Source organism: Phaseolus vulgaris, chromosome 10 (assembly GCF_051622355.1).
Source record: "Phaseolus vulgaris cultivar YP4 chromosome 10, ASM5162235v1, whole genome shotgun sequence".
Lineage (NCBI taxonomy): Eukaryota > Viridiplantae > Streptophyta > Magnoliopsida > Fabales > Fabaceae > Phaseolus > Phaseolus vulgaris.
Window position 1 is genome coordinate 41109715 of NC_143507.1, and position 72089 is coordinate 41181803.

Below are 72089 nucleotides of genomic sequence, written 5' to 3' on the forward strand. Positions count from 1 at the left end.
TATCGGAAGTGATTTGAGTGCAGCATGCCCTGACAGAGGGACAGAGGAAACCCCACACCAAGGATGGATAACTAAAACTGATGAATAAATTTATGGAATACACGCACGAATAGTGTCCATGTTGTTTGACATAACACACTCGGTTGCGAACAACATGTTGAAGCTAACTTTTGTCTGGTGGACATCATCCGACACGTGTAAGACAATCCTAGGCAATTCATGACTACGTTCTCTGCTCTTACTTTAATTCCAAGCTTGCGTCATATGTTATTGTGTTTGTATCTCACACTCTTGAACATACGGTTCTTGTCCAAATTCATTTTCTCACGCACTGCAATAAATTTATGTTAAACGTGGAACTCAATTGTTACTTTTTTCCAGGCACCAACACTTAATACTCATCTACATCTTTTTCTTCTTCTTCTTGGGGACACAAGTAGTTAATTTCATATAGGATTCCCGTTTCAAACTGATGAATTAAGTTGGGTTGATTAGACTTTATGTTTTAACGAGTGTATTTAATTATTATATTTCTTTTTATAATTTATATTTAAGATAGCTTTGTGTTTGTGTTTGTAATAAAATTGTAATAAACAGAATGAAAACTTAGTTAATTGTTCGTAGACGTAAATTATAGATTGGCGACCAAACCATGTTAAATTTTGTGTTGTTTATTTTCTACAATTGATTCGTGATTATGTGTTGTTTGTCCATACATTTTTTTTTTCATCAATTCATTCCTTATACTTTTGAACAAATATAATTTGACATTAGTTTCTCGATTTTTTTTTATTTTGAAATAGATTAATTTTCGGATACTCGTAATAATGGCTTAAAGTACCAAACCTACTAAGTGTACTAATATTGACCAAAAGTCAACATCTCACCAAAGGATATAACGTGGAGAACACAATACACATATAAACAATGAAATACACTTAGAACTAGAATAACATTAAATTACTATCAAATAAATTAAATAAAAGTAATATTACGTATAAATGTCTTTAAGATCTTACTCAACTAATCCATACCATCTCATGTTTTGTCAAGTAAAAATTTATTATTTATTATCATTTTCATAAAATTATTATTGATTTGAGTATTTTTAGGTGTATTAACTTTTTTATTTCACAATATTTCAACTCTATCATCATGAACTGATGTTATTTGTGTACTTTGATCTCCAATAAACAAAAACCGTCCTAAGTTTCTTTAATGCTAAATATCTTTTTCAAATATACAACAAGATCAATTTTTATGAATTTTTTTGTAAAACTAATTATTACACTTAGTAGATACTAGATGATATGAGATTACTTCAAATGATCGGTCTACTTTTATGATAATTTAATAATATCTAAGTCAGTATCATTATAATTATTATGATACGTGAAAAGTCTAAATTGATTTTATAGTTATTATGATTTTATCATTAAAAAGTAGGGTCTTACAATCCATGGTGGAAATTAAAGGAATAAGCTATTTTGAGAACAGTTGTATCATATTTTTTTCAGATTAGACTCGTCATTTTTTAAATCTTGGTCGGGTTCAATGATACAATATCTTTTCATATGTCAATATTTTTAGCAATCTTTTCACATCTCAATGATTTTTCTCTTTTTAATTTCGTTTTATTTCAAGTTATTAAACACAATTGTCCACATTTTTCTGCGAAAGATTAATGCCGGTTTACACAATTTGTGTTTTATTCAATTTACTTTATTAAAATAGCACAATTAGATTATTTATTTCTTTTAATATTGTTGTGTCTAATATTTACCCAAATAATATATTAATGTAACGGTTTAAAATCCTAACATCCTATATTTTTTCATATCAATTAGCATAATCTACAACATATATAATATTTTCTTAAAAACTAGTATAAAATATCAAAATTACGACTTCATATAAAGACAATCAGGAGAAAGTTATTGTAAAATAAAGGTGATGTTATTTTTGTAATTATATTGTGTTTTTAACGACTGTTTTAAGTGGGGATTCGTTGTTAAAAATGGTTATGGGAAAGTGTACAATTTTTTAAAAGAAAGTTGTGTCACGCGCATCTCCCTCTCTTATTTTGTTCCGTGCTCATTCTTCTCAATATCACTTCTCTCGCTCTAACTCTTACACACTCGTCTCTCTGCTACCACACTCCAACCGCGACCTCCACCACACCATGAAACTGCCACCGTGCAACTGAATGTTGCGCAACCTTCATCACTCCAGTCGTGTAACACCGCAACCTTCATCTTCACTCCAACCGTGCGACTGTCAACCTTCAACCTCACACCAGTCGCACGACACCGCGACCTCCACCACACCGCGAAGTCGTCGCCGCACAACCTCCATCACTCCAGTCGTGCGACCTGACCCTTGCCGCATCACACTACAAAAGCTTTAGCTCGCCCGACATCGCAACCTTCACCCTCAGTCCCAGTCGCTCCGCATCGAAAACGTGCCAGCTCCGCTGTCCAGCTCTATGCGACATCGACCCAACCATGACCTCTGCGCCCAACCGCCCTCCACCAGATTCCTCCCTCCATTTCTGTGCCAGCTTTTTGTTTTTTTATTTATTTATTATTTACTGAATGAACGACGGTTCAAAATGCTCGTTATAAATTCTTGATTTATAACTACATCCAAATTAACGACAATTTTAGAATCGTCTTTAAATGTTATTTTTAATTTTCGTTAATTTTTTTTTTTTGCAGTAGTGAATGTTTCAAAATATCTTTCTTTTCATAGGAATTTTGAATATTTACATGAGATTAAAACAAAATATTCAAAATAAAATAAACATTTTCATCATCGAGCTTCTCACTAAGTTAGTTTTATCACTTGTAACATCATCTGCAACTGTGTAAATACACGATCATCACAAATTAAAGAAAGTAAAAACACAAAAAAAATAGGGTAAGCTAACTATTTTTAAAACTTCTATTACAATTATAACTTTAAATATCAACATAAAACCATTAATTCTCATACATTTTAAAAAATATCAAGTGTTTATCATAATTCATCTTTCTCACCTTAGACTTCTATTGGCTCACAACACATAGACACTTGACTCTACTTCCAAAAGGCTCGTGTATTGAAATTAGCATCCTGATATCTGTGCCTGTCATACTACTCACTGTGAATCTCAACAGCCATGCGCATAAACATCTCAATATCTCATCATCTTATATGACAGGGTAAATTCGTACAACCTGAAAGACCATATTATATTTCAAACCGCAGACAAAGTCACATGAACCTCCTTTGACTCTCACCAACTGAATAAATTATCTTTGTGATGAATTATATCAATAGAGTCAGGATCATCTCATGAACGGGACCTAACAAATCAATACACCTTAATAACAATCTCAACACGGTATTTTATTTCCTAAAAATATTATGTTTTGATCACACTTTCACATCATTGCATACTTCATTTAACACATCAATACACCATTCAATCACACTATATTATAAACTTTCTAAACACTCCAAATATATCTAAAAATTCACTTAAACACATAACTAAGTTCCTTTAACCATATTTTTAAATAAATTTTAGAATTTTCACTGAAAAAATAAACAATAATAAACTAGGCTTTCAAAAGTAAAACTAATTTTTTAAGTTTTTTTTTACAGACTTTAGCTTGAGCAAAAATCATCTCGCTTGGAAGAGAATTGATCTCGCTCAAGCAAAAATTCTCCTACTTGAGCGAGATTGGACCCAAGACCCAGAATTTCATCTTAGGTCTCGCCTGAGTGAGATATGCAAAAAAATCTGCATAATTCTACCTAATTCCATCATTCACAGTTATACAAAAACAATTTCAACAACTCATTCACTTCAAGAGTAATTTACACTATATCAACTATACAAATCAACCAAATTTTCTGATTCAAACAAAAACATCTACCATAAATCATCCATATCAAAATCAACATATTCACATTATATTTCAAACAATACCCTACATTGCTCATAAACAATCAATCCTGCAAACAAAATATGGAATTGGTTACCATGTCACCCTCACATCCAGATCTTCTAACCTAGGGTTCTATTTAAAATTAAAACTATTTTCTCACCTGAAATTGAGAAAAGGCTCACTAAGAGCTCCAAATCCTATAATTGTTTAAGGGTAGCTAAACCTACACCATAAAATCTTAATAAAAGATCAAACTATATCACTAGGACCCTGAGCTAACAAAGAATAATTTTGAAGATAAAAGCATCACATGCAAGCTTAAACTAAAGGCAAACCTAACTAGATGAAAACTAACTCAAAGGGAAAGGAGTCATAGTGAACTTTATCTGAAATTTTGATTGATAAATCTTGTAGAGTTCACTATCAAGAGTCCAATGGTGAATTTCGATCATTGATATGATGAATGAAGATATTAGAATCTTATAAAGAAGACAAAGAAAAGAAAAATCGACTTTTTTAGAGAGATGATGTTAAACCAAAATTTAAAAAATAAATTATTTCAAAATTCATTAATGTTAATTTTATTAACAAAATTTTCTTATCTACTTATTTTTCTAAATAATCATCTCTTAAAATAATTATTTTTTCACATTATTATATTCTGTATAATTGTTTTTAAAATATTTTTTAAAAATTCCAAAGAAGTATTTTGAAATAATTTTCTTTTAAAAGCTCAAAATTATCAATTTTCTTCCTTTTATTTTTAAATAAAAACATAAAATCAAATTCGGAATAAAACTGAATCCTGAACTATTAAAATAAATTGTGATATTTAATACTTATTTAAGACTATATGTTATTTAGATTAATATATATATTTAACAAAGTGTATTAGAAAAAATATGTTATTTTAGTCAAAATTTAGATTTTTTCAATTAAGTGCACAAGACGCACGTGTTTATAACTGTATTAAGATTGATGATGGCGCTGTAAGAAAAGACACTAAAATGACTTTAAGAAAAAGTCAGAAACTTCTATAACATGTTTTTTTTTTCATTGTCCTTGAAATTAAAGTGGACTAATATTTGTTATGACAAAAGATATAACATGTTTTTTTTCATTGCCTTTGAAATTAAAGTGGACTAATATTTGTTATGACAAAAGAGATAACGTATTCACTTGCGTAAGGAATCTGCAACTTGTACACAAATTCATGGGACGTCGACGTTTAATGAAAACGATCATGAGTGTACAGTGATGAAATTCTATACATATATATATATATATATATAATAATAATAATAATAATAATAATAATAATAATAATATTGGACCTACTGGTTAGTGACCATAATAGCTTCGTCACTGTAATTTAACATATCATTATCTTACTATAGCACTAATCAAATTCTTCCCACACAAATAAAATTGTTTGCTTCTTTATTGTATTTTAATATTAGATAGTTACCAATCTCACATTAATATATATATATATATATATATATTGAAATACTGATAATTAACTGGTAAAATTAGATTTTATTATGAATATTTTTTATTAACAAAAATAATTTATAAAACAAAATTGGAATGTGTGTATGGGTAAAGTTTAAAATTCAACTCTTTAAAATCTCTAAAATAAACTCCTCCGAACGTCCACAAAACAAAATTCACTATCATGAATAAAAAACATTAAAATACATGAATTTTTTTCAAAAATTCACCTAACGTTTATTTTTTTACTGATATGTAGTTTTCAATCTTGACTTATTTATAATTACATTGAGTAAATTAACTTTTAACTTTTAAGTGAGGTGTAATTCTCGATCTTTACTAATATTTATAATTAAGTGGTCTAAATTTAATTTTATTTTTATAAAACTTATGTTAGAGAATAAGTGTTATCATATGAAAAATAATATAAAATTTTAAAAAAAAGTACGAAGGATTATACCAAATATAAAAAAAAAAAATTCTAAGAGCTTGTTTGATTTTATGGATGTACAGTTTACAAGAGAGGAAGTACAGTGACATTCACTATTTGGATCAAGTGATGTGCACAAAAGTATGAGGAAGGATATCCACATGAACAATGAAAATCATGTTTCTCTTATATGGAAAGACACGTCAACATTAATAATTTTCCCAATTTACCTTAGATTTTGTTTTGACATGCAAAAGACAAAGGAAAAATAAACAAGACAAGAAAACAAATAATAAAAAAATTAAGATAAAATCATATTACAAAACAAAAATATTAAGTATATTTATAATAAAAATAATTTTTTTAAATACAATTATAATAAAATATATAATCGATTATGAATAATATATAATTAATTATGTATATAATTTCTATAAATTGTTTTTTAAAATATTATTATTATTTTAATATTTATATTATTATTATTATTTAATTTTAAATAAATATATAAATTAATTAAATATTTTTTAAAAATATAAGAATAAATTTGTAATCTTAATATTTTATTAGTTAAAAAATTAAAATTCCAATCACACTCGTCACATTATTTACAAACTTATTATATTTATGAAAAAATTTCATGTTCAAAGAATGATAAAAAACTCATTTTTAAAAAAAAAAAATAATTATTCATCGGTATTGGAAATAATTTATAAAATTTTAATTAACTCAAATTTACACAAAAATATTTCATATTTCATTATTAAAATATTTTTAAAGACAAAGATAATTTGTAAACTTACATTTTACACTTAAAAAAAAAATCAAAATTTCCTCACAACCATTCAATTACTCACAAACTCCCGTAAACTTTCCTTACACATCCAATCTAACATATCCCAATCCAAACAACCTCATTTTCTTCACACTTTCTTGTCACATCCTCACACATCTACTCCCTCAACTCCTCACACATTCATTCCCTAATCCAAATACACCAATAGCTCAAGTATATTAGGAGTTTAAAAAAAATTGTGAAAAATGAATAAAAATTACTTACTTATTTTATAATAAATAAAGAGTTTTTAGTAAAAAAATAAAAATAAAATAAGATAAAATAAAATAAAAACTTTTAAAATATTTACAATATTTGGCAAATTATACTTTCAAATTTTAAACAAAATTGTTATCTAGGACGTCAAAAACTTGATGATTCTTTTACAACAAATGTACTGATTCAAAAAGTATATGAACTCAAAATGAAAAATTATTTAAAATCCGGATAGTAATATTCACTAAGTATAAAAATATGTATAAATTTGATTTAATATTGACAATTAAATAAAAACAAAATAAATAAGTGAAATAATTTAATTTAAAAAATTGGAAATGAGTTAATGATTTTCATAAAAACATATAACCTTTCATCTTATTAACATTGATGCATTTATATAAAAAAAATATTGAATACCAAAATATTTAATTAGTTATTTGGATTGAGATAAAATTAACAAAATTTTAAATACAATTAAAACTATAAACATATTTTAGGTCCCATTAGTTATAGTAAAAGCATAAAAAAAAAATATTTAATATGATAGAAATATGTGAGAAATATTTTTTTTTTATATAATCGATTTATTAACTAAAAAAAATAAGAAATAATGCCTAGAGTAGCATTTTGTAAAATGGTTTGTTTGTTGTTCCTTTTTCATCTGTGTCCCAGACAGAGGTGAGTGTTGGGGGACAATTTTCTTTAGACCATGTTTGATACACTCTAACATATGATTGAAGAAAGTTTGACACCTATGGTTGAAATGAAGCTGGTGAGAGTGGACATTATTCAACACACAGTTCATAGATCATAACAGACAAATACATTTCTGGTGATACCCAACACTCCATAAACCTGTTCAACCCTGGTCCACTCTCATCACTACACTTCATTCAACCACACAAAATACCACCAACAGAAGAAAAAAAAACTATTTTATTAATATATATATATATAATATAGAAAAATAGAACAAAAAAATCAGTACACGAGGTGGGTTCTTCAATTATTAGTCCGTGATAATTAACATACTTTGCAGGCAACATAAGGTCAACAAAATGCTTCTGCAAGTTGTTATTTGATGAATAAACGTATCTACACTTTTAAAATAAAATAATGGTTTAGAAAAATAATGGGATTGCAAAACTGGAACAAAAAACTTAGATAATAAAATTTTATTATATTATCTAGTTAAAAAATTGAACTTAATTATGCAGATATTATTTAAGGAATCATGCAGTTTCTCATGTAATTGTGAATTGCTTTTGAGATGATAAAAAAAGTTGCTGGGTGCAAAAATTGAAGTTGTGTGATTGATAGAAAAAATAGTGATAAACTGGTTTGAAGTGGAAGGAAAATTGATGAATGAAAATCAATTTTCTTATTAACAGATTATTATATTAAAAGCCTTTAATAAAGTACCACAAAATTATGAAATAACATGGCAAAGGCATATTATATTTTTTTATAAGATTATACTTTCAGGTTTCCTAATTGGTTTTAAACCTTTTAATTTATTTTTTTAAATAAATAAATAAATCGTGTGATGATTAAAATAATGGTTCGTATTGATGGAAGGGAATATGTAACATTGCCGATAAATAATAAGAATAAACCAATAACGTTTTTCCTACTGAAACAATAAATTTATAACCTATAAGAGTGTATTTGGTAGTATTTAATTTATTTCAATAAATTGTAAATGTATTTGATCAAGATAAGGTATATAGTAAATGAGCTTATTCTATTAAAATTGACTTGTAAAGTATCTTTTGAATATTATAACTTATTGTATTGTTTTTATTTATATACTTAATATTTACCCTTTCCTTTAATATTTATTTTGAAAAAAATATATATCCTTTAATAGTACACTAGTCAATTGCTATACTAATTATTATTTTTATGGAAAATGATGTTTTTATAAAAGTAATAAAGAGTTTAAATTTAATTAAAAATATAAAAATACAATTAAATAACATTACAAGAAAATCCCTATAACACTGAAAACGTATAAAAATATCTACCATAAAATAGATTATCATTTAACATATTAATGTTTGAAGGAACCTTCCTTACTTTATAATTTTAGTTATCAACTTTAAAATATAATTAATTGGTAGTTAAATTGGTAACTAATTATATATTAATTTAAAAATTATTTATTAATAATAAAAACTATTTTAAATATTAATAATTTTTTAACTTATAAAATAATATCTAATTTAATTAATATAAAGATTAATTATTTTTTGTCTTTAAATTTAGTTTCTATTTAACGAGTATTTTGCAGGAAATAGATGGCATGAACTTTGTATGAAAAATATTTCTTTTAGAATTAATGTTTGTGGAAACCCAATGTCTTAAAATGTTAAAGAGAAATAAAGTAAGTATAATCATATTATAAAATTTTGAACAACTTAAAGAAAAGAAGGCAAACATAAAAAATTGAGAGAAAAATATATAAGATATTTGTTTTAAATAAAAGTTAATTTCAAAAAGAGTAAACATAGATGCTCCTAATAGTGATGGTATTTTCAAATTAAAAGAGTAGATTCTAAATGAACTACAAGTGAAGAACACAAAATAAGATAAGAACAAAGGATAAATAAATTTAAATTGTAAATTGCTGCCAAGAATATGAGAAGAACTTGAATAATAGAAAGAGTTAGGTAAAGCACAAACAAAATTATCGGATCAGTAAAATCCTCAAACATAACATAAAATTTGAGAAAAAAAAAATCAATTTCAGAAAAAAATAAAATAAAATCAGATAGAACAAAATATTAAGAATCGCACACAAAACAATTTAATGTGGTTTGATTGAAAATTCAATCTATATCCACGAACAAAAACTCACTACGAATAATATTTGGGATTACAACAATAAGTTTATCTCATGTTTCATAGTGAATTATCAATTCTCACATTAAACAAATAATTGTCAAGTTCAAGTTCCTATATACAAAATAAAACTGTCTTACAACTTCTAACTAAGGATGTTTCTTATAAGAACTAACCATGTGTACAGTGATTCATCTACAATAAACATGAGACGCTAGTAGTTAATGGGAAGTTCCAAAAAAAAGACAAATGATCAAAGATTTAATCTTCAATTCCTCATAGAAGAAGGTTATCGCATCACGATTTTGATACTCATTAGACGATAACTTAGATTTTATCTTAACTAAATGTTTACAAGTTGACATAAAAAAATGGTAACATAATCAGCCTTTTCCATTTTAGCTGTATAAAAAGTTCATTTGAACCTATTTATAAACAAGACTTATTCAATTGGTTTTCACCATGTTGACATGATGCATTTATAAAATAAATTATAATCTTATTATATTCTGAATCTTACAATTCTTTTAGTTGATTTTAATAATTTTTTATTAAGTTTAGTAAAAAGTGGACTTTAAACCTAAGTCAACCTTATAAAATTGATTTATAAGGTGAAATTTGCACTCACTTGTATACTATGAAATAACTTTATATTTAGTCGGTGTAGGATGATCTCTAACACCCCTCACGCCGAGACTCTCCAACTCGTACGTGAAACTATATAATGGGTGGTCTGATAGAAGTCCAATAGTGGATGGTATGATAAAATCAACAAATCTCGTTAGGATAAACTCTACATGACTCTTATATCATATTAAGAAATGGACTTTAAGTCTAACTTAACATTTTAAAACTAACTTATAACGTGGGATTTTCACATACTTATATTATGAAATATTCTTCATCTTTAATTTACGTAGAATCTCCAACGACATTTATATATTATGAAATATCTTTATCTTTAATTTACGTAGGATCTCCAACGACATTATCTTGATATAAAGAAATCGGTCAACTTAGTTTAATGGTTATTTTCGTCATGATAAATATATTCCATTCATCGGAAAATACTGAGTTATATTTTGAATTATCTAAAAAGTGGTTGACGTATAATGTAAATGTGATGAGGTTGTAGGCAATTAGGTCAACATACCGATATTCAGTGATGATTAGAATGGAATGTGAATAACACATGTTATAGTCAAACGATAATTGGTGTCGTAAAGAAAAAAAGGACAACTTTTTTTCTTCCTTTTACATTTATATTTCCATAGTAGGTCCGTTTCTTCATTCATTTCATCTAAAAGTTTCAAAACATTTTTCATGGCTAATAATTATTCCCAAAGTCTGAGCTTTCACAATATTCCTAGATATAATATCATTATTTTCATAACAATCTTAATTTTCTTGAAAAACTAGTTTTTTTTTTCTTTTGTCAACCTCACAGCTAGTCTAAAAAATAGAAATGACCTTATTTAGCAGTGGCATTAAAAATAAGACTAATTGTATTAGCAATATCATTTTTTCTCCTTACATATTTTTAATATTTCAGATTTTTTTTTCCAAATTGTATTATTTATTTATAATTTTTTAATATTAAAAAACCCAGATGGATAGCAAATTCTCCCTCCACCTCCATACTTTCCTCTGCACGTTTATATTAATTAATCTTTTTTTTAAAAATTAAATAATCCTAAGTAAATCATAATTTTACATTTTTAAATAACCTTAGTTGAATCTCACACCCTCATACCTCTCTTTCGGCCACAATACTTTCATTCTTCTCCCACCATAATATTTGAGAAACTAGTTCCATCATTTGAGCGTGTCAGAGGTTTGACGAAAATATTCATTGTATTCGATGTCCCTAGTGCGAAGATCTTTTTTTAGTTTTGTACTCTTTTTTGCACCTCGCTGATTTTTTTTTCTGGATTTTGTGTCTTCCAAAAAAATGAAGACAAAAAAAAAACGTACAAAAACACAACCACCACCAATAAAAACACTACAAAACTTATATCAACCACCAGCGTTCAGCTTCAGCCACCACAAACAACCACCATCACTTGAAATTGAAGAAAAAGATACATTCTCCACCATACTTAGAAGAGTATAGTTGAAATAGAAAAAGAATATGAAGATAGGGGGAAGGTATGGAGGTGCAGGAAGAATATTCCAAAAAGTATTTTAGTAAGAAGAAGTTACGTGCCCAATGTAGAGGGTGTTTCTTCCTGCACCCCTACATTAATGTGAATGAAGTAGGAGCAATGTAAGGCATGACTAAGTTTGTATCTGCTGTGGGTGGAATCTGGGTGAACAAGTTTGAATGGAAATTGCATGTCATATCTTGGAAGCTTTCGTGATCTCTACACACTCGCTATCTGGAGTTACGAAGATGAGAAAATGAAGCAGGACAAATACAATTACATATTCTTCTTATTTTCTAACCGTCCATCATGTAATCATGTAACTATAAAAATGTTTTCACCATTGATTTCCAAGAAGAGAACGAATACATAGTAAAGTTAAATATTACTAAAAAAAATACTACCAATCCATAAGTAAATAAAATACATTCAGTTGTTTTGCTTATCAATACAGATTTTGTAGTATATCTAGGGTGGTGCAGATAGGAAATATCATGACCCAGTTGATTGTTTTTAGCTTGACAAAACTTGTCAAAACATGACGCAGAATGGGCCCAAGCTTGTGGTTGTATAAAATAATTAAGCATTAATTAGTAATAATGTTAGAATTTTCAAAATAATCAAGCACTCTCATTAAAAATTTAGTATTGGTATAGTTTTTTTTTAAATTTTTTTTTTTTAAATATTTAATTTTAAAAGCTGGTAGGTGTATAAAATAAATAGGGACTTCATGGAGCAAAACCCATGGGCAGCAGAATTGGCCCAAGTTTTTGAAAACATGTTGCAATGGGAGTGGGAATATCAAAGAGAGGGGGATCTGAAAAGTTAAATTATTAATTAGTAATAATTTTAGAATTTTCAAAATAATTAAGCATTCTCGTTAAAAATTTAGCAATAATACTCCTTTTAAGAAACTATTATTTTTTAAATATTTATTATATATATGTGTGTGTGTGTGTGTGTAATATTTAAAAAAAAATTAAAAGCTGGTAGGTGTATAAAATAAATAGGGACTGTCTACAGCAAAACTCATGGACAGCAAAATGGGCCCAAGTTTTTCAAACATGTTGCAAATAGTGAAGTGCTGGGAGTGGGATATTAAAGAGGGGATATGAAAAGTTAAAGTATTAGTTAGTAATAATTTTAATTTTCAAAATAATTAAGCATTCTTATTAAAGATTTAGTACTGATATAGTTTTTTTAAAGAATTATTTTGTTTAAAATATTTTTTTTTTATATATATATATAAGAAATTAAGAGTTGGTGCGTGTATAAAATAAATAGAGACTATAAGCAAAACTCCTGGGCAGAATGGACTCAATCTTTTCGAAACATGTGCTTCTTACATATGACTTTTAAATAATTTTCAAGTTTCAACTATATAAAATATTTTAAAAGTTGTGATAGAGAAAAATTGAATTAAGAAAGAGAATAAATTTTATTAATTTTATATTTAATTATATTTTTTGTTTTTATCAAATATTGTTATTTTATTTTATTTTTCTTATTTTTATTTCAAAATTTATTGAAATCCACTGGTTTTGAAAAAATGATGAGGATACTATTGTTATTATTAAAGATGCTCATACTTATTTATCTTATAAACTAATAAAGCTATATAAGTGAATGTAAGTTCTTTTAAAATAGAAAAAAAAATATTTTATTTGATATTGTTATATAAACATTAAAATAATATGAAATAAAACACTTTTATATTTTTATTAAATTTATACCATATATATTAAAATACTGCGATGTATTAATTACATATGTCTTAAATAAATTACGATGATACGATGTTTACGTTAAATAAAATAATGATATATAAATTACGGTGATATTTATACGTACACGTTATGAATATGTATAAATTATGGAATGTATACGTACGTTGAATATTCGTTCCTTTTTTCATTTCCATCTCGGCATCATCCTTGCATCGAGGATCCAATTCACTCGGTTGAGAAATTTCGTTATCATCATTAGGCTTAGCACTCATAGGCTATTTTTTTTATTGACGTGTACCCGTCGTGTTACTTAATCTCGAAGTAGGGTACTGACTCAATAGCTTTAAGTTTGTTCATAGAGAAGGACGTTGTACGAGGTATTGACATAAATATAATGCATCTACCTTAATTGTTCTATTACTTCAGTTACCCTTTCTGAATTTGGTATACTAATTCATGTAACCTCGTGTGTCCACACATTCACGAAAAGCCAACAATTTGCTGGTTGTACGTGGTAATGGCATCCTTGGAAGGTTTTTAGGGGTGTGTACTTGGAGAAACGATAGGGTAAAGGCAATTTGCACTTCTCTTTATTTTCTATCCAGCTATTGGCCCGTTCATCTAAGATTTTGATGACTTTTTTACGGCAAATGCATTGTATTGTCAAAAGTAATAATTTGTCTCTAAGGACGGATATCGAATTCACAAGGAACAGTTGAATAATCAAGTAAAACATTCACTAAATAGAAAATCGAATAATAAAGTTTGTTGGAATTTGTTATGGGTGCAATGATTAATAAGAAAACAAATCAAAGAGTTTGTTGCTTCAATTGGAAAAATAGGGATTGAGGTTTATCTTTCTAACACTTTTGTATTTTGATTAGCATGACAATATTGTGTCATTTGATTGATGTTGGTGCTCGTATAAAAATCACTTATATCGATTCTTCACATATAAAATTATTAAGATGTCTCCTAAATATTGATTTATCGCATATTTATAAAAAAATTCTTATGAGTAAGATCAGACATCGATAGAAATTAACATTTTAAATCTATTCCTAGCATTCAAATATGTTAAGCATTATCATTTAGGTTATAAACTTATAAGTACTTTCCAATCAAATCTAAATTTCAACATCATGGCGAACAAGCATTACTAACAAAATGATAGTACCAATCATCAATCAATCAATAACAGAATATTATGTTTAGATATCACCTAAATACATATGAGTTTGAATAGATTACTCTCAATCCCAAAGGGTTGAATTAACCACACATGTTGGTTGTTACAAACATGGACAGCAAGAAAAAAAGATCCAAGATGTTTCTTCTCTAGGCTTTCTAACACCACCTTCTATTCTCCTAATTGGATTACAATTCACTCAATGGTGTTTTCCTCCCAATCACTGCTTGTCTAGGGTTGTGCCTCAAGCCTCATATTTAACCTAATTGGACTTGGGCTAAGTGACTTCTCGCTTGGTCATTATTGAGCTCGCTTGGGCAAGTTGCACAAAAAAGGCCCAACGTCACTAGAGTAATCTCGTATGGGCAAGATCCTTTGGGGCGTCTTGCTTAGGCGAGTTTGGGCGAGCTTTGATGAGTGTTGGGGCATTCCAGCTTTCCCTTTTTAGCTTTGTATATTCTCATTTTGCCCAATCATCTTTATTCTTTCATAGAATCCTGAAATTAATACAAATTTGGGAATAAATCGTTCTTATTCAAATTAAAATACAAAATATGTAAAAAGATATAAATTTATAAATTAAGGGATATTTTATGTTTATTTTATCAATTAATATCCATAAGTGTCTGTATTTTAATATGAAATATTACTGAAATCTGACACTTATGAGGTTCTCACCTTGTTGCAGAACTCTTTTCGTTCCTCTAGTTGCATGAACTTTGTGGCTTTCTGACGAAGTTCATCCAAATTCATCGTTGATTTTTTGCATAGGATATTTGAGAATGGTGCTAGTCGGAGATTAGTGACCATGTGATGCATTTACCTCAAGACTAAGGTTTTGGATGTGAAGAGCGACCTGCCTGAATTGCTCCATGAAGGTACACAACGATTTTGTTCGTTCCTGCTTAATATTGACTAGCATAATCGAGATCAGATGGTGTGGTCGGCTTGTGAAAAAATATGTTTCAAACTTGGTGACTAGCTTATCAAAGGAATCAATGGAGTGTGGGGGTAGGCGAGTGAACCAACTTAAGATAACTCCTTTAAAGAAAGTCGGAAATACTCAACAAAGTATTGCATCTTCTGAAGTATACAATTTGACTTGTATGACATATACATCAACATGTTAATTGGTTATTCGTGCCATGATACTTGTCTAGCGTGAGACTCTTCCAGTTATTTGGGAGCAAGGTCTCCATTATGCCTTTTGCAAAGGGATGTTGGCGGGACGAGGTGTCAACGATGAAGGTGCAAGGAAGCAGTTTGGAGTATATCTTCTGGGAGCTATCAGCTTCTTGTATCTTTGATATTGTGTGCAAGTTGGATTTGGTGGGTCTCGATGTTCCTACTCAACTTATATAGTGGATGTCTTGTCATCCTTCATCTTCTGCCTCATTCAAGCATTCTTTGGGCACAGCTCCCTCCCGAGTTCTATCATAAACTCCAATTGGGTGGAGTGATTATGATATTCATGTGCGTGTTTATCATGGCTGGTCATATTGCGTGTGGTTACCGTTTGACTTTTTCGATTCCATAGTGAATGCCAAAATATTCTTACAAGGTCGAATAGACCTATTTAAATTCTACAAGTATACTTCGATGTTCAAGTCAATTTAGAAAAGTAATATTATTTTAGTTATCAAAGAGTCATTACCTTTTATCTTAAGGCATATAAATGAATCGTTTAACCTAGGTCCAAAGAGACCTAAACATTCTTAATCATGATTTTGAAATCATTTTACATGTGACTAACGTTAAACGAAATAAGTAGGTAATAATCTTAAATATTGATTATTGATTAGCTATTAAGTGTATGTTGATAGATTGAAATTTCTATCAATTTAAACCAATATACCAAATAGAGCCATACTTACAAAGACAAAAAAAAACTCTTCAAATAATAATGAGACAATATCTTTAAATTTAAAATAAATATTTTTTAAATTAACAACCTCAAAAAAAAAATCTCTTATTTAATAAGCAAATAATATATGTTTATAAAATAAGTTGAAACGGTTTATTTTAAAATAAAATGTATTAAATAAAATTTTAAAAAACAATAATATACTTGTTTTACTAAATAAGCACTTATATTTATATTATATGTAATAATAAACACAAACGGGCTAATGTCATATGAGTAGTCTAGTTATAGTGACATATCTTGTTAAATACATTGTTGAACTTGAAACAAATACTTACAAACATCGGTATTTTCGATGGCCTGTGAGAGAAAGAGAATTTTTTTGAATTGTAATAAATAAAATCTTACTATAAGTGTATTTCCATTATTGGAAGAAAATACTTGATGTTTTCACCCAGCAATTTTTTATTATTATTTTATTATTGAATTATAAATCGATATGAAAATTATAATAAAGTCAACGACCTTAATCTCAATTCTTAACTATCCATGAAGAGCATCTCACGTATTATGATCAACAAATTCAAAAGCGTGTGAAGAAAAAAAAAATGATACTGAATAAAATTGAACCTTCACTATAATTTATATACCCCAATAATCGAATCAACAGTTATTTTTTTACCTCACTTGGATATAAGTTATAACTATTTACTCCACATTGAAAATTTTAAACATTATGAAGAATAAATGACCCAATGTTGACCGTCAACATATACCTTCAGATTCTGAACTTTGGCAAACAGATCAACGGCTCTACGAACTCCTCTATTATCTGCAGCAGTGAAATAATCGTGTCCGAAAATAACTCCACCGGGTCGGAGGATCCGAAATCCCCGGTTAATATCAGCCCAAGCGGATAAAAAATCGTGACCCGCATCGATTTCAACTAAATCCGCGTACACACCCCACTCGCAAAACAACATCAGGGTCGACCCGCTTGAAAACGGAACAGGTAAAACTGACCCGGTTTGGTTAAAAGTGACCACGTTCTGAAGGAACTGGTAAAAGAGCCAAACGTCACCGTTTTCCATCGGAATGTTCGTGAAGCGCTCTTTGAACCCAGCCCAGCCGCGAAAGTCGTCCACGCAGAAGATCTGAGTTTGGAGACCGAGTTGGCGAGTCAACTCGGCCATGTGAATCGCCGACGCACCCAGGAACGTGCCCACTTCAACGACGGTCCGCGGCCGCACGCGGCGGATAAGGTTTTCGAACACGGCACCGGTGGAGCCCCAGCCTTTCACCCTCTTCGTCCTCCGCAGTTTCTCCGCCGCGTGCGGCGGCGGGAAGTTCTCAAACGGCGAGGTGCCGTTGAAGAGGCGGTCAACGAGAGTCCGGCGGATGGTCTCAGGCAGAATTGGATCGGCGCAGCGAGTTGTGATTCGGAAAGGGTTCAGCTCGGTGGTGTTAATAGGGAAACCAGTAACAGGTTCTGGTAATTGCGGTGGTGGTGGTGATGAAGGTGAGAGTGGTACTGAAGAGGAAGAAGGGTGATAGGAAAAGTAACCTAAGAAGTAGGTTAGCAGAAGGAGGATAAAGTAGGCGGCGGGTTTTGCCGTTTTGAGCATCTTAGGTTGTAACGAAGGTGAAAGTCTTCTGCTGGCATGGTGATTCTCAGTTTTCATGTCTGTAGAGATTAGTTGAGAGAATTTTAGGTTTTTTTTGTGAAACCGTTGGTTGTTTGGTCTAAGAATTCTTGGATTTCGTTTATATGTGTTTTGGTTTTGACATGAGTGGCGACAACTACTGATCAGAAATAAAGGAGAAGAAGATAGTTCTTGCAGTTTTACGAGATTTGTGGAATTTCAATCTGCATAATTTAAAGTAATTTAATCTGCCATGTCATTGCTGCTACTACGTCGTCTATTTGCGTTGTTTCACCATTCATATTCATGACAGAATATTCTGTTATGCAGATGTTAATGTCAAAAATTAATGACTGGGGCATTACGTTTTAATTATTATGCATCAGCCATTCATCAATTATCACTTCTTTTCTTTTTCTGGATTTTGTTTAGTCAAATTTACATATAAATATCAGTGTCAACGTCATTCATATCCCTTAACTAATGAAAGAATAATATGAGATTTTATCTGTTTTGATACGACAGATCTCTTTTTAGTATATTTTTAAGGTATTTGTAGCAAAAATCAATCCATTATGGGTATATTGTTTCTGATAGTAGAATTTTATTTCAAGATTATACTTTTTTATGTATATTTGTAATATAATATATATAAGGAAATATCACTAATATTTTTATTGATTGTAAACACCGTTTCTATAATGTTAATGAACATTATTATTATATGGATGGTATTTATGCTGTTTTAATTTTTTTTAAATGTTCTTTAAAAATAGATCGATAAAAAAATAATATTCAATAAAAAAGTTGGTATTGAATATATATATATATATTAACTAGTTATTTAAATCAATCAAAAAATATTTTATTTTGGTTTAGGTTGTATAATTTTGTTGCAAAATAGGATAGGTGGAATCAGGTAAATCCAGTAAATTGAATGTAGATATTATTAAAAAAATATCAATTTAATTAATTATGAGTTATATTATTGAATTTGTAATTACAATAAAATTATTAAATAAAAATTAATTTTAAAAATAAAATATAATTAATAATTAATAATTAAATTAAATATTATTTTATATATTATAAAATTATTTATATTTACTATAATTTTTATTATTAATAAATAATTTTTAAATGGTATATAAATAGTTATGAAAGTTTTAAGTATTAACTAAATTTGATAATTAATTAAATATTAATTTTAAAACTATTTATTAATAATAAAAGCGACTTTAAATATTAATATTTTTTTAAAATAATATATAATTTTGTTGATATAATTATTAATTATTTTTAGTTTTTAAAATTAATTTTTATTTAATATTTTCTTATAATTTAAAAATAAAATTAATTTTCTTTTAAGTGATATAAAATAGATATAAAAAAATTAAAAATATATAAAATATATTTATCACTTTTTTATATGCTCCCTCTAATATCTATTTCTGTATATTTGACATATATTTGTCATTTCCTATGTCAAATAGGATTAGTGTAGAATCATAACTATTCAATTTCACATATAATATTTAAAGTTAATATATTTATAATTATACATTTTACTAAAAATAAATTTATAATAATTAAATGTTTCTAAAATACTGTTACTAATTTTAAATTTGATGATTAATACTTGTTATAATAATTACTTAATTTGATAATTTATTCTTTAATAATATAAATCTCATATAATGTTGAATAATTATAACGATCACTTTTCACTCTTAACTTAATTTTAAAAATACCTAGAATTTTTATAATATTATATATTTTTCTATCTCATCAAATCTCTTAACTTAATACTTACATTACACGTCAATACTTTAATAATACATTTCTGATTTCTACCTATAAATATATATATTCATAATATTAAAATTACTATGTGTTATTTTACTTGCAAACATTACAACAAGTTTCATCTAAACATATCATTAATGAAATACTATTTTTTTTAACAATAAAAAATAAATAATTAGAAATCACGTTAAGAAGTGATGCAACTCTTGTATAAGAGTGCACAAAACCGGACAACATCTTCCCATATACTTGTCACTAAGTTCCTATTATGACAAAAATTAGAACAAAAAATACAGACCAATAAACAAGCTCAGAAACAAACAAACACCTCGTCCCAACCTTCTACAAAATTCTATAAAATCAAAATCTCTTTATCAAATACTATATTCACCGGTCACACTTTGTGATATCAAACCACATTCTCAATCAAGGTACATCATGTATTTGAGCAACAAAAACAATCAATATTCAACTAAAACAACAATTAATTTAGTTTTAAACAAACTAAATTCTAAAATCAATATATGAATGTTGTTAGAGCTATAAGTGTTTTCTTAAGTAACAATATACATAACTTAGCAAAGAAGTTCTTGTTTGAGCGATACAACTTATTATCTAAACATCATCTCAATACTTGAGTGATATTTCAAGGAGAGAGAGGAAATTGATATTGTCTCTTCTTGCTTCACTGACATTTCAAGGAAGGAGAGAGAATTCACAATCGCTTTCTTCCTTTAGTGACAAACTGTTGAATATCTTGAGAGATAATCAACACTAACTCTCTATCACTTAAGTGTTATACCAATGTTTGAGTAACTTAATTTAGTACAATAAATTACTAAGTTTTAGAATCCACTACAACACATTGCCTAAGTGTTATTATTGCAATATCACGTTGCTTGAGCGATTAAAGTTCATAAGAAAATAGAATTGATGTAACATCTCTCTTATTCAATTTTTAAGACATGACTTGAACAAAAAAAATTTATTGTTTGAACAACGATACACTTTAACAATAATATTATATATGTACTTGTAACAAATGTTACCATTTGAACCTACATCATTTTAAAAACATTCCAATACTCAAGCGATAAATGTTAAAACAACAAAAATCAACATATTATATAATAAAATAAAAAATTCAAACCAATTCATTTTATTCCTCCTAAAATGTTTACAACCCCTAATTAAACCATTTTTTCATCAAAAGTTAATGTATTACTTAAATTCAAACAGGATTATAGTGCACCCAATAAGACTTAACAATTCACACCACTATAACAAATACTTTCATGGTTCAAGAATCTAAAATCAACTAAAGAAACAATATAACTTGTGTGTCTCAAGAAGCCCAAAAGACATTTCAATTTTACTAGACAAAGAATGTTGAATTTAGAGTCTCCAAAATCTAAGGAAAATTTCACCTAAACAACCAAAACACTAATAGCAAACTAGGCCAACTCATACCACAACTTTCCCAACTAATCGAATATGTGAAACCCTATATATAATATACATAGATAGAATTAGAAAGAAAAGGTACAACAAAATTGAAGTAAAGAATAAGTTTTACTCAAAATCAAATTTTAATTGGAAAAAGGTCAAAGATGTTATCCCAAAGTCAATGATGGTGTCCCTTTCTTATTGGTGAATTTTTTTTGAGATCAGGAAGATAAGTAGCTTCATAAACTTTAAAAAAAAATATATAAAAATAAATAAATTTAAATAGAGTAAAATTTCTAAAATTAATAAATAGATATTGAAATTCTGAACTACTTATTTAATTGAGCTTAATTAAAATGTCGAGTTTGAGTCATTCAAAAATATTAAATTTTTATCTTGTTTGGTTTAGCTCATTTAGAGTTTAATTAATTTTTTATGATTTTTTTCTTAAATTATTTTTCAACTTTACTAATATAACATCTAAACATTATTTTAATACTAATCTACTTATAAAAAAAATATGCATCAACTTGTTCTCAGAAAAATAATTCATATATTAAAAAAGGAAACTAATATTTTACATAAAGGTAAGTCAATAGTAGTTAATAAAACTTAAAATATGAAATATGTGTACTAATATCTTAATAACTGAGTAACTCATGATTCATTAATGTAAAGCTTGGACTCAATTCATTTAAATAAATAAAAAGAGTCAGAAGTTTATTTTTTTAATTTATAAATGAATTTGAATCACTAATTGACAAATCAGACCTAAATCTTAACTCATTTATATCCATACAGTTATGTTTATCTCAAACTTTATTCGCAACTCCAACCCTACATACGAAAAATAGTTGAATTTAAATAATCCTATTCATAATTTAAATAATTTCCTTCACGGTAAGTATTAAACTGTCAAAAGTATTTGAAATTCAAAATTTTCACTAAAATTTAATTTAAAGAAATCACACCAACTTATATGATGAGTAATTTGTGTCTCCTGAATAAATTTCATAATAAATTAAGAGTATAAAAATAATTAGCAATTAATATAATTAAAAAAAAATATCTATATTTTTTATAGTTAAGACATCGAAGTCAAAGTTACTTGCATATATTTCTTACACAAACAAGTGAGCTCATTTTTATTTTTAAATCTTAGCCCCTTAAATAAAAAAATAATGAAGTCCAAAGTTAATTTATACAATAATTTTGCTGAAGTATATACTTTTTGTTTGCTTACTCTATTCATTTATCGATAGAATAAATTAATGGCATTGATGAAGGAAGCAAAATCTTAAAATACAAATAATATTCCCATCAATACCTAATGAAAGTGAAAGAAAAGAATATAATTAAATAAGTCAAATGGCAATAAAAAATAGAGTACAAAATAAGGATTTGGAAATTTGTACTATCTCTTATTCTCCACCAATATAACAACTTATCTTCCAATCCACAAATCCACAAGTAACACTCCAAGAATCGAAGTGCCATGGACGTGCAAATTAAAAAAAGGAAATGGGAAAAAAAAAAACACTTAATCACCACCTCGTATTCACATCTATACGAGTATCCCAAAAACAAAAGGTCAACTAAAATAAATTACACAAATCCAATTATTTGCGTTTTTAGAAAAGTTATTTTATGGTTAGAAAACCATTTAAACTCTTTTGAAGGAAATAAATTTCTATAAACCTCAACAATTAAGATTAAGATTTGAGTCTTCAATTTGACATTTCCAATTCAATCTTTTGTACCTATTTATATTTAAGGACAGTTTGATAGTAATATGGTAATTGGTACCCTAATAAATTCAATAAATTTTTATTAAAATATTTTTTAAACATTTTTATATCATATTAAAAAATAGACTTTAAATATAACAATTATATAATGAAATATTTTTATATTTAATTAATATGGATCTCTAATATTGTCGGTTATTAATTCAGATTTTATTATTATTAATTCATATCGTTATATTGCATTAATAGTCAATTTTCGGTTTTGTTACTGTTAGTATTCCTAATTTATAGCTTCCAGTAATTGTAATTATTATATATATGATTGAGTGAATCAAAATGAATAAGATCTACTTTGTAATTTTGTGCAATTACGTGTTTATTCTGTATAGTAAAAAAATTGTGTTTATTCTGTATTATGTGTAAAAAAATATATTAAGAAATTAGAAAAGAAACTCATTTCTGAAGTGACAAAAAAAATGCAAATAAATCACTGAAGTTACTTGTCGATACGTCAAAGTTCATCAACTCAATAACTTTATACGTTTTAGTCTCTAAATATATTAATATTATTACTTTTAAGTCATGTATTTTTTTTTTAATTTAAAAGAACTCATGAATTATTTTAATTTATATAACTTATGAATTCTACTTTGTAATTATTTTTTTCAGAAAATCTCTTCTATAATTTATTTAATTTTTTAAATTTTATATACAAATTAATATTAACTTATAAAAAAGTTATATTTCGTTTATAATTTTAGAACGGAGATTTTTTTTGAACATACCCTTACTAACAATGTTCAGGATTCCACTTTAATCAGTCATGAAATTACATAATTCAAAATAAAAATATCATATTTCACAATCTTTTATTTTAAATCTAAGTCAACATCTCGTGCCACCGAGATCACGGATTGTGAATAGAATATTATTACATTGTTCCTTCTGTTAGAATAAGAACCTGGTACATGATAAATAACAATATTATTTTACTATAAATTTATAGTCGGTTAAATTTAAATATAATTATAAATTAAAGTAATTTTTAACACTTTATAAGCAATTTTTATTAAAAAAAAATTATTAACTGCTATGAGAAAATTGTGATAGTTATGTTACACTGTTCATGTTTTACGAGTGATGGACCACTCCACTAATTTCCAGATCCTATTTTGAGTACATCCTCCATTCTCTATTAATTTATTCAACCATACATGTCCCATTCAATTCCCATTATCACATTTCAAAACTTTTTATCTTATTTTACCTTTGTTTACTTAGAAAGACTGAAAAATATAATAAAGATGAGAATATAATTCTTTTTACCATTTCTTTGAGAAGATAACTAAATAAAGAATGTTTCCTTCCAAATTAAAAGAAATTAAGAAAATAATCTCATTTTCATTTATTAAAATTATGTTACTCCTACTTTATTCTTTATTATTTTTACTTTTACTCTAAATCGAAACAAGTGAATAATGTTTTATTTTCCTTACTACATCAAAAGTTAACATTAAAAGGTTGTTTTCACATAGACATCGTCACGATGTTCCAAAATTATAATCCAAAGATTCATCTATATTTGCATAACATAATTTTCACTGAACAAACCTGATTTAAATCTCTGGAAATCAATCCTAGAAACATCAAATTGACAAGGTGTCCCAAAAATACATTTCCAACGTAAACCATATCAGATTTTGAAAAGTAAATTGATCGTAGAGCTACCAAATTACAGAGATCTACATTACCATAAAATAACATGTTTGAAGACTACAGTGTGCACCTACAATGTTTCAGGGATCCATTGATGCCTATAATCAGTATAATTGAACCAAGATCAAACATTTTTTTAAATGACATGAGAACATCAAACTGCAGAACAACTGTTAAAAAAGCAAGCAATTTAGGTAATCATAAAATACCACATGCTTACACCTCTTCCAGTAACGAGTACAATCTGTTGTGGCACCAGCAGCTTCAGTTGATGCACTGCTACGTGCCAAAATTCTAGTAACACAACTACCTAATCTATCAAACAAGGGAAGTCCTTTGATTCATCAAAGGCCATGGTCATCAGATCACACTAGACCTACCTTTAAGAAAAACCTACTATCAACAGTCATATATATCTCATGAAAAGTACATAAAAACATGTCACTTGGCTGCTTCTGATCCCTTCAGATAAGATTCACCATCTCCGCTGTTGTGTGCAGCAGCAGAGCTGCCTTGCCCATCTCCACCAGCTGTCCCAGCCTCAGAAGCATCTTGCTTGCTTCCACCACGGCCATCATTTGGACCAGTAGCCGAAGGTGGACCACCGCTGTTGCCACCTCCAAGAGCAGCCTCACTGTGCATTGGATGCATGCCATTATTTATCCCTCCCGGTCTCAGTCCCATTTGACCTTGGATAGCCTGCTGGTGTAGCTGCTGCTGTTGATCCTGAATTTGATGTGGATTACCAAATTGCAAGGGCATTTTCTGGGGGAACATGCCTTGCTGCTGAGCCATTGCTGCTGCTGCTGCCTGAGGATGTTGCATATAGAATCCTGGTTGCATGGCAGGGTGTGGCGCCATCTGCAAGGCAATAAAATCAAGGTTATGGGAAACTGACAAGACTTCCACCGAACCAGCTATGCTCTATTTTTACCTGTGGAGGCATGGCTGGAGTTTGAGGCTGGGCATCAGCAATTGCAGCTAAATACATCAAATTCTTTTGCAGCTGGGCTTGGTACCTAAGGCAGCAAATATCACCAACCATTACATAAAACTTATGCAAAATCCGCACTAACACCTTCGAAGATAATTTCTAGGAAATAGATAAGGATCTAGAATGCGTCATTATTCAGAAAAAATACCACAATAAATTACATATCCTTCGATGTAAATCAAGTTAGAGAGGACTAAGGACAGTGAAAGAGCAATTATCAATAGCCCCACCCATTGTGCACAGGCAAATGTTACAATTAGGCAGAAAAGAGATAGTCAGATGATAAGCAGATAGAGTTTAGTGGTAACTTACTGGGCACATTCCGCAAGTTTTCCAAGATTTTGATTGTCCAGTATTGCCAGAATCAGTTTCTTGTTCTCATCAAGGTACTGCATCATGTGCAATGACACAGTTTCAAACTAAATAATGAAGACACTTGCAGCTTACTTTGTTTTAACTCTTGTATGATTAAATTGTGAAGTGAGAATTAGAAGTGGGCAAAAAACAAATATGAATTGACATTCTATCCTGGAAATGGCCTAATACATACAGATAAAATTTACAATATCATTTATGAGAAAACATTTATTCATGGATCCAGAATATACTATATTAAAGTCCCACATGCATCAATACCATTAGTTTGGTGATGAGACCCTCAAACTTCCAAATCTTACAATAATCCTTTATAATGTAGGATTCCTGTGATCCCAGATTCTGTTGCTTAGCCATCTGATTGTGATGCCATCTTATTTGGGTACAATAAATAAAAACTTATTCACCAATTTAAAAAAATATGCATATTGCTATAGACCTATAGTCCAACCAACAACCTCCTTATTTTCAGGTGGTTTACTTAAGACCCAAACTCTACTGTGGTAAATCAAGAGGTATGTTCAAACTCATAATTATATGCTGTTTCCAAACTATAAGTTAACTGGTTAAATGATTCATGGGTTATAACTCCGAAAAATGTTTAATACTTTTTCTCTGCCAAATCATTCCAATGCAAGAGAATAACAAGAGATGCCTTGCTACTTCTTTTAATGATAAACTGAAGTTATCTCCATTGATTATCATCAAGTCCAACATTGGTGCTCAACTTAAAATACTTTTGAACAACATATGAGCCTATTTGCTTTGACAAATTGTTTTCCTTTTTCACTTTCTGATTTCACTACTAATTAAAACAACTACACCTTGTTTTCACTTTGTTTCCTATTTTCAAGGATTTATGGGGTTTCCATTGTTTACTGCACAAATATTTAAAAACATGGAACAAAATCAGAACAGGGAGGCATTGTTTATTAATAGAAAAGAGGAAACAAACACAGAAAATGTTTTGTCAAACCAACCAGACCTAATGATATCCCAAAAAAGCTAAGAAAAAAAAGTCAGAAGACTGAAATAAAACTTTTAGTAAAATAACGAAAGTGGAGTACTAGACCTTACTCTGTAAATGAATTTTAGATCCATGAAGCCAATCCACTTAATAAAATCAGGTTTTCAATCTATAAACTTCAATAATTTTCTAACCCTTTAAAAAAGACTAAAATAAAGACCTGTGCCGCAAATTACAACTTCATTGTTTTGTAATTACTCATTAGTAATAGAGTATCAAAGAGACAAAAAAAACGAGCTTATACAAAGTAGCAATCAAAGCATCACTGGAGAAAAAAAATAGTTCCACCAGCATCCCCTTCGTTAACTAGAAACTGAAGTGTTCAGTGTAGAATAACCAAGTAGAGAACCTTCCAAGGGTTTTGTCACTCGGATGTACTTGGAAGATGTCAGTTATACATTATAGAAATTGAACAGGGTTCCAATTAAAACAGGGTCTCAATCAACCCTTCTAAATATTTAAATATGGTTCATTAATTAACACCTGTACAAACTATGATGCAGCCAGCACAATTCAAGACAAGATTGTCAATGAGTGGTATAAGTTTATTAAGATATGCTTTTGGACCAGTGACAAATGATCAATATCGTAACTTGAAATAATCAACATCAAGGTAAACAAATGTGGTTCTCAAACTAGATACTAATTCGATTAGAGATGATTCCAGATATTATATATGAGTAGTTTAGATGATACTCAATATTGAGTAAATTAGCATCTCAGAAAAGATATGGCTTTTGCAGTTTTTGGTGTGCAAGGAATTGTCCAAGATACATGTTACTCCTTTGTCTTTATTATTCATTAGTTGCCAACATTTTGTTTGAAACAACCTACATGCCATCCTTATTATGATGGACAGTATAAGCAAACAATAAATAATGAATTAATGATGACGACAGAAATAAAACTATACGATTAAATTCATAGCAGACTATTGCAGAAATAAAACATTTTCTTTGTCTCCCAATTTACACAAGAAAATAATAATAAGAAAAGAAGAATAAGAGAAATCATAAACTCTTTTAAATACACCTTTTACTGTTAGCTAAACATTATTGGACATCACAAAATTATGTGAACCTGACTCCCTGTCTGAGCAGTTACAGTTATACATGGTTTCATGATTTACAATAAATTCCAACTAATAATAATACAAATAATAATAATAATGCGCTACCAATCCTCTAATAATAATTAATAATAATAATACAAATAATAATAATAATAATGACCCCATAACAAACTATGAAAACCAACCAAGTTAAGTAAACAGTGGGATTAAAACAGCAAAAGGCATACCTTTTGAATCTGCTCGGTGGTTATGTTAGTAGGTGGGAACGAAGGTATCATAGGAATCATTGACGGTGTCTGCTGCATCTTCTCAGCCTCCTCAATATCACTGAATCTATTAAAAAAAGAAAGGGCAAAAACCCTAATTCCCCCAAATCACCACAGTCAACAGTCACCAAACCCCAAATGAAAAATGCTACACAAACCCTGAAATAAAAGGGGAAAAGACGAAAACTTTGACAGAAAGAGAGAGAAAGAGGACCTGAATAAGGTCGGAAAACAGGTGAGAGACCGAGAGGTGAGTGTTGGACACGCGTTGGAGAACTGGGGTTTGTCTCTGTGAAGATCCTGTCCGATCTTCTGGGATACTGTGCAACCGATGTTTCTGGAATTTGAAGACAAAACAACAAATGTAAAAACAAAGAATAGATTAAAGTTAGTTTAGCAGCTGTGCACAAAAAGAAAAGGAGAAATTACCGAAGGAAACAGAAGTGAATAGTTAGATTTGTGGTTGTGTGTTTGGGCTTGGAAGTTAGAAATTGCAAACAAAGAGAAGGATGAAGTGTTGGTTATTTATAGGTGGTCGCATTCCCCTGTTGGAGTTTGACTGCTGCTGTTGCGTTTGGAACCGGGTATTGTGTAGTACTGTTGCACCATATAGCATGAATGGAATGGGATAAGCACAACATGTTATTTATTGTTTTTGGTTTTTTGGGAGAAGCCGGTCCTAGGTTAATGCAAGTACTACTGTTCAAAAGCCCAATTTTAATTCTCCAGGAATTTACAGTTCAAGAACACGACACAGTGCTTGCTTATTTTCATGTCCATGTTATTATAATTTTTATTATTATAACTAATTTATTCTTTTTTTATATTAACTAAATTAAGGTATAGCTAAAAAATTTAAAATATGAAATTATAAAATTTGAAAGGAATTTATGGATTTAAAAAATGTAATAATATGAATCTCCCATTTGAATAATGTTATATTAATTTACTAAAACAATGTCAGAAATAAATAAGAGAAACATGTAACCGTACAAGAGTAATAACTAAACACTGTTTAAATAGTCACACTACTCTTCTTCATTTAAAGTGACAAAATTTATGTAAGCATTTTAAAGCATCAAACCTGCTATTTTGTACAGTATAAGATGATACTTGCATCAACAATCTATTATCTATGTTAACAAATGATGCATAAATTTTATGTATTGCTGTCACATTTTAAAGTTTAATCTATATGTATTGAATTTTTTCATGTTAATAATTTTTTTTAACACTCTCATTTTAATACTTAAATTTTCACTACAGTAAAATTATTAAATAAAAATTAATTTTTAAAAAAATATTATATTAAGTAAATTAGATATTATTTTAGAAATTAAAAAATATTAATATGTAAAATAAGTTTTAGTGGGAAATTAAAGATTTAACTTGTCTAATGGGAATTTCGTCTAAAACTTTAATGAATAATGATATGTTGGATTTCAACGTGATTAAGTTTTTTTTAATTAATACTTGTAGTCTTAGTGATAAAGTTTTTCATCCCTTCCTGTTAGATGGGAGTATAGGGAAATTTATTGGTGTTTTATTTATGTTTCTTGAAGTTCCGACTGCTATGGTTGCTGCGTTTTATGGAGTTATACATGCTATGGAGGAATCTCAAAAGATGAGGCTTACCAATGTCTGGCTTGAATGTGATTATGCCTTGATTTGTGTTGCGTTTACTGTTAGGACTAATGTTTCATGGTATAATATCTAGTTTGTTCATAGATAATCATTTCATTGGTATAATATATAGTTTGATCTTAGAATTCTTTATGAATAGGTATAGTCTAACTATGTATCGTTTTTTTTTAACATATGGGTTTTGGTCTAGTTCATCATATTTTTGTATTTTTTTAATAAAGTGATATGGTTTGGAATTATAAAGTGATATGAATTTGTTGTTAATTTTTTTTAATAAATTAGTAGTTAAAACCTTAACTAATTAAATATCAATTTAGAAACTATTTATTGATAATAAAAATAATTTAAAAATCAATAAAATTTTAGTCTTTAAAATAATATTTAATTTAATTAATATAATAATTAATTACTTTTTAGTAATTTTGTTTCTATTTATTAATTTTTTAGTGTGAACAAGTGTGCACTTTCATGCACATTATATATTTTATTTAAAATTTTACATGGATTAAAAATAAATAAATTTTATAATATATATATATATATATAAATGAATATAAAATTTATTTTATTTTATAAAATTGAATTAAATTTAAAATTTACTTCTTAATGATTTTGATAATATAGATGAAAGACTCTTTAAATTTGTATTTATCTTAATAAATATTTATTATGCTTAGTATTAATATTTTACCACAGTTTGATGTTCTTGGACATAGTTGAATCTTAATGAAATTTTAATTAGTTTGAAAAGTTTATTAAACTTTTGTATTTTTTTTTTCATTTTGATTATGCAATTATTCAAAATTTACATTTAGTTTCTACACTCAGTAATCATACATTTAATTCTTGCACTAACATTTTAATATTTATCAATAATTGAATATAGAAATTAGTCTTTCAAAATTCAGAAATCAACAATTTATGCAAAATTTTGTTTTTGAAACACTTTCTTATCAAAAAGCAATATGATTCACTTTGGAATTGATAAATTCGTGACATATTTCAATTTTAAATAAAAAATAAGGTCAATTTTAAGATTTATAAAATTGTGTGGGTGGAGGAAAAAAATATGTAGAGATGAAAAAAAAAAAAAAACTACCAATCATTTATCCAACTTGGTTTTAGAGTCTTGTATTTATTGGGTCCATAAGTTATAGGCCCATAACATTACCATCTGCTACAGGAAAGCTTTGTACACAAAGTTGATATTGGATTATTTAGGTATGAGAAAGGTTGCGGAAGTGGGTGAGGTATGTGGAGAGAGAAGGTTAGAACTAATATTGTATTTGCATATAAAATTGTGAAAATACTTTATTAAAATTCGTGAATGATGTGATAGTTGAAAGTGAATTTAGAAATTATTTTAAAGATATAGTTTATAAATTTATTTTTGTTATTAAAAAATATTTGAATAAAAAATTATAATATATATTTTGTGTAGATGTTAAAACAAATGGGAAAGAAAGAAAAAAATGACATATTTAAAAGAAAAATAATTTTTTAATATCAAATATTAATTTTAATTATATGTCAGTTTGATCCCCATACATCTAAAGGACTAATATGAATAATAAATCTTATTTTTTACTATTCTAAATTATACTAAATAAATTATGTCATACACTTTTATTAACTTACAGAGATTGAAATAAAGTTAGTCCTTAAAGTGTAGCAAAAAAATTATCCTTATTCCTTTGTGTTGCACATATGCTACTTTATTGTTGGAATGATCTCTTGGAAATAAATAGATAGAAAAATGAGTGGAGGGTTGGTTGATGTGAAGTTGAAACATTATTTTGAAAGATACTATTTTTGAAGTGGACTTCTAAAAGTCAATTCCAATTGGATCATATAATCTGGGGTAATACAAAAACTCTCACTTATAACTTTCTTTTCTTTTTTCCTTATTCTGTGCTACTAAGGAATTAACCTCTTTAAAACAAGCAATCTCTAAACTTATATAACCACAAACTCTTACAAATCCCTTTCATTTTCACCAAAATTTACTTCTTTTTTTAAATTACAAATATCTTCCCACTTCACATGTTGCCTAGATTCTCAGCTTTTTCCTGGTATGGAATATTTTATGTCACGTTAAACCTGAAATTTTGGTCCCAGATAACAACTCCTCGTGTTGAGACTTGTGATATCTATTATTTTTGAATTATGGACAAGAATAAGGAACAAAGTGAATGAAGACTGAAAAAAAGAAAGAAAGAGGGATCTGCCATTTGTTTATGCAAAGAAACATTATGAGTTTGATTAACAATCGTGCATGCCTGAACCAGAAACTTACAGAAGAAACACATCACAGTTAAAGCCTGCAGAATCAGGTATAAAGTAAATCTTCCACATCAACATTTTTTTTGAATGGTTTCAAGCAAAATGCCACAAGTGATAAAGTATTTCCAATATATATTGAACATTTCAGGTTCAAAAAATCATGTTTGTTGATTCATGTTCAGAACATCATCTTCCTCGCTTTTGGGAATACTAGGGCCAGAAAGAACGAGGGAGAGGCAAACAATTGCCGGGGTAAACAAAAAAATGAGACCAAAGGGTACCATCCAAAGTTGTCTGTTTGTTGGATGGTATTTGTGTAGCCACCACCCGAGCAAAGAACCTCCAATTATGCTTATCAACAAAGATGAGATGAAAACCATAAAGTAATATGGTTTTGTTGTCCCTTGCTTTTCCTTGTACTCACACTCTTCATTTCCCACTACTTGTGTTTCCATTTAACAGTAGACTCTCAGACAACACCCTTGTCCTGAAATTGAAAATAAAATTAGTGAGAAAGCAACACAGCATAAAGAAAGTGTATGGAGTCATCACCTGAAGAATGAAGAAGACTCAGAATTGTTTAACGTAAGAATCATAAGATGATAAAACAGAAAGAGAAAAACTTGCCTTGGAGGAGTGTCAAGAAAGAAGCAGAAGTAGAATATTTGTGATGAAGGAGGTGGTGGATTTGATTTGTTGAGGAGAATGGGACAGAGGAGAGAAAAATAGGTGGTGAGAAGCATGAGTTAAGTCATAGTTATGAGGGCCATTGAAGTCTTCTGCTTTTGAACAAGGTTAATAATATTGTGTCTTAAATAGTATAAAAATAAGAGCCTTATTGCATGCATCTCACAGGTTTTGAAGCTTATTCATGAGGTGGCGTTGAAAGGGGTGGAAAGGAATTGATATTTTTTATCCATATTTAATGAAAGGAATCGGTTTTCAAAATTCAAGTTGGACAACTGGTTTGTTTGTTTAGATATACAGTGGCACAAGTCTTCTGCAGAGATGGCTCACCATTCTAATTTTGGGTCCCAAAAATACTCTCTTTTAAGGTGAAGCATGGATAAAACATACAAACTAAGATTTTGAATTAGAGTAATGCAAATGATAAAAAGATGTGATTGGAAGGGAAAATTTCCCTAAAACTTTTTTGTCGATAGTATGAATCATGCAAGTTGCATACACAATGAATTGTTTTTTATTAGTTAATTAGAAAAAACTAATAAGAATTATACTTTATTTTGGCAGCAAAGTAGAAAGAATCCATAGAGAACATTGAAATTGTTGGATTATGTGATGGATCACAGCACTGCTTTCCTTTCTGCTTTCGTTTAGGTTCCCCAGTTGCAACGAAATGCCACTGGGTTGGAATTTACATATAAAACATTATCAAGAGCTGACACAGAGTTTTGAACCGCTACATTCATAACATACTTACATATAAACAATTACAAAAATAATATTGCTACGTTTTTAAGTTTATTTTGTATTTGTATAAATCTTTAATCTATAATGTACCTATATAGACAAAGTGAGTTTAAATAGTACCTGAAATTGGTTATACAATTGTTGATGTGCCGGTAGCTTCCTCGCTCCTTTCTTCCAGCCTCCTCCTTTAATTGATGGTTCTCTGTCGGGGTTAACCTGAAAAAAGTACTCCGACGATCAAGTAAGTACTATGTTGTACAAAGAGGTAAAGGATTTAGTTATACTGTTTAGTCATGAGCCCTTCTTGTGATGAGCTGAATCAATCAAATATTCGTTGCTAACTGATTTATAGCATATTTTTGATTTTTGGGGAGGTATATTGGTATGTTGGTATATTGGTATATTTGTATATTGATGTCACCTCCTCCTCCTTTAATTGATGGTTCTCTGTCGGGGTTAACCTGAAAAAAGTACTCCGACGATCAAGTAAGTACTATGTTGTACAAAGAGGTAAAGGGTTTAGTTATAGTGTTTAGTCATGGGCCCTTCTTGTGATGAGCTGAATCAATCAAATATTCGTTGCTAACTGATTTATAGCATATTTCTGATTTTTGGGGAGGTATATTGGTATGTTGGTATATTGGTATATTTGTATATTGATGTCACCTGATTTGGTAAGACATAATCATAATTCGTAGAGAGTTTCCATAATTGTCATTGTTGTCATTTATTGAGAATCTTTAATATATAATAATTAATGTAGTCGGTCGATCACCGATATCGAATTATATGACGTGTCTGATACCAACCGCGGCATATAACAATACTTTCTAAAAGAATATATATTATAAGTCCTCCCCATCCTACATCAATACATTTTCATTTTACTTTCACCTTATTTTTCATTTCTCATTTTTTTTTTCATTTCAGTGAGACGATGACAATACGACAGTCAATTTAACCAATCAAAATTTTAATTAGAATAAGTTTTCCTCTTATCTTAGATTAAAGTTTTATTTTTTGGTTCGATTACATGTGGGAGGTTTTGTTACTCCATGTAAGATTAGAGTTATAGAAATGAATATATATTAACATAGGTTCATTCTTTAACTTTTATAAGATTAGAGTAATTTCTTAAAAAACACAAGAATTAAGGCAAAGAGATGTGATAAATTTATTTTATTCTTAATTATAGTTAAAGTGTTGAGATGACTTGAGATTAAGGTTAAGGAAATGCAAAATTGTTCAACTTTCTAAAATTGTAATAATAATTGATGATTTTAGAATTGTTGTTGAATAATTACATGTTTGAAATATTCATATTTGGATATTGTACGCATTTTATAAAAGATGTTTAGTTAAATTGATTTGAAACTATATAAATATGATAAATGATTACATGTTTAAGTTGTTTGAGTTATAACTAGGTTGTAATTTTTGGACTCAAGATAGTTATTTTGAGCTACATCGGTGTTATATGGGTTTTGAATAATTAGTATAGTGTTAAATGTAGTTTTAAACTTATTAAGCATGCTCGATAAAATATATTTTGGTTGAGTTTTGGGATGTTTCTAAGTTGCTACGTTATTTAATTGTTCTTAAATGATTACTCAAATGAAAATCTCTTTTCTCAATGTAATTCTTGTTCAAGAAAAAATAAAGATAAATCACTTCTTGTGAAAGATTTTTTACTTAAGTGAGAATATTGTGGCTCATGTGAAATTCTAGATCATTTTGGTGGTTGAGGAGAAACATCTGATGCATAAATTTATTATAATTGATATGTTTTTAAGTTGATAAATGTTATGTGTATATGAATGTAATATATGAAGATGCATAAAGATGTTATTTGATTAATGGTGTTAGATATGACATGTTTTTTTATTATTGATAAGTTGTGAATCATTGAATACTATTGATGATAAGTCATGAATGACCGTGTGTGATTGATCATAAATTGTGAATCACTAAGTTAAATTGAAAATATAATGTGTATGTAGATATGTGTGATACTAATATGATGTTTTGTATTTGTTAATAATTAACAAATATGTACTATTGAGATTTGAGGCAAGTATTAAGTAAGGATATTAATAATATATTGAGTCAAATAAAAAATAACATCATGCGGTGAATAATTGGTGGAGATTTCATAAATTAATTTAAGAATGGGAGTCATTAATGGTCAATTAAGAGTGTATAAATAAGAGTGACAAAATAGGTATTCGGTCGCAGGTCGAATTGTTATTTTTAACTCACCATCTCACTTTAACTCTTCCCGCCTAACTCAACAAAGACAGGGTAGAACAAGCTAGCCCACCAACCCATTTTTTTAAATTAAAAATTAAGATAAAAAATAGTTTAAAATATTAACTTTTTTATTATATTATTTGAATGATGCAAAATATGTATATAATATAAATAATAACACTTACAAACTATATCCTAATTGTTATTTATAATAAAGTAATTTAATATATAAAGGTAATAATTGTTTTAATTTATCTAATTAAAAACATTAATTAATCAAATAAAAATGTAGAAAATAATTAAACGATTAAATATATTATTTTCTATAAATAAAAATATAAAAAAATTTAAAAATTTAAAAAAAATTGGTGAATCGATCCTTTAGTGGAATGAGTAAAGATTCTCAATCTATTTTACTAGGATAAAAATCAACTCATCATGTCCATTTTTTATCAACTAATTGGACTGAAACCATTTTACAACTCTATATAAAAGTTAATTTTTCATTTGTTGTAAGACATAGAATTTACACTAAAGTAGGACATATTGTTGGACTTATAAAGTTAATTTTTTATCTAAATTCAATACTAATATTTCTTGTGATTATGCTATAATTGTGTTTTAAAATGAAAATAAATAATATTTTAATTTTAAAATTGAAAAAAACCCAATAATTAAAAAGTTGATATATATATATATATATTCGTGTTTATGGGTTGTTAGATTTTTACCCACATAACCATGTTAATAAAATAGACTCGGCCGCATTTCTAAATATAAACAAAATCAATAGATTAAGTAAATGTAAACAATATTTGTTTGTTAAGATCAGTTTGTTGACGTGAAAAATAAATCGTATATTAAAATACTAAGTTCTATTATACATATATATATATATATATATATATTTATTTTTTTTTTTTTTTTTTTTTAAAACTTATGTTTTGAGTCGTATCCTTTTCAAAATATTATATATTAAAATGTGATTTTCATTTTTAAATAAACTAAAATTGTAAAGACATGAAAAATTGTTTAAGAATAAAAAGTAGTACATCTAAAATGGAGGTCAAAAATTTATATAAATTTTTTTTTTATTCAAACTTTATTGCTAAAGAAATTTCATCTTTCTATAACTCTATTTTATCTTAAAAATTTGAGAAATTAGTTTATCATTATGAAAATTGCAGTCTACCATATAAATATTGATAAAGAATAAAACAATTTTATTCAATCAATTTCTTTTTTAGAGTAAAGTTTCTCGTCACTCTTTTTTCTTGAGTTTTGAGAAATTTTGTATGTCTTGGGGGAAAGTGTATTTATGTAACATTTTGAGAGTTAGGACGAATCTATGCTACTCTAGTATCATAAGAGATCATTCATTATAACTTTATGTGCATGATCAACTTTCTTGTGACTTGTGTGGAGTTGGAACTTTTAGTCTAATGTTGAACAAACTAAACAAGTAAGGGAAACTATTTTAGTTTTAAATAGTACCTTAGCTTAGACGATTTGAATGTAAAGGTCACGTGATCACACTGTTTTGAATGGAATGATGTATTGATTGATTTTTTTATTATTTAAAGGAGTTGATGTTAGATCTATTATGGTTGATTATGTTTAAATAAATTTATCTTGATTTAGTTTTGGTTTTGTATACCTTGGATTATTTTGAAATGAATACCATATTTTTGAATACTTTGAAGAGAGTATGAATGTATTAGTTTGGTTGTTAGATTTCTACAATTAAAGCATATTGGTACAAGATTTAGTTAGTTTGAAATAATATATTCAATTTTATGCAGTAAGAATGAAGTTAAAACCATCATGAACCAATTTGGCATATATATTATTTTGTAACTTTTTATAAATTATGCAAACTCGTTGGGTGAGCTAGATGCTCGCTTAGAAAAAATCCAATTTATTAAAAACCTAAGAAATGTGGTTGTTGGACAAGCCTTTTAAATAAAAATTCTGAGTGGTTTAGTCGTTGGGTGAGTCAAGCTCTCACTGGCAAAATTAATTCAGTGAAATTATTTTTGTACGAGTACTGAAATATTATCCGATTTTTGGCCATTACTTGTTCAAGAGTCATTTCCAAGTTATTCTTCTCTTAAATCGAAAGATATGCTCCTTTCTAGTTGAGTTGGTCTGACCTCTTATATAAACTCTCTCCAAATCCACTTCAACCTAATTGAATACTACCTTATTCCATAGCTTTCGCGCATGCTTACTTATCCAACCAAAGAAGAAAACTCAAATCATAGAAGAGGAATGTTATCATATCCTAACTCTAGTAATATTTTGGAATCACATAAATGAAGATTATCAAGTTGTGAGAATTAAGGGAGGTTTCTATGATTAAGTCTACGATTTGAAAAATAGTTGGTCTAAAAAGTCATATGAATTTACTTGTCATATGAGAGGACTTAGTTCTTATTGATGTAGCTATTTTGGAGATACAACATAGTGAATGTAGTATTTCATGTGCAAATCTTTAAGTCAAATTCAACACATGTGTCTTCTGAAAGTAGAGTCAAGTGTTTTGTGATGTATTTCAGCAGTGTTCTGACATGATTTATAGATTACACATGTTATGAAAGATATTTAATTTTGTGATATGTATAAATGATTGAGAATGAAAGTTTTAGATATATGTGTTACCGTGTAATAAAAGTTAGTATGAATGTTTTTCAAACTCTATCTTACCATCTTTTCTTGTTTGTATTTGTTTATCAATTGTGATGATCATGTGTTACATGAGAGCAAATAATGTTATCAATGATAAGACCATCATAATTAGACAAAAGAGTAGGAGATTTTTTTTCATTTATTTTTCTATTTTTTATTTCTCCATTCCAATAAATCTTGATAATATATAATAATTGACTAAAAAATACATTAATGTAATGAGAGAAAGATTTTTTTTTTTATAAATATAACATAATTGATTATACCTAGTCTATGTAATGAAATTATACATCATGAAATTATATACGTATGATGAAATAATTATTTTATATAATAAAATAATCAATTATACTTTTAGATATAATCAATTAATTATATATCATTTAAATATTTTTTTTTAAAATCCAGTAAATTAAGAGCAATTACAAATGAAATTGATTGGTCTCAATTATAAAATTAATAAAAAAATTATATAAATTTCCTTTCTTAGCTCTCATTTATTTATGGGTGTTTCAATATAAACAAATGAAAAGAATAAGTGCTTTCATTCTCAAAAATAGAAATTAGTTTTAGAAATTAAAATAATTAGTTATTATTTGATGAAATTAGAAACTATTTTATAAATTAAAATAATTATTAGTATTTAAATAGTTTCTATTATTAATAAAATTTATAAAATAAATTTTAAATTGGTATTTAACCATTAATTACCAAGATTTTAGTTACTTATTATTTTATATTCTAAATTAGTTTCTATTAATTTTTTAGAGACTAATTTATAATCTAAAATATTAGCCATTAAAACTTAAATAGCTAATTTTATATATAAATTTAAATATTTTATAAATTTTTATTAATAATAGAAACCATTTAGATAGAAATAAATTTTCAATTTCTAAATTAATATCTAATTTAGTTAATATAATAATTAATTATTATTTTTCACTAAATTTAGTTATAAAAATTCAATAATTTCACTTTTGTGGAGCCCACATTAAATTTAAAAGCTTTTTTATTATAACAAGTTTAAATCTTAATAAACTGTAGCTCGTCGAAGAGTTTTGGAATACATGAAAATATTTCATAAAATTAACATTATATTATAAAATATTTTAGAGCATCATAAATTGTATTTAGCTTTGATGTGTTTCATTATTTCCTCCGTTTTCTTGTTTTCTTATTATCTTATGATTTCTCCTTGGATTTAATGATAATTATGTCATGTTAAAATTTTATGTCTCTATCATATAAAAAATTACAACATTGTATCAAATTAATATTAACATTAAGATACATAATTTTCTATTTTTTCTTCCAGTAAAATTTATTGATTTAAATAATAGTTAAATAATTTTTTGCATAAAATTATCAATTTTTTTTCTTCAAAATATTACCTTTACATGTTAGAAAATTAGTAGTGAATAACATAAACTCTATTTGGAGTAGAAAAAAATGGATAAGAAGAAGAAAAAAAGTTCCAACGAATTTAATAATTAAAGTAATAAAAGATAAAAGATGTACATAAAAAAGGAGAAAAAGAGAATATGAATGCATTTACTTCTAGAAAATAATTTTGTTTGCGAGTGTTGTCTATTGATTTAATATGCATGTTTAAAAAAAATTATATTTTAAGTTTTGAATTACTAAAAATAACCAATTTTAAAACTAAATACACTTGTACAACTGGTATAGTTTGTGGGTGTAAATGTGTCAATGAATCAATTGACTGATGACTAACTATACATTTAGGATTAATCTAAGAATATGTAAAATTAGTTTGAAATATAATTAACAAAATTTTAAATAAAAATTTCTATATTTAGTTTCTTATAAAAAAAAATTATATTAAAATAAATTTAAATCTTTACTCCATGCATACTAGGTGATATACTACACTCAATTTTCTTAACTAAAGTTTTGGTTCAATTTTTTTAAATAAAAGTTTGTAAGAAAATATTTCATTAATGTTATGTTTGTTTTTTATGGATGGACTATCAAATGGATTTGCAGCAGTCATGCGTAAAAATTATTTAAATTTCTAACACACTGGCTTATATGAGCTTAAACAAAAAGAAAGTCATGTTGTTTTTTTTTTAAATACGAAAATGTTCTTACTTTTAAATTACATAATCAGTTATATAAAAATCATAATCAATTATTTATTGCTTTATTTTCAAGAATAATCAATTATGTTACATATATAATTGATTAATATAATTGATAATATATGATTCACTATTAACCATAATCAATAATTAATTATGATGTCTATATAATTGAGTATGTCATACAATCGATTATGTCATTTATTTTTAAACTTTAACTTATAACTTTACTGTTTTTCTAGATTGGCTTTAATTTTATTGTCTTTGGATTCATCCTCTCCAACATAAATTTAATACCACTCAAATCCAGAAAAAAAATGATAAAAATGTTTATAATAGTTACATTTTTAAAAATAAGAGAATATTTAGAACATTGAGATCAAATAAAATTAAAATGATTAAAGTTTCCCTACACCAATTTGTGTTGATTTTATATGATTTTACGAAATTTATAATTTATCTTAAATATTTTAAGATTAATTTTAGTTTAGTTTTATTAAAATTTAATTTTAACAATTTTGCATCAATTCAAAATATCAGATATATTTTTTCCATGATCTATATTTTTTTCCAATGGAGATAATGGACCGTAACAGGAATAATATTTAATCATATATAACTTCCATTCACAAATAAATAATCATATTTTATTTTAAATTAGTTTTAACAATAAAAACAAAATTATAATCTTACAATTTTAATAATTAATTTTTATTAATTATACTCATCACATCCCTCACAGATTTTCATAAAATTTCTCTTTATTTTCCTTCACTTTCCAATCCTTAATTTAAACAACCTTATTTTTACCTCATTTTTTTTGTCTATTTTTTTAAAAAAAATTCAAACAAAGCATAAAAAGTGTTTAATCAAGTTTTTTTTATAAATAATTTACATTGAATATTTTGTATTAGTAATACGGTTAAAATATTAAATATTAAATTTTATAAAGTTAATATGTATAATTGAAAATCGTGTTTTCTGAAGCGCACAGGAAAAGGCCACTAACGCCACAAAATTTGCAATGGTACGAATGGTACGGTGAAGGATAACCACATGGGTGCGACCACAATCCAAAATACTATATTGTCTTCTTCTCCATCTTCATCTATTCTTCAATAATGTCTCTTTTTTTTTGGACTTTCTTAATTATTAGTTTCACTCACACACTTCTCTTAATTCTTGTGGAGATATTTGCACATTTGGTATACTTCTTCCAATTCAAATCACAACCTTCAATTAGAAAAAGACACGTCTTTCTACAAAGCTCCTCAAATCACAACAGAGAAAAATTTAATAATCATAATTAATGTAAAGAGAAGACTTTATCAAATTTGTTAATCTTCATTAACAATAGCAAGATATTTTACCTCTTCAAAGTACACACCATTTATGGTATACGTTGAACAAAATAATGAAAAGAACCAATTATAGTACAAGTGCTTTTGGTACATGTTCATGGTGCAAATTTGTTGTATCTTAAGATATTTTCTCATCAAAAGTATCGTCGGATATTTTAACTCTACAAAATAATGAAATTACGATTATTACATCACCTCATGCTTGTGAATAGTAAAATTTATGTAATGCTTGGATTTATTTAGAGTTTCTTAAAAGAATTCAACGTTTGTAAATTGTTTAGTTCATTTTTGTTAGATAAATATTACTTAAAATTAAGTGACGTTTTTTAAAATAAATATTTTATTACAGAATATAAAGTATGATTATTTTTATAAATATAGTTTTTTTATATAAGCAACATTCCTAAAAAAATATGTTTTGAATAAAAAAAACAATAGAGTATTTTAAGAATTAATACGAGACTAATGGTATAACTTATAAACACTAAATAAATAATTAAATATGAACTAATATAAAAATAAAAATAATTAATGATTATAATTAAATATAATTTTATAAACTAAAAATAATTTATATCTAAAGTAGTTTATTATTAATAAAAATTTAAAAATATTTTTTAAATTGATATCTAATATTAACTATAAAATTTTAGTTATTAATTACTTTAGATTTTAAATAAATTAGTTTTTAATTAAATTAATATCTAATTTATAATCTAAATAGTTAGTATCTAAAATCTTACTACCTAATGTTAAATATCAATTTTATAAATTTTATTATTAATAAAAACTTCTTTAAATATCAATATTTTTTTAATTTATAAAATAATATTAAATTTAATCAATATAATAATTAATTAGTTTTTGTTTTTAAATTGATTTTTGTTTAATGATTTATTTGTAGTGAAAATTAAATTAAATAATTACTTTGCCTAGTTTGATATTAGTGTGAATTTTTATGTTGAATAATTAATTTTTTTAATAAATTTCGTAAGAGAAATATCTCATTTAAGCCATTATGTTATAAATGCTCTTAAAGTATTGTATTTTAGTAAACTATATTTATAATTGAAGGTTGAAAAAGTTCTCTCTTTAAAGAAAATCAGACTTCAATTTTTTAACCTTTTAAATTTATGCTTTTATAATTTTAAATTAATTAAGTCGCAATTGTATTATTTTTAAAAACATTACATTAACTTCTCCTTATGGAATTCTGATTTTATATTTAACTATTTTTCTCTTAATTTCGATCTATTTTGAAATAAAATAACAGTTTTAGGTTGTAAATTTTTTAGAGATGAAATTCCAATTCTTAATTAAAGAATCCGAATATCATTGAAAAAATTCTGAAAGTCACACTAAATGTTTTTTAATTTTATTTAGAATATACATTCACTTTCCTTTTTCTATGAGTGAAATTTCAACCATTTAATGGAAAAATGAAAGTAAAACAATAAATGTAACATTGAAATATCATAAATAGTAAATGTAATAATCTTAAAGGTTAAGAGGTCAGTAAATAATTTATCTCAAGTACAAAAGCTCCTTTATATGTATAATTTAGTAAGCTTAAAACATACAAGCAAATAGCTTTGAAGATATTTTTATGCCACGCATTATTTTAATTAAGCTTAATTTTTAATTATTAACGTCTTTTAATGTATCACAGACAATGACACTGACACATACACGAATACAAACACAGAAATACGTATAATCTCTAAAATTAGGACACAAGACACAAATATATATTATATAATTATGAATTATATAAATTAACAATACAAATTTATGTGCATAAGTTGTTTTAAATTTTTTTTTAGTAAAAAGATGTTTTTCATCACTGTTCAAAAGGATTTGTTTCTTATTTTTTATGATTATAATAAAAATTTATACAATAAATTTGAATTTTTAGAAAATTAATGTATTTTTTCTTTTTAAAATTGTGTTAGAACCGTGTTAAAATTGTCAGAATCCAACAAACATTTTTTGAATTGAACATTTCACGAATACGTGTCTTACGAGTGTCGATGTCCGATACATGTATCTGACATTAACACGCCATTTAAGAGCACGCCATTTAAGAGGACTGTCCGAATTTCATACTCAATAGTTTATTATCACATTTTTTTTCTTAAAATTATTAATGTTTTATTATTGGCTCTTCTGTTTATTCATATTTAAAAATATAATAATAAGATCATGACACTTTTAATGTGTTTCTCAATTATTAAAACGACATTTAATAATTTAGAAAAAAAGTTGTCCATATATACCTGCAGAGTCAAGGGTGGATCACACTGACAACGACCAAAATATGCATAAAAGATAAGATATACACTTCATATTCATGTTTTAATTTCTTAATTTTTATTATGAAAGCAAATATACTACGTTTCTTTGCGTCATAGATAGAACAATAATGGTGGATGAATCATCATGCAAAAAACATATTAATTTTACTCAGGATAATCATTTGAAAGACAAGTGCGTGTTTGCATATTATAATCATGCAGTAGTTACAAAACTATCCCCAAAACTTCTTCATATTTTAACTCCTTATAATAATTATTTCACATTTACCATTTTATATGTGCTTATTAGGGTTATGTCTTTCTTCTTGTATGTAAGAAACTTATATAAAAAATATAATAGTTGTATAATTGTTTATTTTCAATATATATTCTGTAATTTTTTTTATATATTCTCATATCTTAATACTTCTAACTTTTTTAATCACTTAATTATTTACAGTATATAAAATATTAATTCAGAATAATTCAAAAAATATTTAATATATCAAATTTTACAAAAACAAACAATTTCTTTTTTATCTACAAAGAATAAATAAAATAAAACTCCTACTTTATATAACCAAACTTCAGTCAAGACAAAACACAATACAGATAAAATGTTAAAAAAAACTTACTCAAGCAGAAAATACATTTTCTTCAAACCTATAATATTTACCACAAGCTCTTTACTGTCACAAAAAATTGGAATGAAATGAAAGAAATAACTTTTGAATTTACTCTATAAGATAGAAAGTAAAAATAAGCAATTATTTAAATAAATTGTAGATGAGGACAATCTGACGAATTCTATTTCTGTTACTATAATTGTAATTAAGACTTCTGTAAACAAGTTTTTTATGAACATTCATAAAAAAATAATTAATTTTCTAGTTGCTTGTTTATTGTTTAAATCACGAGGCAGAGTTTAATTTCGAACACGACAAGAAACTTTTATTAGAAACAAAAAAATTGAATAAAACTTCTCTTGCATATTAAAAACATGTTAAGATAAACAACTTATTATTTAATGAATTAAATTTTCTTAAAATTAAATACATTAAATGCTGTAGATTTAATTTTGCTATTTTCTTTTTATTTCTTTTGTATAACAAGTAGTTCTTGGCACAATTCTTTAGATTATTATTAGCATTAAAAATATATTTAATTATATCTATCTCAGTCCTTTATTAAAAAACATTTTAAGTATCTTCAGTTACATAACATGCTTTAGCTAAATTGAATTTTCTATTTTATTGGTCAATGTCTAAGAAGTAGTAAATAAAAATTTACATATTAAATATTTTTCCTATAATAAAATAAATCTGTGTGTGTTTTTATTATTATAGGCTGAAGCAATTCTATTAGTGAACAAATATAGTAAAAACAGTTAAATTGTGTTTTCTTTAAATATTTTTGCAAATATTTACCTCAAATCACATGAAGCAGAACATTGAAAGAGGGGTATTTTGGGGAAAGAGATGAACTGAGCAATTTCCAGGAAGGTGCATAGGAATGCAAGCAAAACCACTCAAGCAAAGAAAGAGATGTTTGATTGGTTTGTTTGGTGTTCTTGTGTTGTGTTGTGTTCTTCTCTTCCCAAAACAAAACAACAACACCAATCGAGGGACCACGTTTTCCCACACGCTTCAAACACGCACCACCCAAAAATATTATTCACCTCTTTCACCACTCTTCTCATCATCATCATCATCTTCATTTTCATTGTCTCAAACACAAACACTAGTTGAAGCAAGTGAGAGGTTCATACTCGTTTATCGAACCTGTTTCATAAGACCACACAGAGAAACGTTGTAGGAAGAGAAAATGAGCGGGAAGCCGGTGAGACCTCGTACACGTCTGGGGAAGTACGAGCTCGGAAAAACCATTGGCGAGGGAAGCTTTGCGAAGGTCAAGTTCGCAAAGAACGTTGAGAATGGAAACCATGTAGCAATCAAAATCCTCGACCGTAAGCACGTACTCAGCCACAAGATGACGGAACAGGTAACAATGATGCTCCAATTGAACCAGACATCATATACTTTATTTAAATCTTGGTTTCGGCTAGCTTAAGGTTTCTCATTACTAATGCAGCTTTTGTAGTTTATGTTTCTTGTGTGGAGAATTTAAGTTATGGATTTATTCTTTTTGCAGCTGAAGAAAGAAATTTCAGCGATGAAGATGATCAATCATCCAAACGTTGTCAAAATTTATGAGGTAGACACACTTTTCTCCTTTTAGTGAAAAACATCGAAAAGCTCATTCAACATTGCTGCCAGAATTTAGAAAATTAAACTTTTTTTATAAAATATTATTGCTAATGTTACTGTTAATGTTATAATTGTCTTTTTCTATTTCGTGGTAGATTGTGGCAAGATCTCTGTTTTTATAAGAGATGTTTCTTTATCTACAAAAACGAAATTCCTTTTTTTTTCTTACAAAGAAAAACAATGAATGAAGGTGAAGTATAGAATATGGTGGAGCACGTGATAGTGTAGCAGATTTTGTTGGAGTGCGTAAAGAAATAAAATGAGGTTAACCGTACTCACCGTTTGGTGCTGTGGGCCCAATATTATTGTTTTTCAGAGAACTCAGTTCTTCTGTATTTTAAGATTTCTATTGGAGATTTTTTAAGTGATTCTGCACCAATAAATTACGAACATTTAATATAAGAAATCGAAAAAACTATTTTTAATCCAAAATTATTCTAAGAAGATAATTACGTGAGTTTTTTTTTATGTATTGTTATTCAGACTTCGTTTCTATTTAATGTGGGATAAACTCACATTTATAATCTTAAGATGATTAATCTTACTTAGTTTAGAGATAAATAAAGTATTGAGTACAATTATATAATGTATAAACAGTGTTATATAATAAAATTATTCATTTAAAATAACTATCTTAAAGTTCATATTTGCAATTAATTTTTTAATTAATTCTAATTGAACCCACAAATGGTATCCTTTTAATATAAGCGTAATTAAGTACACCTGGCTAAGGGAATGCATAATGTTCCTTCTTTGACGGTTATTCCATTTTTTTGAGGTTGGGTAATGCGTAGTAAGTCACCATCTTATAATGAGTTGAAAAAAGTTTGCTTCATTAGTTAATAATATTATTTCTCTTATCGGAAACGATTCAAACGGGGGGATGTAATTTTTTCAATTGCTTCCATTTCATATATAACTTTTAAAATTATTTTAACATTTTATATTTTGCTTATATTTTCATTAAAAAATATAAAGAATTTTTTTAATTTTTTTTAATATAAATATTAATATTTTGTTATGGTATAAGATAAAACAGGTATTAAAATATCTATCCCCCTTCTTTTTATTTCTATCTGTTCCATTCAATACTCTACATATTCGAAGTTGACGCAGAAAGTGACTTAAGGTGGTAAAAATAACCTCAACTCCTAATGAGAACCCGAATTTGAATTCAAAGCAAATTTTGCAAGTAAACAGCACAATTCTCATTATTCCAGAATCGAATGGAGATTAATTGGTCATTTAAAGATAAATGCTCTCTCACCATTCACACACACACACGTAGTCAAAGTCATTAACCCCTCTCTGTTTAAGCATAGGTGATGGCAAGCAAAACAAAGATCTACATTGTCCTAGAGTTGATTAATGGAGGAGAACTATTTGACAAAATAGTAAGTCCCTTATTCATTTCATATTATATTATATATATATAATTTTTCTTTCTCTTGATGGAGGTGGTATTATAAGAATAATTGTCAGTACATTGATATTTTCCTTGGATCTTGCATAATTTGATTTCTAGGCTCAGGATGGGAGACTTAAAGAGGATGAAGTAAGAAGTTATTTTCACCAACTAATCAATGCAGTTGACTACTGCCATAGTAGAGGGGTGTACCACAGAGATTTGAAGGTCAATAATCATCTACCACAATCCTCTCCTTTAATTTAATTAACAGATTCATAAGTCACATATGTGTGAGCAAGAATCAATTATTTTCGTTCTTGAGTTGATTTAGGAATCAGACTCATAATCAATACTCATTCTACTTTGCAGCCAGAGAATCTTCTTCTGGACTCAAATGGTATTCTGAAAATTACAGATTTTGGATTAAGTACCTACGCCCAGAAGGTGAGTGAGATATGTATATACATGTTTGCCTTGCCATACAATTACCTTATGTGCATGTTATGCATTTCTGGTTTGGTCATAAGAAATATAAGTGCTGAAACTTGAAAGCATCCCCTAATAGTTGTTACTTCTAGTGTCTCATCTTGACTTTCATTTCAGCTACATCCCTTATGAGTGATTTTTAATTTGCATGAAATAAGGACCTTGCTTTAATTCTTAACTAAATGTATTTATTACAGGAGGATGAACTTCTCCGCACTGCTTGTGGAACTCCAAATTATGTTGCTCCTGAGGTACCTACTTTATATTTTTATGGATCAGATGGAAGACTAGATTTGTAAACTGCAGTGAAATTTATGTAGTGTACCGTTATGTTAGGTGCTCAAGGATAGAGGTTATGTTGGTTCTACATCTGATATCTGGTCCTGTGGGGTCATTCTCTTTGTGCTTATGGCTGGTTACTTGCCCTTTGATGAGCCAAGTCAAATGGCATTGTACAAAAAAGTAAGTTATATCAGAATATAATCCTTGAGAAGAATGAATGAATGAAAGAAAAGTTGCTTATGTCAAACCTGAACATATTTTCCAGATTGGCAAGGCTCAATTTACATGTCCATCATGGTTTTCCTCTGAGGCAAAGAAGCTATTGAAGCGTATTCTTGATCCAAACCCTTTAACAGTGAGTTCTGAACCCAAAAGCTTTCTAATTTTCACATGTTCTACCTGCATATTATATATATAAATCTTTAAACAATTCACAGGAATTAAAAAAATAGTTAATTTTGTTAATGGTATTAAACTTGTTAATGATCTGTATTATTTCTTGACATCACCATTAAAATCGTTAGGACTTATTGTCCAAATCTTTTTACCTAAGTACTTCCCATCTAATCAACTAATGAACTATTAGTCATCTTTCCCATTCAGTACAGGGAAAAATGAGTTTTATCTTGTTAAATTATAACATTTTTACTTATCGATGACAAAAATTTTAAAGTTATGAAGGGTGCTTTAGTAAAAAGTAATTAATGTAATAGACAATGTTCTATACAAAAGAAGGTACAAGAAATTTTTTAAAAAATGGTCTTATATACCGGGACCAAGTAGTATTTGTTTGCTTTATTGGGCCCTTTTGTCCTGATTCTGTTTTTCAATTTTGTAATCACCCTTCAATATCTTTTAGGTGGTTAAAGGGTATCTTGCAGTTGGTATATACTTTTATTAACCTTGGGTTGCTTTATGCAGAGGATAAAAATTCCTGAAATCATAGAAGATGAGTGGTTCAAAAAAGGATACAAACCAGCAATTTTTACAGAGGAAGAGGATGTCAATGTAGATGATGTTGCTGCTGCTTTCAATGATTCCAAGGTGCTATGTTTATGACAATATTTCTATCTATTTTTCATTTACATTGTTACTATTCTTGCTGATAAAAAAAAAAATTGTTACTATTCTTTGGAAATGCAAGAAAGAAACTGTTGAAGCTGTTCTCAAGTTATATATTTGTTCTCTTTGATATGTAGGAAAATTTTGTGACAGAGAGAAAAGAGAAACCAGTGTCAATGAATGCTTTTGAGCTCATATCTAGGTCTCAAAGCTTCAATCTTGAAAATTTGTTTGAGAAGGAGACAGTAAGTAAAAATTAGTATTCTTTCATCATGCTAAAGTGTAATGCATTATAAAGGTTTTATTCAAATTACAACTTACAACTTACAAGTCACATTCAAAACTATGAACTACTTGGTTTCTAGATCAATTTTTTATTGCTTTATGTTTACTTAAGGCCTGATGTGAATTCAGCTATCTCTATATGTTATTGGCTAACAAAATACTATTGACAAGGAGATGTAATTAATTCTTTCAGGCTAATGATGCTTGTTTCTTCATTTTGTTTAAACTCAATACAGAATGGGATTGTTAAGAAAGAAACACATTTTACGTCACAACATCCTGCAAATGAAATCATGTCAAAAATTGAGGAAGCTGCCAAGCCTCTGGGATTTAATGTTCACAAGCGAAATTATAAGGTTATACTTTATCTCAGAAAAACTATTTCCTGCATTAGTCTCAAGAAGAAAACAATGTTCTAGACTATTCAAACTTAATCAGATTTAAATTATGCAGATGAAGCTGCAAGGTGATAAGAGCGGAAGGAAGGGACACCTCTCAGTAGCTACAGAGGTACTGAGCCATTCTTTTAATGTTGTAGCCCTTTTCTGTGGTACTCAATTGGTGACAAATTGTATTAGGCTAAGAATAGCAATTCCATTTTTTTCTTCTGTTACCTTATTCATCTAATTGCAGAGATAGTAAGAATGATTCTTTATTTGCTAATTTATGTTCAAGGGATGTACTTGACCTGACATATATTAGTGATCCATTGAATTTGGTAACAGGTTTTTGAAGTGGCTCCCTCCTTGCACATGGTGGAGCTTCGAAAGACTGGGGGTGACACACTGGAGTTTCATAAGGCATGTGAACATTTTCTTTAGTTCTCTGAGAACTGATGGATTCAACCTTTTTATAAACTCTGTTCCATTTCCTATATATGTTACGGAGGGAGCAACGACATCATGTTAAATTGTCAATGTCTTAGTTATGGTATGTTGCTGACTGATGCTAACCTTGTTTGCTGACTTATTTGCAGTTTTACAAAACCTTTTCATCAGGGTTGCAAGACATAGTGTGGCATTCTGAAGCAAAAGTATGAAGAATCAAGGTATAATATATACATAGACCTATAGCCTTATGAAATTCATTTACTGAATTTTCACTTATTCATTAGTTTATTTTGCTGCAGGTGTACATCATGCACTTATTTTTGTTCATGCAAGATAAAGTGGAGCATCTTTAGTTTTGAAAAAAACTAGACACAATTAGAGTGATATTTCATTACCTTAATTCAAAGTCTCGTAGTAACTTAGAAAATAAGTATAGTAAGAGAGAGATATGAGTATAATTAAGATTATGGTCATTTCTCAGATTCCAATTCCTTGAACTGATGTTTGCAGAAATACTTTTTTTATATCTTTCGGATTCAAAGTAAGTTTAGAGGCTGGTTAATGGGTTTCCAAACATAGGCTTGATTTTTCTTTTGTTGATTTGAATAAATTTCTTACTGTAATAGTTTATTCAATTTATTTGAGTCCTTCAAATATTCTAAACATGTTTAGAAAAAAAAAAAAAAATCTCTGAATCACTTTTAAGACTTTTTCATCCGGATGCATTTCTCACTTATTTATCTTTTCAATTTCAATTTTGTTTTCTTTGACCAAAGTACTTGAAAACAACAATAAAAGAAAAAGAGAAAACATCTTTAAGTTATTAAATAAATTTCACGTTAGAAATTCAGTATTAGACAGCTTTACAAATGTCTTAAAACCATGATTATCATAATATGATAAGGTTTCTTTTCTTTTGGACTGTATTAAAAAAGTGAAGGAGTGAAAAAAATTAAAAATTAAATAAAAATAGTAATGATTTATTTGAAGAAAAAAATGAATAAAAATAATGATGATTCATTTGAAGAAATAATAAAATATTTTAAGAAAATAATAAAATATTTTAAGAAAATAATAACATATTTTTTTAATTATAATTTCTTTATTTAATTATTTATTTTTATATATTATTATTATATTTTAAATATTTAAAAATAAAAAATAGACCCAATAATCAGTTATAGAATCCCTAATTATAGAGTTATTATTAATGTGAATTGTAATTAATAAATGCAATATGAATTATATTGTACTATTTCCATTTTTTATAATTTTCAAGTAACAATTTGTGCAGAAAATAGGTTTCTAATACTACACTTTTTTTCTCTCTATCTTCTGAACATTATTTTCTCTTTCATCCATCAAATCTAATCACTTTTTCTTATTTTCTTTCTCTCTTTTCTCATCATTTCACCTTCATTGATTTAAAACCCACATCGTGATCGTTTTCGACGGACTCTTCCAAATTGGTTCAAACACATAATCTTTGCTTTTAAAGTTTTATTAGTTAAGTGAAGAGAAATCGTTGAAGTAAAATATTTTTTTTTAATTTCAAGAAATATATGATGTATTTATATAATAATTTATATGTTCTATTAAGTATCTATATTTTTATATATAATTATTGTTAGAGATATATTTATTTGTTTATTTGAAATTGATAAAGATAATGAACTTTTTATATTGGTTATATATATATATATATTTATTATAATAGATGTAAGTAACCACTTTAAAATAAAAAAATTGAAATTTATTAATTTATAGTATAATATATTTAATATGAATCTTTCTTTAATTTAATAAATTATATTATTTATTTATACATAATTGAAAATGATTCACATATTTAATATAAATATGTTCGTAATATATATAATCTCATTATATACTATTTTTTTAAAATTAGTTAATTGTTATCGGTATTTATATGATGTCTAACAATATTTTTGTATTTTTTTAAACTTGAGTGACCATTATTACATTTCTTTTTTTTTTCTTCTTAAATTTCACCGGTCATAATTACATATCTTATTTTATTTATTTTATTTTTTACAGAAAAATTCAACTCTATTTTTAAAAAATCCAATCCAATCATTTAGACAAAAATAAATCGAATCCAATATTATTTAGAGAAAATGTTAAAAATAGGTTGGAAAAGCTAGTAAAAATCATCTAAATATCATAACTATCTTTTCAATTGTGACTAAAAGTAAAATAAAATAAAAACTTACATTAAATAATAATTAAATTTTAAAAAAATAAAATAATTATTATATTGATTAAATTAAATATTAATTTAGAGATTAAAAATTATTAATATCTAATATAATTTCTATTATTAATGAAATATTATAAAATAATTTTTAAATTAATATATAAATGAACTACTTACAATTAATCAACTATTTCAAATCACTTTCATTTAAAATGTTCCAACACACTTCCAAGTGTTTCAATGCAGAGAATTTTCTGACAATGAAGTGACTTCTTATTTTATATAATGTTAAATGAGAAGTTTGGATACATTGATGATACATTAAAGTAATTTATTACTGATTACTCTTAACACTTATAGAAACAAGTACATTCTTCATGAGGATCCTCAGCAACAAAGCACTGTGCAGAGATGAACTTGGTTTTGAACCTATGTTTACAGAAGAATGCACAGTCCTTCAAGCGACAAACAAGTGCAGGCAGCGTCAGTTCACACATCCTGTGTTTAAATCCAACCACTTCCCTGCTCACTGAAACAGCTGAAAATAACAACACCATTGCCAAGGTTAGCAAAGAACAACACATGCATGCAGAACAAACACAATTTAATTAAGATGCATTCAAAATCTATATATTCTTTCTCATTCAACACATATGTCATGTACCATATTTTTTTTATATATATATGATAACTACTTTTATAATAGGATATAATATTTGTATTATAAACAAAAATAAATTTATTTTATGGTATATAAAAAAAAACATATTTAACCTAATAGATAGATTACTGTTTAACAGCTATATAATTTCACTGTTAAATAAGAGGATTTGCAAACCTGAAATGATAAGGAATAAGGCAAAAAAATTGTGTTGAAGACATATTCGCCACCATTTCCAATGACTACAACCTTCAAACAAATATACTCACTTTAATAGTATAAAATTTGCTCAACTTTAATTAGTATTGATTAAAAATATTAAATAACATTAAATGATACTGTATATAAATATAATAATTAATGTATTAATAATAACAAATTAAATGTATTAAACATGCTATATAACACTCAAAAATACATTTAACTATTAGGATAAGTTCTACCTATTTGTATACAAGTTTAGATTTTTTCAAAACATTTCTAATACATATTAGGACTTATAAAAATCAAACATTTACAATTCATAATTCAAAACAAAACTCTAAAGCTTTCTAGAACCTTTGGCACATATATGTGTTTGTGTTTGTGTTTGTGTACATAGTACCATTACCGCAGTTCACAACACAACAAAAAAAGTAAAGGTAAGTTAGTGAAAATAAATTTTTATAATACACACAGTTCAATCAAAAGAGAGGAAACCAAATAATTTATCAATTATTCAATCTTATTCAAAACCCAACATAAAAACGATCACATAAATATCACATGCATCTACATATCCAGGATATTCAACAAACATAATAACAACTAACGTCTTTCATATTAAGTAAGTCCTACCAGAAACTAACACCTGATCCAAAGATTATCAGCGAATCCAAGAGAAATGATAAGGGTAAGTTCAATACAACCCAAGTCATGCATCTCATTTGTCACGATGTGCATGAACTCTCACATTAGTTTTTCACCATTTGATATCTTAGTTTATGTGACTTAGATCATTAATGAAGTTCGAAGATATCTGTTACCACATGTGCATTAATACTTAGTACACAAACAAACATCAGTCCACACATTATCCCAAATGTATGAATTCAATTACATACCATATGCATCATACAATATCATTCAAAGGAGAAAATTTATGTCATATAGATAATTAATATTATAATTTTAAAGTTAAATAACTTGTATATAATATGAAAAAAAATTATTATTCAATTACATAATTTTTTTTATTTCTCAAAATTATAAAGTTTGGAGTCGTTTTTTAACTTTTTTTCTTTTCTTTGGTAAGATCATACAAATAAAAATGTCATCGTGTATAGGACTATCTAATTTGATTAAATTTTGGTTTTGGGATTTTTTTTCCTCAAATCATAGTTTTTTGTTTTTCTTGTTACTCGGGGATGTAGTTCAGCCGTTGTATATAAAATTTAAATTAAATATATGAATCTCAACAAGTTTAGATATATGTTTGGTATGAGAAACTAAGTATTTTAAAAGCATACAATTAACGGCTCAATTTTTTATTTAGCACCATTTACACTTTTATTTCTCCATCTAACACATTTTTGTTTTTATTTCCCTATCTAACACCTTTTTGTTTTTATTTCCCTATCTAGCACTCTTTTATTTTTTATTTTCCTATCTAGCACCATTTCATAAATAAATAAATAATAATTTTTTTATAATTTTAATTTTGAATGCATTAAAAAAAATATTTTTAATGTTTAAAATAGTTAGAAATATAATTAATGAATAAAGAAATGAGTTTTTACAAAATAAAAATAAAAAAAAAAAAAAATTTAAAATGTTTAGTTTAAAAATTATTTTTTTAAGAATGAAGAAAATAAAAAATTAAAATCTACAACAACATAAAACTTGAATCTATAAACATAAATTAGTATTTATTTTTATTATTATTGATGATGTAATCATGTTAATTTCAAGTAAAAATTACAGGACATAATTATACAAAAAAAAAAAGTCAATTAGTATTAATTAATAGCGGACACATACGTAATATTGAAGTGTTTACCTTAAATGCAAAATTCTAAAAAAAAACTAATGCAAATGTTACCCTTAATGCTTAAAAATGAGAAGAAAAAAAATGCAAAAATAAATAAGTCTAGAAAATAAAAACAACAACAATAAAATAAAAACAAAAAACAGAAATAAATAAAGAATGACAGAAAAAAATAATAACTAAAAACATAAAAGATATAAAATAAAGGAAAAACAAAATAAGATAAAGATAAAAGATATAAAAAAATAAGATAAATATAAGAGATATAAGGCGATACCAAATAAGTATATGTTAATCATAAAAAGAAAAAATAAATGAAAGATGATCATTCATTTGATATTTTCTTCAATGGTACACTAAATAGTTTGTGCGAAATGAAACATAATTAATGACGAGAAGTGCACAATCCAGTAATGTTGGAACATGTTCTTTATGTGTGTCCTGATGGTCGACAATATGAACATTTTTTTTGTTCGGTCATGTTGTTCTCTTATGTCCATATCAGTCCTTATTCAGATTGGTTTTTTTTATAATTATATGTCTTATATTTTTTACTTCATGATTACATCATTAATAATAATAAAAATAAATACTAATTTATGTTTATAGATTCAACTTTTATGTTGTTGTAGATTTTAATTTTGTATTTTCTTCATTATTAAAAAAAATAATTTTTAAACTAAACATTTTAAATTTATTACGTTTTTCTTTTTATTTTGTAAAAACTCATTTTTTTATTCATTAATTATATTTCTAACTATTTTAAACATTAAAAATATTTATTTTTTAATGCATTCAAAATTAAAATTATATAAAAAAATTATTATTTGTTTATTTATTTATTTTTGAAATGGTGCTAGATAGGGAAATAAAAAATAAAAGAGTGTTAGATAGGGAAATAAAAACAAAAGGGTGCTAGATAGGGAAATAAAAACAAAAGAGTGCTAGATGGGGAAATAAAAGTGTAAATGATGCTAGATAGGGAATTGAGCCTACAATTAACCTTCCTAATTTTTTATTACTTTGAAATTGTACCTGTATAGGTAAAAATGACCTAAATAGTACTTGAGACTAATTGTATAATTGTTGATTTGTGAGTGATCCTCTAACTCCTTCTTGAGTTTTCTTCCACAAATGTTGATACTCAGTCAGGATTGACCTTGTTTGTCAGTGATACGAATTATGACCCATTAAGTGTCATTGTAATTGTTGTTACGATCATTTATTGCATTTCTTGAGATGTCCTTTGACTCGGGCGGTCGGTCACCTAGGTCGAGACAGGTTTGTCCGGTACCTAAAACAAGATATTCAAACATTGCCAAATTTTAATATGAGTTTGATCAAGTTGAGAGAAACACTTTTTTTCAACTGGTCCCAATAAGATTAATGACTAAATAATAGAGAAAAACAGAGAATAAGAAATCTTTAGAGTAAAAATGAACTTATTTTGTTTGAAAAATTGATCAAGTAAAAATGTATCCTGACTCCTCAACTACAACAAGACATAATCAGATTTTGTAATAGATGAGGTAAGAGAAGGAAGAAAAGTTGAAAAGAGAAGGAAGAGGGAGAGAGAAAGGATAAGTGAATTCTATTACTTTCCTTTATTTATTTTTACTGTGCCTTACAGACTATAGATTATATTTTATTTTTATAATTTGATTTTATGTATAATATACTAATTATGATATTACTAAAAATGGTATTTTTACTTATAGAAACAGTGGATTTTTTTATAAGTGATTTTTGGTCTATATTTTTTTTCTCAATTTTATCTTTATATCAATTTTTATTTTATTATTTTATTTTATACATCCCGTCATTTTATCATGGTTAGTTATCATGGAGCAATTGCTTGGAGCGGATTTGAATTTAATCTTCTGATTTTATTAAACATCTATTTGATATTTTTTAAGTAGGTGATTGGAGCGTGTTTGAATTTCGAATTTAATTATAAAATTTATAATTTGGTCATTTTGAACTCAACTGTTGTTTTTCAATATGATTTCTGCGTTTCATCATAAATTTTCTCTCTTCCTTATCCTCTTGAAAGTTCTCTTTAAACTCGGATATGATAAAAATATTTCATAATATATAAATTGGTACAAACTTAACCTTATTTTATAATTAAATTTAAATTTTATTTTTTAATAAAATATTATTTTTATTATAAAAGATTTTTTTCATGGACTCTTTGTTGTAACACTGAAAATAAATAAAAAAAAGTTTTATTTGAAAGCTTGTTAAACAAGCATGAAAGAAAAGGTAAGAAGGGTTAACTAATTGGGAATCTTAGGTAGATGAGTGGTGAAACAGTAATAGAAGCAGACACACTGAGGGTAGTTAGAGGGACCAATAACGCATTCTCCGGAAGCAAAGTTTTGTTGATACACATCTCGACAAACCTGTGGACAATCAATAAACCCGCAATGCTCTGTTAGCTCAACTTTCTCACATAAACCACCCTCTACAACCACCACTGCACTTCTCATTGAAATAACTACAAAAACCACAACACCAAATTATCAAAACTTCTGCAAACATCAAATCAAAATCAAACTTTTTCAATTCAAAACAAATATCAAAGAGGTTATCAGAAACAGAGAGATCTTCATTTAAATACCTGAAATGATGAGGAATAAGGAAAAATATTGTGTGGAAGACATCTTAGCCACCATTGCCAATAACTAAAACCTAATACAAATATACTTGAAGAGATCATTTTTCAAGTACATTCAGGGTTTTATAACTTGATATAGGGGAGAGGTTAGTGACAAATTATTGACTTGATTATATTCTTCGTTAATTCGGGAAATGTTTATATCATTAAAATTATTAATTTCCTTTAACTCATACCGTGATATCATGTAAAAGGGTACACCGTGATATTGCTGATATTAGGAAAATATCTTGTCATCAAGTATTTATAATTACTAATAAGGTGAAATATGTAACTAATTATGCAATAATTAATATCTTGGAAATTATGTATCTAATGATTAAAATAATAATATAATGAGATGTAAATTGAAAGTATCTTTTTATCCGTATCAAAATAATAGTCATCTTTAATATACGCTTAGAATGTTGATCTGCACACACCACCGATTGTAATTTTTTTCAAGGATAGGGATGTTGTTGAGAGTGGAGTGTTTGCATTAGCTGCTAATGCAACTGAGGTGCAACGAGTAGCACATCGTGATCAGAAGAAGAAGAACAATAAGGCTTTGTATCTCATCCATCAAGGGATGAATGACGAGATGTTTGAGCAGATAGAAGGAGCAACAACTGTCAGTGAGGCTTGGACAATTTTGTCAACCAATTATAAAGGTGATGATAAGATCAAAAGGGTGCGTCTTCAAACCCTAAGACACCAATATGAATTGTTGCAGATGGAAACCACAGAGACTATTGATGTCTATATAAATAAAGTTCTTGCCTTGACAAATCAGATGAAGACCAATGGTGAAACACATTCGGAGCAGGCAAAGGTGGAAAAGATTTTGAGATCTTTAACTTCCAGATTTGATCATGTTGTTGCCGCATGAGTAGCGGATGAATGACAATAAGATTGAAAAACCAATTGAACAGGCTTTAGAAGCACAATCCTCAATTGGTAGCTCCTATCATAAACATGGTAGCTATTTCAGCAAAGGTCGTGGTGGCTAGAATCATGGAGGCGCTTGGCGCGGGGAGCGTGGTCGTGGAGGAATTTATAATAAATCAAATGTTGAGTGTTATAATTGCCATAAATGTGGCCATTATGCAGATGAGTGCAGATCAAAAGGTAATAATCATGCTTCCAATTGTGCTCAAGAAGATAGTAATCACGAACAAGATGAAGAAGATCATGAAGTATTAATGACAACCACATCAAATGAAAATCCAAACAACCAGACTTGGTATTTGGATACAGGTTGCACGAATCATCTGTGTGGTTAGAAAGAGCTATTTGCAGATTTGGATGACTCATTTCGCACAAAAGTGAAATTCGGCGATGGCAGGTTCGTTCCGGTGATTGGAAAAGGGCGAATTATTATTACATTGAAGAATGGTGATCACAGGTACATCTATGATGTTTTTTATGTACCTGATATGAAAAGTAATATGTTGAGTGTGGGACAACTGACCGAAAAGGGTTACGTGATGCACATAGTTGAAAATAAATTCTCAATTTTTGATAAAAAAGGTAATTTGATTCTTAAAACCTTTTTATCAACAAACCGCATGTTTCCAACAGATATTCATATGGGTGATTTCAAGTGCTTGAATGCAATAGTGAATAATGAATCGTGGTTATGACATTTACGCTTTGGGCACTTAAATTTTCAGAGTTTGAAAAATCTTTCCAAAAGAAATTTAGTGAATGGTTTACCCCATATTCATCACCCTGATCAATTGTGAGACTTGCATTTTTGGAAAGAATCACAGTATACCATTTGTTAAGGAGCCTTGGCGTGCAAAAAATTTCCTTTGGAGCTTGTTTATACAGATGTTTGTGGCCCGATGAACATATCATCAGTTGGAGGTAATAAGTATTTTTTAACCTTTATTGATGATTTTTCAAGGAAAACCTGGATTTATGTATTGAAAAGCAAGGATGAGGTATTCCACTGCTTTAAAATATTTAAAGCATTTGTTGAAAGAGAGAGTGGCAAACAAATTAAGATGGTGCATAGTGATGGAGGAGGTGAGTACAAGTTAATGAATTCAAGAGGCACTGTGAAGAACTTGAGTTGCAACATAACATAACTTGCCCCTACACACCTCAACACAACGGAGTTGCTGAGAGAAAGAATAGAACAATCATGGACATGGCGAGGAGCATACTTAAAGCGAAAGGTATGCCAAATTATTTTTGGGCTGAGGCCGTAACATGTGCGATATATTTGATAAACAGATCACCCACTCAGAGTGTTCCTAACACAACTCCAATTGAGGCATGAAGTGGATTCAAACCCAATGTGCAGCACTTGAAGGTATTTGGGTCAATTACTTATGCTCATGTTCCCAAGGCAGCAAGATTAAAGTTGGATGATAAGGCAATGAAGACCATTTTCATTGGATATAAGCATGGGGATACAAACTGTACAATCCAATGACAAAGAAGGGGATTATCAGTCGTAGTCGTGATGATGTTACATTTGCCGAAGATGAGGAATGACAATGGAATGCAGCAACTGAAATGGATTCGAAAAAACGATATATTTGCGTTTTGAACGATGATGTGGAAAATGGAGTCACTCTTGAAGCACCTATAGTTCAACCTGAAGTTGCAATTCCAATTGTAACTATGATGGAGCGACCAAGAAGGCAGCAGTGACAACCTGTACATCTTCAAGATTGCAAAGTAAATCTTGATAATGAAGTTGATGACAATGGAGATTTGATTCACTTTGCTTTTTTTGCAGAATCAGAACCTGTGAGACTTGCCGATGTCATTCAACACCCGAAATGGCAAAAGGCTAACCTCACCTCATGAGTCGATTTTATGGAATTGAGTTAGACTTAAAATTTACTTCTTAATATAAAGTATCACCAAAATTCAAAAGGGTAGTATATTGAAACCTTATATTTCCGTTGTCACAAATTTTAATTCACTTTCGCTAAATGGTCCCTAACTAGTTCAATTCAAATAGAATAATAACTGTTAATCTTTCAACTTTGTAACCAGCACAGTGTTTTATTAATTATATTATTTAAATTTCAAAATTTTATTTCACTGGCATTGAAATTTTAAAATAATAATATACAAACAAAATAAATTTTAAAATACCACAAATACCATTTTTTTTGGCAAAATATTAAAAATAACGAGTATTACATAAATTGCAAATAAACAATAATACAAAATTAAGTATTAATTAATTTTCATTATCTCTCCAACCAAATATATGTTTGACTAAAATCTACTTAAATTGTACCTTACTTATAAGCAACGCAAATCATATGTTTCCAAGTTAAAGATTTTAAAGAACAATTAATCAACTCTTTCAAAACAGTTCCATTGGAAATGTTCCAACTCACTTTAAAAGAAAAAATTAACAAAGCTTGACTAAATACATCCCATATAAGTGTTATTAATGCAGAGAATTTTCTAAGAGTGAAGTCACATCTTATTTTATATAATGTTAAATGAGAAATTTGGGTACATTGCTGATATATTAAAGTTATTTATTACACCGATAGAAACACATACATTCTACATCAGAACTCTGGGCAACAATGCACTCTGCGGAGATCAACTTGGTTTTGAACTTATATTCACAGAAGAATGCACACTCATTGAAGTCACAATCACTTCTTTGCACCACCTGCTCACATAACCATTTTTTAAATCCAACCACTTCCCTGGTCACTGAAACAGCTGAAAATAACAACACCATTGCTAGGGTTAGCAAAGAACAACCACATGCATACAGAACAAACACAACTTAATTAAGATGCATTCACACAATCTATATATTCTTTCTCATTCAACACATACATCATGTACCATATTTTTTTTTATATATATGATAACTACTTTTATGATAGGATCTAAAATTTGATTATAAAAAAAAATAATTTTAATTTATAATATATAAACGAAAAATATATTTAACCTAATGATAGATTTTTCACTGTTGTTAAATAAGAGGATTTGCAAACCTGAAATGATAAGGAATAAGGCAAAAAATTGTGTTGAAGACATATTCGCCACCATCTCCAATGACTACAACCTTCACACAAATGTACTCAGTTTAATAGTATAATTTGTTTAACATTGATTAGTATTGATTAAAAATATTAAATAACATCAAATGATATATAAATATAATAATTAATGTATTAATAATAACAAATTAAATGTATTAAACATGTCATATAACACTAAAAATATATTTAACTCATTACAAGAAAATCATCAAATGAAACCAATTTTTAGACACCAAAATAATTAATTACAATAGTAACTAAATTAGAGACAATTTTATAAACTAAAAAAAAATAGATATCAATTTAGAAACCATTTAAAAATATTAGAAACTAATTTAGAAACCAAAAATTTATTTAGTCCCTAAAATGGTCTCTAATTTAGTCACTATAACAACTAATTATTTTTTAATCTAAAATTGGTTTCTATTTATTAATTTTTTCTTGTAGTGACTATTACAATACAAGTTCCACGTATTTGTATACAAGTTTAGAATTTTTCAATACATTCCTAATACATTATTAGGACTTATAAAATAGCAAATATTTACAATTCATAGTTAAAAACAAAACTCTAAAGCCTTTCAGAACCTTCTAGGACACACTGCTCATGTACATAATATCATTATCACAGTTCACAACACAACAAAAAAGTAAGGGTAAGTTACTGAAAATAATTTTTAATAATATACACCCCCATCAGCTTCTCACCACCTGATATCTTAGTTTATGTGATTTAGATCATCAGTGAAGTTCAGATATCTCTATTACCACATAGGCATCAATACTTATTACACAAACAAACATCAGTTTATACATTATCCCAAATGTATGAATTCAATTTCATATCAATTTCATCATAGAATATAATTTAAAACGCAATCCACAACACTCAAAATCTTATTTAACATAAAAAAAAAACAACACTTAAATACTAAACCATCCAAATATAATATTTTTACAAGATTAAACCATATATATAAACAAACAATACAACACAATATATAAACAAACAACATGTCTACAAGAGAAATTGAATATTCTCCACATTTAGATTTTCTAGCCTAGGTTACTATTAAAAATTAAAGTTAGTTTCTCTTGCTTGAAATTTCTTATTCTGAAGGAAATTCTACCTCAAACATAGGAACCACTCCAAAATTTAGTATGAGCTTCAAGTTGAGAGAAACATTTTCTCAACTCTCAACTAATCCCACTAAGATTGATGACTAAATCATAGAGAAAGGCAGAGAATAATGGATCTTTAGAGTGAAAATCTTCACAGTGTATAGGACCATCTAATTTGATTAAATTTTGGTTTTGGGATTTTTTTTTCTCAAATCATAGTTTTTTCTTTTTCTTGTTACACGTGTGGATGTAATTCAGCAGTTGTATATAAAATTTAAATTAAATATGAGTCTCAACAAGTTTAGATATATGTTTGGTACGAGAAACAAGTATTTTAAAAGCATACAATTAACCTTTCTAATTTTTCATTACTTTGAATCTGTAATTGGATAGGTAAAGAGGGTCTAGATAGTACTTGGTACCTACGAAGCTCATACATTTCTCTTAAATGGCGTGTCGGTGTCGGATACTCGTATCGGATGCCGACACTCGTATGACACTTGTAGGACACGTATTCGTGAAGTGTCCAATTCAAAAAGTATTTGTTGGATTTCTAAAAATTCTAGTACGGTTCTAACACCATTTTAAAAAGGAAAAATACATTAATTTTCTAAAAACTCAAACTTATTGCATAAATTTTTATTATGATTATAAAAATAAGAAACAATTTTTTTTGAACCAGCCATGAAAAACATATTTTTGTTCCAAAAAATAATCTGAAACATATTTGTGCACATAAATCTTTATTGTCAATTTATATAATTCATAATTATATAATATATAGATTCATGTCCCCGTGTCCTACATTTTAGAGATTATACGTATCTTTGTGTCCGTGTCAGTGTTTGTGCTACATAGCTTAATACTAAGCGTACAATTGCTGACATGTCGGTGATCCTCTAACTCCTTCTTGAGTCTCCTTTCACAAATGTTGATGCTCAGTCGGGATTGACCTGAAAAAAGGCAATCTGATGATTAAGTAAGTACTCTATGTAAAAAGGGTATGTTGGTAATTGATAAAAGCATACCTTAAACCTCCACATAGAGTTTATTTATAGTGTTGGTCATGAACCTTTGTTATGATGGGTCGAATTCCAGTTATTTGCTGATGTGCCTCATGATCCCTGATTAATAGGGATGTATATTGGTATATGGGTATATTGGAATATCTAAAGAATATTTGTGTCATCTTTCAGTTAATCAGTTTGTACTTGATTTGTCGGAGATACCTCCTGCGTATTTCGATATACGAATTATGACTAATTAAGTGTCATTGTAAAGGTTGTTATTGTCATTTATTGCATGTCTTGAGATGTCCTTTGACTCGAGTGATCGGTCACCTAGGCCGAGACTGACTCGTCTGGTACCTAAAACAAGATATTCAAACATTATCAAATTTTAGTATGAGCTTGATCAAGTTGAGAGAAACACTTTTTTCAACAATCTATGTATATATTCTTTCTCATTCAACACATATATCATGTACCCTATGTTTATATATATATATATATATATAATAATAATAATAACTACTTTTATAATAGGGATTAAATATATTTTTTATCATTTTACTTTTATTCAAAATTGGTTTTCGTCCCAATTCCAAACTTTAGACCTCTTGAATACTTGTAGTCAGGAGATTATTAGAATGTGTTATTATTAATTTTTTTTTAAGTGATAAACGAATTTTCATTATAGAGGTAATGACTAATTTCAATAGTTTCCTACCTAGATGGTCCAAAATTTGGATTATAAACAAAAAGAATTTTAATTTATAGAATATGATGAAAAACATATTTAACCATAGATACTTCTCCGTTTTAACAACTATATAATTTCAATGTTGTTAAATATGAAGATTTGCAAACCTGAAATGATAAGGAATAAGGCAAAAAATTGTGTTGAAGACATATCCGCCACCATCTCCAATGACTAGAACATTCAAACAAATATACTCGAGTAGTTTAATAGTATAATTTGTTCAACATTAATTAGTATTGATTAACCATATTAAATAACATTAAATGATACTGTATATAAATAATAATTAATGTATTAAATTATGACAAATTAAATGTATTAATTTAAGATTTATTCAAAGAGAATCATTTCATTAGTATAATAGGCTTCCATTCTAGTTTATTCTTAGAATTCTTAATTAATAGGTATAGTCTAACTATGTATCATTTTTGTTAACATATGGGTTTTGGTCTAGTCCCTCCATATTTTTGTATTTTTTTTTAATAATATTTTTTTCATGTGATGACAAATGATTGTTGTTACTTGAGGTGTCAGCTTAGTTGACATGAAGTAGCATAGTGATACATAACATGAAAATTTTTATATAAAAAAAATGTATTAAAATGTCATATATAATATATTATTTGTAAGATTAAAATATTTTTAAAATTAAATGTCCACTACAAGAAAATCATTAAAATAAAAACTAAAAACTAATTTTAGAAATTTAAATAATTAGTTACTATTTCACTAGATTAAAAATATTTTATAAATTAAAAAAATTATTAATATCTAAATTAATTTTTATTATTAATAAAAAATTATAAAATGATTTCTAATATTAGTATTTAAATATTAGCTACCAAAGTTTAATATTATAATTTGTTAAAAATTAATTAGTATTCATTAACCATATTAAATAACATTAAATGGTATTGTATATAATATAATAATTAATGTATTAAATCATAACAAATTAAATGTATTAAACATGTCATATATAATATATTATTTGTAAGATTAAAATATTTTCAAAATTATATATTCACTAAAAAAAAATCATTAAATAAAAATTAATTTTAGAAACAAACATAATTAGTTACTATGTGACTAGATTATAGACTATTTTATAAACTAAAAAAAATTATTAGTATATAAAATAGTTTTTATTATTAAATACAAAATTATAAAATATTTTTTAATATTGGTATCTAACCATTAGCTACCAAGATTTCACCTACTTACTTCTTCATGTTTTAAAATAGTCTTTATTAATATTTTAGAAACCAATTTAGAATCTAAAATATTAGTAACTAAAATCTAAGTAACTAATTTAGATACAATTTAGAAGCAATTTTATAAGATTTTATTAATTATAGAAACCACTTAGATACCAATCATTTTTTAGTCTTTAATGTAATTTAGTTTATTTTTTATATTTAAATTTGGTTACTATTTAATAATTTTTTTAGTGGTCTAAAATATTTTTATTTTTAATATATGAAATTACAGTTGGATGTTCCTTTTTTTCTTTAGAGTTTTCCTCAGCTCATTCTGTAAACAAGTTTTTATAAGTTCAAAGGAGAAAATTTATGTTATATAGATAATTAATATTTTATATTTTAAAAGTTATAAATTGTATATAATATGAAACAAAACTATTATTCACTTATATAAAATATTTATTTCTCTAAATTATAAAGTTTGGAGCCGTTTTTTAACTTTTTCTTTATTTGATAAGAGCATACAAATAAAAATGTCAAAGTATAGGACCATCTAATTTGATTAAATTTTGGTTTTAAGATTTTTTTCTCTCAAATCATAGTTTTTTTTTTTTCTTGTTAGATGTGGATGTAGCTCAGCCGTTGTATATGAAATTTAAATTAAATAAAAAAATTCTACTACTTTAGATACATAGTAATATGTTTTGGTAGGAGAACCAAGTATTTTGAAATACACAATACAAGAAAATCATGAAATAGAAACTAATATTTAGATATCAAAATAATTAGTTGTAATAGTAACTAAATTAGACACCATTTTAGAAACTAAATAAAAAATTGATTTCTAAATTAGTTTATATTATTGTTAAATAGTTTCTAAATTGGTATCTAATTAACAACCAAGTTTTAACTCTAAATATTAGTTTCTATTTCATGATTTTCTTATAGTGATAGAGTCAGGTTTCTTAGTTTTTCTGTACTTTGTTAACCTTTCAACTTTGTAACCAGCACAGTGTTTTATTAATTATATTATTTGCAATATGTAAATTACATGAATAAACATTATTACTTATGACATAGTATAAATGGATTTTGTGTAAACTTTAGTCTCATTTGGATCTTAAATGAGTACAAACCCTTGCTTCCTTGTAAACTTTTCCTGGTCTGCAATAGTAACCTCTGCTTGGATTGCAATGACTATCCTGTGAGCAAATGCACAACCCTTCTAAAGCACATCCATCCTTCACTATTATCAACCCATCTTTTAGCCCAAGAATTTGGTCTGTCCACGTACTTGAGAAAAGCCCTTCTTTGTCATACTTCTCTTTAACCTTCAAAAATTTCTCTGCATTTTTGTACTTCTTGATGGCTCCTTCAAATGCCAAGTTCCTATTCTTACCCCAATGAGGTATCCCTCCATATTTGAAAATCCCAAGTTGCTCAATCTCTTCAAGAATGTCTTCATAGAGCCTAGGAGTCATAGGGTCCTTGCTACGGTAGTATGTGATATCGATGTCTAAAGCATCCTCTTGCTTCCCCAAGTAGGCCTTTGAAGCCTTCACATAACGCATCAGAATTCCATTGTAAAGCTCTATGCCACACAACCCCTTTGGCTCCAATCGAACCAGCTTTTGCACATCTTCAATGAAATCTTTTACAACTGACAAACCAATGCTGAATGTGGTTTGGTGGAAAAACTCTCCCTTCACCCTGGAATCCCAGGCACATGCTGTGATCTTTGCATCTTTAAGACTATCCAAGCATGTCCCAGATGCCTGAAGCCGGTTCTGAAACCCAATCACAGGGTATCCAGTGAAGATTATACCTGCAAGTACCAAATGTAAACCAAAAACTTTAGCTTCATAAATTCAATTCTTTGTTATATTATAAATTACTGCTGTCATATTTTTACTTAGATAGTACCATTGTTTGTAAGTCCATATGCTGATGTGATGAGGGTATTCGTTGTGGTCTTAGCATTTATGCACTTCCCGTCGGCATCACCAGCAGATTCTTGAATATCTTCTGCTACCCCATTAAATCAAAAACCAAAATGAAAAATATGTTAACGTGTTATATTATATAAGTGGATGCAAACTTTATTTTATAAATCTGAAGTAGGATTAAATTCTATTATAAAGTGTACTTTAAGCCTAACTCAACCTCATAAAACCGATTTATGGGGTGAGGTTTGCACTCACTTATATACAATGAAATACTCAACGTAGAGCATGACAGCTCGTGCATGAGATAACATATTATGGGTGGTCCGATAGCGGGTGACATGTCCAATAAACACTCACTAGGATGGCTATGATACCATACCATATTATAAAGTGAACTTTAAGCCTCACTCAACCTCATATACAATATTACAAAATGGACTTTTAAGCCTAACTCAACCTCATAAAACCGGCTTATGGGATGAGGTTTGCACCCACTTATATACAATGAAATATTCTAATTTCTAGTTCGATGTGGGATATCCAACAAATTTACTTCTTAATATGATATTAGACTCATTTAAAACCTATCCAAACGCGTGTTTATATTGGGTCTATCATGTCACTTGTTTCTCACATGTAAATTAGAGATAACGACATACAAATCTCACCTTATAAATATTTACAAAATTGAGTGTGATTTAAGTTTAGACTATTAAGTGTTATTTTTAAAAGAAAAAGTTTGTTCAGAATTTATATTTTTCTTACAATCCATTAATAACCTAATATTGTGTAAAAGTTTGAGAATGTGAATTGAATAAAAGATTGGGAAACCTGTGGTTCTTAGGAGTGCTAATGCAAGAGAAGAAGTGGGACGGAAAGGGATAAAGTCGTAAAGACCATTGCCCGATGCATTAATTGGAACACGATCATCAACACGGTACACAGCCCTCTGTTGACTTGGGTACCAAGTTATATCACCAAACTCATGTTCATATCCAAAATCACCAACTTCTTCTCCCAAATCTGAATCATTTTTTGCCACATACGTGATGGATCGCTTGAAGCTACCTTCTAGTTTTAGAGTAATCTGAAAAATAAATCCACCCAAATCACCAATCATCATACTATATATTATGGGGCATTTCATTCCTCTCACATAATAATGGTCTATATGATGTATGTTCCCACACCAAAAACTTTATTGCATACCTCCTTTTCTCAACCAACAATGAACATTTAATTCAACAGTAATGGAAATTTGCAAGTTTATAGAAAAAAAGTTACATGATGTATTTTTCTTCGTAAAATGGTGTTTGATGTGAAGCTTTAAACTTTTCATGCAAAGGAATGTGAATAGGAAGTCCCTTTCAAGCATACTTGAATTAGAAATAAAGAGTTTAGTTATATTGCTTTATGGGGTTAAAACTTTGAATATAAGCCAGATTCTACGACAACGCATGTGTCTCTTATCATAAATACAGGTTACGCATTTTTGGCTGACAACTATCACAAATAAGTTTTTTCCATTTGTAAAGTCTTTTGTATGCTTTTGAGAGTTAAAATATTAACATCTTACTATAGAGCATGTGAAACCACCACATACACAAAAAAGATGCGAAAGCAAACCCACGATGTTATCAATTTTTAACAAGAGTTCACATAAAAAGACAACGTTACTAAAATTTTAAAAAAATGTTGATGATGTATGTTCTTGTAAATAAGCAATTTTGTTATTTGAATTAACGAGCATAATGTATCGCGTCCAAAGAAAAGAACATAGTTTAAACGTAACCAATAAAATATAATAGATGCTGATGATGAAACAGAAAGTCCCATTCCTTCAAATAACAATTGTTCTTTTTGAATCCTGATTTTCCCAATTGTGACTATTAATAGTTTTCTTATTGAAATTATGAACATTATTAACCATAATGGTTATTTTCAGGCGTTTATTTGAATGCTCAATTAATAGCCCTTATACTTATACAGTCACTTAGTTATTACAAATCACGTTGCATCATTGTTTTGTCTTTCCATCTAACATTCAAAACATATACTCTTTTTTTTATCACAATTGTTAAATATATCAGACTAAAAATATAAATATTTATAAGGTTGAAAACTTAAAATCCACTTCAAATATGATATCAAAATAGTTTAAAGTCTATCATAATAAAAATTTGTTAAATTTATTAGGTTATCTATTATCGGACCACTATTAAACTATTCATACTATGTAGTCTCTTACACAAGTTGACAATTCTCAAACAAATTTCACCTTATAAATTTATAAACTGATTTTATAAGGTTGAGTAAATTTAAAATTTACTTAAAAGTTTAAAATGTTGTAGATGTTAAGAATTATATTTTATGAAAAAGTACATATATAATATGAAGATTTATACAATTTTTCTTTATTGATCCAACAGTCTAAAGTACTGTAATAATTAAAAATAGGGACAGGTTCCCACCCAACCAATGTCAACTATTTGAATTTAAATTTGAACAAAAAAAATTGAAAAATTATCGAATTGAACTACATTCATTGTTTATCTGTTGTATTTTTGTTGTTATCTTTTTGTTGCGCCCTCGAATTTAGTGATAGCTGACTACATGAGGGCATAAAGATATGGGTGGGTAATTTAAAAAAGGAGGATCTCAGACATTTGTGTACTATATGTAATTCTAAAAATATACTTCAAACTTTTATTTGTTTTCTACCTAATGGAACAAATGAATCAGAATATTTTATCAGCCTATGCCTATGTAGATCACCAATTTGTCAAAATAACTCCTCATTTCTCTTCTAGTGGTTGGTACACGATATTGATGAACAAGAAATTTAATTCAGATTCTAGGTGAGCTGGATACTTTGGTTCATGATTTCAAAATTATGAATATTTTTATTTTATTTTGTTTCATTAAGAAAAATTATAAGAAAATTGTATGTAAGAACAGGTAAGAAGAATAAATTTTATTCTTTTAGGTGTATACATTAGTTCAT

At 27.5% G+C, this 72089-nt stretch overlaps 5 protein-coding genes across 7 annotated transcripts in view; 1 reads left to right on the plus strand and 4 right to left on the minus strand.

Annotated features, from left to right (window-relative positions):
- Window positions 1–17296: 17296 nt before the first annotated feature.
- LOC137819141 (S-adenosyl-L-methionine-dependent methyltransferases superfamily protein) lies at window positions 17297–18627 on the minus strand. The gene has a single exon (XM_068622905.2). The coding sequence runs from the start codon at window positions 18361–18363 to the stop codon at window positions 17416–17418; it is 948 nt and encodes a 315-aa protein (XP_068479006.1). The 5' UTR covers window positions 18364–18627; the 3' UTR covers window positions 17297–17415.
- A 6586-nt stretch (window positions 18628–25213) lies between these two features.
- Window positions 25214–29465, minus strand: LOC137818215 (GRF1-interacting factor 3). Of its 2 annotated transcripts, none has more exons than XM_068621506.2 (6): window positions 29204–29465; window positions 28989–29111; window positions 28736–28841; window positions 26347–26423; window positions 25975–26059; window positions 25214–25901 (listed from the first exon to the last, which is right to left on the minus strand). In XM_068621506.2, exons 3-6 carry the CDS (start codon window positions 28811–28813, stop codon window positions 25482–25484), a joined length of 660 nt encoding a protein of 219 aa, XP_068477607.1. In that variant the 5' UTR covers window positions 28814–28841; window positions 28989–29111; window positions 29204–29465; the 3' UTR covers window positions 25214–25481. The 2 variants fall into 2 exon arrangements, with proteins under 2 accessions (XP_068477607.1, XP_068477606.1); XM_068621505.1 differs by having other exon boundaries at window positions 28736–28868.
- Window positions 29466–32768: 3303 nt separating this feature from the next.
- LOC150024811 (uncharacterized) lies at window positions 32769–33184 on the minus strand. Its single transcript, XM_090296780.1, has one exon. It carries the CDS (start codon window positions 33154–33156, stop codon window positions 32860–32862), a length of 297 nt encoding a protein of 98 aa, XP_090152906.1. The 5' UTR covers window positions 33157–33184; the 3' UTR covers window positions 32769–32859.
- A 13081-nt stretch (window positions 33185–46265) lies between these two features.
- Window positions 46266–51877, plus strand: CIPK9 (CBL-interacting protein kinase 9). The gene is made up of 15 exons (XM_068621483.2): window positions 46266–46831; window positions 46982–47044; window positions 48420–48491; window positions 48623–48730; window positions 48875–48949; window positions 49189–49242; window positions 49328–49453; window positions 49539–49628; window positions 50195–50317; window positions 50473–50580; window positions 50857–50976; window positions 51074–51130; window positions 51346–51420; window positions 51597–51668; window positions 51750–51877. Exons 1-14 carry the CDS (start codon window positions 46655–46657, stop codon window positions 51657–51659), a joined length of 1311 nt encoding a protein of 436 aa, XP_068477584.1. The 5' UTR covers window positions 46266–46654; the 3' UTR covers window positions 51660–51668; window positions 51750–51877.
- Window positions 51878–68136: 16259 nt separating this feature from the next.
- Window positions 68137–72089, minus strand: part of LOC137819278 (putative L-gulonolactone oxidase 6) — a 5496-nt gene continuing 1543 nt past the window's right edge. For both annotated transcript variants that reach the window (XM_068623077.2, XM_090296749.1), the window contains 3 exons: window positions 69917–70172; window positions 69063–69164; window positions 68137–68964 (listed from right to left, as the gene is read on the minus strand). In XM_068623077.2, coding sequence (XP_068479178.2) covers window positions 68249–68964; window positions 69063–69164; window positions 69917–70172 — 1074 coding nt within the window. In that variant the 3' untranslated portion in view covers window positions 68137–68248. The remainder of the gene's footprint in view (window positions 68965–69062; window positions 69165–69916; window positions 70173–72089) is intronic.

Coding starts and splice junctions, on each gene's coding strand:
- LOC150024811 (XM_090296780.1), bottom strand. CDS start 33,156: ATGGAAACACAAGTAGTGGGAAATGAAGAGTGTGAGTACAAGGAAAAG.
- CIPK9 (XM_068621483.2), top strand. CDS start 46,655: ATGAGCGGGAAGCCGGTGAGACCTCGTACACGTCTGGGGAAGTACGAG. Junction 48,492..48,622: donor GAGAACTATTTGACAAAATA/GTAAGTCCCTTA, acceptor TTTGATTTCTAG/GCTCAGGATGGGAGACTTAA. Junction 49,243..49,327: donor CAAATTATGTTGCTCCTGAG/GTACCTACTTTA, acceptor CCGTTATGTTAG/GTGCTCAAGGATAGAGGTTA.
- LOC137819141 (XM_068622905.2), bottom strand. CDS start 18,363: ATGAAAACTGAGAATCACCATGCCAGCAGAAGACTTTCACCTTCGTTA.
- LOC137818215 (XM_068621506.2), bottom strand. CDS start 28,813: ATGCAGCAGACACCGTCAATGATTCCTATGATACCTTCGTTCCCACCT. Junction 26,424..28,735: donor CCACCGAGCAGATTCAAAAG/GTATGCCTTTTG, acceptor CACATGATGCAG/TACCTTGATGAGAACAAGAA. Junction 26,060..26,346: donor AAACTTGCGGAATGTGCCCA/GTAAGTTACCAC, acceptor TTGCTGCCTTAG/GTACCAAGCCCAGCTGCAAA.